Source organism: Serinus canaria, chromosome 4 (assembly GCF_022539315.1).
Source record: "Serinus canaria isolate serCan28SL12 chromosome 4, serCan2020, whole genome shotgun sequence".
Lineage (NCBI taxonomy): Eukaryota > Metazoa > Chordata > Aves > Passeriformes > Fringillidae > Serinus > Serinus canaria.
The window spans coordinates 47,473,181-47,545,269 of NC_066317.1; the positions used below are offsets into that span (position 1 = coordinate 47,473,181).

The window sequence follows — 72,089 nt, forward strand, 5'->3', positions numbered from 1 at the left end:
ATGCACTGCAAGAAGTATAAGCTGCAATTGGAAAGACTTATTGCCATCACAGACCTGAGAAAGGAGCGGAGAATAAATATGGAAAAATATTCCAGGTTTCAAACCATATTGCTCATGATGTCTTAAAAGATGAGATTTGGTGGCTGTAAAGAAAGGAGATGGTTTAATTGTTAAGTTAAGAACATGAGAAAAGACTGGAAAATTTAGGATCAATATGTTCCAAACTGGTAAAAGAACATGGGATGAGGAAAAAGGCAGCACAGCACCACCTGTCTTGGAGCACTGTGTGCACTGTTGAGGATATCTCAAGAGTACAACACCAAATAGCAAGGAGCCCCACTGGGAAACTCTGCATCCCACAGGAAATACATTAATGCATCCCTCCAAAACACTGAGGAAGAGGGCTACAGACTAAACTTTCTGATAGGTTTGTCTGCTAACCTTGCTTTGGTTATTCTGGTGTTTTCTGAGTGAGAGCCTAAGTGATGAAGAGAATAATAATGATAATAATATTCTACTTAGGTCTAAAAGTACGGTCCTGATGCTTGATAATGTTCTAGCAAATTTTACTCAGTGATTATGTTGGAAAGGAAAACTTACCAGCATCAGCTATTACCATCAAGCTGTACTGAGAGGCAGCATGATTTTCTTATAATGTTTAAAGCAATGATTGCAATATTGCAAATATAAGAGTAACAATGATAACTGTTTATTATCTTTGTGCTTATACTTAAAAAATAGGTTTTTACTGAGTCCTTTAATTTTGCAGGCTGAAGCATTGATCTGATGTTCACTCTGTCTGGTTGGATCCCCGAGGCAGCAGTATAAAGCATTCATTGCCTGTGCAGATCTATTGATGCACAAGGATTAAGTATATCAACCCACAGGTCTGGAGGATTTCTGCTGGATTACAACATTCCTGTCCCACTGTGTCCTAGTCCCCTGTGTGATATGGTGAGGAAAGTTATTGTGCAAATGAAGCTGGAGGGCAAGACAGGGTCTGGATGTTCTTCAAAGTCTCAGATATTGGCTCAAATCAGGGGCAGAGTTCCAAAATAGCAGTATAATGCCAGGACTGGGAGTTAGCTCAGAGAAGATTCACATTCAGGTGATGTTTTGTGTATTTGTCATCCTCACTCATTTATAATTTACCTGACTTGAAATCAGAGAGAATTTTTTCCATATCTGACAGACAAGAATGCATCCACTAGATTAAATATTTATAAAGTAAAATAGCCGCTTTTAACTGGTAAGTTGATGAGGGCTCACATTTATATGGTGATGATTGATGAATTTATATTGATCATCATTTGCCTGCTTTGAACAGATCACAATCAATGATGAAAATAGCAACTTGTAGTCAACTCTTCTGACTGGTCACAGAACTGTTGCTTGTTTTGTGTTGTCACAGCAGGCTTTTTCTCCAAATAGAAATGTCAGCTGCCCAAGGGCATTACCCTACAGCATATTTCTTTCAGGACACTAAAAGAAAATTATTTTTGTCAAAATGAACTTCTGATTATTGGGACGGAGAGGAGTCTATTCAAATAAACCTTTGTTTGCAATAAAATGTTTTTTCCATCAGTAGCAAAAACATGAGACCTCAAGGAGAAAAGAGCAGTATGTGTCTTCCTGCAGTGTGTTTTTTTCTTGAATAGAAAACTTACTGGTTTTCATAAACCTTTTAACTCATTTGAAACCAATTTTTCAAAGTAGAGCTGATAAGCTTGAAGAAGCTTAAACTGCAAGTGCTTTTTCACAGTCATTTCCTTCTAAAGCAATTACTTCCTGATTCACTATCCCTAAGCAAATTAATGCTAGAAGAAAGAAATTGGATTAAACAAAGATTTAGTTCTAATAATTTTACTTTTCAAATTATTGTTGGATTACAATGTCCTTTACTATCATCTCTGAATTATTTAAAGTAAGCTAAGAAATCTTAATTCTCCTTACTAAATTATTTAGGGCATAAATATTTCCTGTTGAATGCTTTTGTGGTCAAATAATGTCTCAAGCTAAGAGAATAAAATTCATTTTAATGCAATTATACAATGGCAATAGCTAGGAACAATACCTGGAGTGTCTTCCATTAGGTATTCACTCATGAAAAATTGTGGAACTCATGTCAGTAAGAGTCATTCCTTACTTTCATTAATAGAACTCCAACATTCTTAAGAAATTCTTGTTACTGTTGTCACAGGACACTAAAGTCAAAAGCAGAAAGTTTTCTTTCAATGCATGTTTACTCACTGGTGAATTATCCTATTTCAAGACCTATCAGATCCTTTTCATTCATTATGATGAGTTGACAGGTATAGGAGAAATAAACCACAGTGTGAGTGAACACCTTGGAGGGCTTCAAGACACCATATTCTTACTTTTAAAGAGGAATTTATACTGTACAGCATAAATGTATACAGTGAAGCATTAATTACATAATCGTATATTTCACAGCACCTCACTTGTAAAGGGAAGATAGGCTAGACCCAGCTGACCAGGAATTTAAATGAGTAGAATTTCTCATTGATTTGACAGGACCATGTCTGAGGTCAGAAAACTTCAGAATTAAGTGGGGAGGTCAGTAAGATCTATGCCTGATGTAGTTTTTAGCTTTAAATAAAAGGCTAAGCTTGTTTTAGTGGCTCTGACTGCAGGAACTCTCACCATTACAAATGTATATAAAATATTTTATTTCAGTAGCCTGTTCACACATAACTGTGAACAGACTGTCTGTTTCAGGTATCTTTAGAAAGAACATACCATGGAAACAAAGCTGGAACATAAAGCAACCCCCAGATGCACTGTCTCTTATTGAAAATGCCCAGAGTTTTTCCCCACAAAATTAATGTCCACTGATATGTTAAAAGAGCAAACTACTCCTCAACAGAAATAAAAACAAGCTTGTTTATTTAATAGCACAATATTAAATAAAATTTACAGTCCCTACTCCTTTAGTGCAAGTGAGAAGAGAATGACTCTGAAATAACCCATTACAGAGAAAGAACAAACAGGAGGAAGTTGAACACCCTGCTTTATGTGGTCCTCACTATTTAGAGCAAGAAAATCTTATCCTCTGCTCTGTCACAGCTGAGAGAGCCACAATACAGAGTCTCACCATACAAGGTCAGAAAGCTCCAACCCAGAGCAACACCACACCACAACAGAAGGATTTAAGTGTCTGCCTTTCTTCAGCCCAACCTTCTATACCCCTCATTGTTCCCACATTGCACCTGTGAGCCCTCTCTTCCCTTTGGAGGTTGGTCAGTAACCTCAGCACTCCACGGCTCATTGCTGTCAATGCTGCCCACCTGCTTTTCACAGCTGTACCCACTGGGGATGAGGCTCAGCCACAGCCACACTCCCAATGACCACAAACTGTGTTCCTGCACTGCTCCTGTGACAGCAAAATACTCTGGGCAGTTAAAAAACAGCCTTATGCTCAGATATGTAGCCCACTGGAAAGAGTGCTGCAGGCTGAAGACTCCAAACCATTCTCTTTCTAAAGCTCATAAAGACTTTTGCAAAGAAACAGCCCAAGGATTACCTTGCTGTCTGATACTGGCTCTCCTTTAGGCCAGTAGGCTGAGCTGTCAGGCAGAGAACATTCTCTTGGATCCTTACTTCAGCCTTGTCATGAGGGCCAGAAAGAAGAGAAGCAGAGCTTGATGGATTTAGAAACAGAACATTTCCTATAGAAAGATGCAGCTGGATGAGTCTTATTTGTTAGAGCAGAGGAGATGGCTGCTAGCTTCTTGGAAATAAAGATGCACTGCTGGTGTAAGTCAGAACAGACCTGCATAGCACATTTTATTTCAGACTGACTTAAAAGCTTTATTGCTAGCTGTCTGATGCGTCTCTTATACTAGAAACCATCATATCTCTCAACTGGCTCCTGGGCTTGCCTTTGTAATGCTGTCATTCTGCCACACTTAGTGATTCTAGGATGGCTGGGGAGAGCTGAGAAGCCAGACCCCAAACCCTAGCAGAGATGGTAAACAATACAGTAAAAATATCTCCTTTTTAAAAAAATTTTTGTTTTTCATGCAGCCTGTTACAAGAAAAATATAGCTGGAGAGAAAAAGCTAGCAATTCAGTTGATGAGAGAGGAGAGAAAAAAATCCTTTTCTAGTACACTGACAAATAGTCAGTGCCTGAAGAATACCATGTTTGTCAGCATTAGGTGTCCTGTGTCTCCCATAAAGATCCTTGTGGGGAAAAAAAGGTTCTGAAAAACTTGACCTTTTGCTTTCATAATTTTTTCTTCTAAAAAAAACCAAAATCTAAGGAGGTTTTGCCTTATCTTTGCTCATTGGCATTAGATGCCTCTGAAGGGTTAGAACCTTGGCTAGGACAGTCTGTCTAGATTTCTTTCACAGAACCTGGAGATGAATCAGGAAAGAAATGGGATTTGGTGCATTTGTTTCACTCTGAAGAGAAGTGATTTTCTGATTGCCTGAATGACAAGAAAACCAGCTTCAAACCCTTCTTCCAGGTCAATGAAGAAATTCTGTTTTCAGTGAAACTGAAAATGTTTAGCATACTTTGTCAAGTCATAGTAATTAGTTCATATGGTGGGTGAATGGTGATATGAACCATCTCATCAGGCAATATGTCCTCTCAGGGGTGAAGGCTGTGGGATTGCAGTATCACAAATGCTCTGGCATTTTCTTCACTAGTAATTTCCCTTAAGGATGAATTTGAGTATGCCATCTTGAGCGCAGTATTCACTACTGTGAATGTTCTCACTCTCTAGATCCATAGCAAGTTAAAAACTTAAAAAGTTTGTTTTCATGCATCAGAAATGATGACTTTCTAATCATCAGTATTCTGCTTTATGCTGCCTTTCATTCTGTATCATACCTGTCTGGACTGCAATATTAGCCAGAAATAGAAGGCGCACAACTGTTAAATAAAAGAAGGGTAATGTATTTTCTTTCTTCTCTTCCTACCCATGCTGTAAAAAAGTAAGCACATCTGCAATTCAGAATTTTATAGATGGGGTGCTGCTAAGAATTATGGATGACCTTTGTGTAAAATTTAATCTCTCTCATGTTATGCCAAAGATCCAGATGCTCCCTCTGAGCCTCAAGGTAGAATGTGGAGGTGCAGCAGGATCGTACAAGCACTTTCAAGCCTGCACATTCAACATGCAATAGAATATGTATAAGTCCCTTAGATTCAAATGTTGAAAGAGATAAGTAAGCTCAGCTTGTCCATCTCTTCAGCACCAGCTACAACCTCTAGACACAGCAAGTGGAAGGGAGGTGGAGGAAAGATGGTCTGATGATTCAGTGAGGAAAATATGACATCAGAAAAGCAAAGGTCTTCAGAGGGTTTGTTTTTGTTTTTTTGCAAGGCATGTTCTGTCCAGCTGTTGCTATCCTGGTTTATACCACAGCTGTGCTGTGCCCAAAACACTGAAAGCATTCCTGAGTTTTTCATCACTGAGAAATTAAGGAAGGTTATATGGGAAAGAGGGAAGGGAAATGGGGTACCCAACCAGAGTAAACAACATCTAGTAAAGCAAACTGCACCTACCTAAACCCCAGTCAGCACAACTTTACAAAGAATGAGGAAAGAAGCATGAATTACACGGCTCAGCACTTGCTAATGCACCTTGGGCAGGGTGAAATGACTACCAGGGAAGCCTTTTCTAGCCAGCACCAATCTCAGCAAGGGGCTTTCCACTACCTTTCTACAACTTGTGCCAGAACAGACTGGCAGCAGGAACATGAGGCAGATATGCAACATCAGAATGAGCAGTTGGTGATGGCTGCTAAAGTTACCCTGTTAAAAAGTATTCTGTGGAAGTGCATGAATGGAAATGCACTTCCAAACTGGAATGTATTCAGTGTGGAGAGCCCACAGCCCATGAGACCAATTGCTGACTAATTCTCTTGTGCTTGTGTTGGGGAAACCCACTAAAATTGGCAGAGGTATTTACAGTACAGGAGTTTCCTGGCCATAGACCTGGGCCTTCCTGGAGAACAGATGCCCTGAAACAATCATGCCAGGCTAGCCATCAAACCTCAACATTTACTAAGCTGAAAAACCTGAAGTCTCATCCTCAGTTATTTTATATGCAATTTATAAAGCTGTCAGGTGTTCTCACTGAATAATTTTAAGATCTACTGTGACATACAGGATCATAAAGCTCTGAGATACTACCATGATTATGAACATCTACCATATTAAATGTTTTCATAACTTTGTCTAGCAACAATAATTTTGCAACAAAGAGAAAGCAGAACTAAAAGAGAAAGCTGATTCATGGGACTTTCAAGAAATGTTTCTATTCTTCTGTTGTCACATAGAATACAGGACCGAATTCAGCCCCAGTGACTTTTCAGGGAAGTGCTGTGTGGAACAGTCTTGGGCAAGTCCACATTACAAAACCTTTATTTTCACTGAATTTGAAAACAGCACTGCTCAGTAATTTGAAGTTGGAACTTCATTCTGCTGTAATTTTGAGTGCATTACTCAAAAACACACATGATTGCTGATGACCCCATATAGGAAAAGAAAGAATTCATATATGTGATCAGTTTTCCAGACTACAAATCTATCTATAAGGAAACTAGAAAGATGTATTTTAGAGTTCATTATATGGCTGACAGTCAAAGATTAAAAAGCTCAAATGCTCAAACCAGAAGTATACAACAAATTGATTTTTATTGACTGTTTCGGATAAATGGATTAATTAAAAAAAATGCATATTACAAACTGGTGCAGTAGCATAAAGTTAGTTTGAACCCATGGAGGTGTGGTTTTTAGCCTGCACAGCTCCTGCAGCGCTGGAGCCCGTTCTCATTGCAAGCAGTGCACTTGAGGGCTTTGAAGGAGTCCGTAAAGCAGTTCCGGAACACGGACATCTTGCTCCCATGGCACGCTGAGCACGGCAGGAAACCAAAGCCCCCGCAAGAGAGGCACTCCTGAGGATGCTGGACTCTCTGCTCAAAGAATGAAACAAAGACAAACCTGTTACCTTATCAGCCACCATAAGGTCCAGGACAATGAGGACTCCAGGACAGCTGAAAATGCACATCCTGGTTCCCATTCTGGGCAAGGCCCACCACCCCATCCCATGGCAAACCACCAGGGAAGAGCAGCAGGTCTGCTTTTTCCTTTGGCCAGATCCACATGCAATGTCAGAGAGGCTCACTGCAGGTTCATTGGTCACTTAATACCTCCGTAGCCTGCATTTACCCCTGCCAAACAGCAAGCTAAAGGATAGCTTGCTGCATTACTTGGATGTTGTTTAGGTCTAGATTAAATCTAGGAGGTATTGAGATGATTGAATCCAAACTCCAGGCAGCTTATGCTGATGTTATGTTTTCTGTGCTGTACATTGAGATATATATTTTATTACTTTCAGCATTTGCATGCTCATGCTGAACATATCATACCTATTACAGTTAAAGCTGATGATATCAAAAAGCCATTCATAGCTTCTGACAAGTGGTACTCAAGGAAATAAGTGGTCTACTCAAATTTATGGGTGCAGAATGCTGAAGCTTTAAGAGTGAAGAAGAAAGATCAATGTCCTACAGTTATACCCTGAGAAAATTGCTTCAAGGAAGGTTTAAGGCCTCTCAATTGTCTCAGTTCCCAAGTAAAACAATACATTTACTCTTTTTTTTATTAGATTAAAGACAACGGTGCACAGAAGAAGAGATTTCAAAGACTCTTTTAAGTTCCACTTGCTGAAAATTTGGCTAGTTTATTCAACAATTTCCCTAAAGTTCAAATCAGAGAAAGGAAAGGTTTGCCACTTTGGGTACTTACCACCATCTGTTTCAGCACTGAACTGCTGAGTACGGACTTTGCAGGTTTGCTCACAAAGAAAGAACAAAAATCCATACAATTCCTGCTACTGTCAGTCTGAAGGATTATGTACCACTACAAATTAGTGACAAATTATTACCAGAGTACAGTAAAATGCCCACAGAAAATGTAGCACCTGGAGCACCACTGAGAAAAATGAAAATATTTCTGCAAATCCATTAATAATAGCATTCACCTATTGAAAACTCAGATGAACATGCAAACAAGGCATTTTTTCTCTTTTTTCTGTAGCTCAGAAACTTGCTGTACTTCTTCACAAGGCAAACAGCTCCTATTACTATCAGCTCTTCCAGGGACAACAATTGGAAATATTCACTGTAAAATTAACATTCTTTTTATCTCAGGCGTGCTCCCATCTTTTCTAATTTTTGGTGATTGTTTACTTTATTGAACATTATTGCCAATAATCTCAAAATTTTAAGATAATAATATTTTTATCTTTACATTCCGTATTGCTTGTTGGGCTTGTAAATATTCAGGTACATTTGGATGTAGTGAAGAGAACTAACAAAAGTTACAGAAACAAAGCAAAATTGCTTTAGCTCAGTTTCTGGAGCAATGGCCATTTCCTCCTTGAGCAGATGGCACTTTGTGGAACCACTTTTGGCATCTCCAGCAATGAAGAAAAAAGACTGCTCCTTGCAATTGCAGTAAACTGATTTTTGAGGAAAAAAAAATAAAAGAGAAAGAAAAAACCCCAAACCAACTGAACACACCCAAAAAACCACCAAAAGGCAGTGAGGCAGTGTTTGTATTCAGTGAGAAGTTATCAGTTGCCTGTAGTCTGACATTGTTTGTCCTAGATATGCACTTTTTTGACCCAAGATTAGGACACACATTTGGCTTGGTAATTACATTTTAGGGTCTCCACCCCAAAACAGGGTGTAAAAAAAAGTAAAACAAAAAAAGCATTTGGGTTCATGAGTTTATAGCAGAAGAAAAGGAAATGGCAAAAAAGAAAATCTACTCGATTACAAATAGTAAAGGTATATTCCCTATATTTATTTTCAGAAATACAATTACCTCAATTTTGGTTAAGAGATCCTGCAGTTCCCCAGATTCATTCATTAGTAAAATTTTCTCAGCACCCTATTAGGAAAAGATGAAAAATATGTCAGGTATTTTACCATGCAAAAACCAGAGATGATTAGAAGATTTGGACTGGAACCTTTAAATAGGCTGAGGACAAATTTGATTCACATTAATTATATTGCAATTAGGTCAACCTTAGTAAAGCTAGAAGGAGAGGAGAATCTAATCACAGGTCTGATAGCAGTGCCTAAAGTTCCTTGGCAATGTGACATCTCACATTGCCTTTTCTATAAAAGGTGACACGGCTTGGAAATTCTGACTCTCTTCCCCTTATTTTACAGGGTATGTTTCCTGACAGAATAAAAAATATTTCCAGTTATTATGTCAAAAAAGTACAATTTTGTAAATATACAACACATCAGAGAATGCAGCAAAATGAGAAGAGGAGATTGTATTTCAAATATTCTGGCAGCTGAGCATTGAATGAAGACATAATGTGCCTAATGTATAACAAAAGGAGAAAAAGACTAATGAAAATACTCTTAAACATTAAAGTCAGATACAACAGTATGTAATAACTTAGTCTGACTGCATTAGGCCTCTTAGGGTTCTGTGTCCTGAGCCAAAACTCTACTGAAGTGTTGTGGATTTTTTTCCTCCAGAAAGTAAATGCTAAAATTTCTGCAGACAAAATTCAAGTGTTAGGGAGGATATGGAACTCTTGTTCCCTTCTCTTCTAATTAGAGCACCACATTTGAACATCTATACTTCACTTAGGGAACAAATTTCATTGAATAGTAAATACTGTGAAATACTTGCAGACACTTTTAACCAGAAACCAACAAAATATGAGGAAACTGAGGCACAGACACACAAGCCTTACTTGCTGCCGGGGCAATTGGCCACATCCTCACCCATGGTGAATTCATGTCTTGTGCTGCCCCAGTTTGCTGGTCCCTGAATTTCCAAATTGTTAAATTTTGTCTTTGAGTTTGCTGCCAGCCTTAGCTAGAAGGTGTGGTGGGGCACTGGCCCAGGGCTGAGGGGCACTGGGATGCTGGCCCAGGGCTGAGGGGCACTGGGATGCTGGCACACATCTCAGATGTGCCATTAGCTTGAGCTGCCCGTGGTCAGCCCCAGCTCCTCATCAGCACCTCCCCGGGTTCCTGGGAGGTACAGGAAAAGCTGCTGGTGAGCACAGGGAATATATGTGTGACTCTGATGTACCTCTAAGTGCCCAGCCATTCACAGAACTTTGCTGGGGACTACTGAGCTACAAGTGTGTAGCCCAAAAGACAACTAAAGGCAACAAAACCTATCAAAGCTCTTTTTATGACACCCTACTAAGGCTATTTTCCCTATAGAAAGTCTTTTTGCTTAGGTGAATAAGCAGCAGCACATTTGACCCTGTGTTTGATGATTTTAGTTAAAAAGAAAATGTTAATATTTTAGTGGATGTGGAAAGCCACATTTTCAGTGGACACTGCTCTTATGTGTTATTCTTTCAAAGAGAGATATTTTTAAAAAAGTATCACACAAGGTAATTAGTTGTAGTTAATTAGTCACAGAAGATGACAGGGGACTGATGAGCCAGCGTTATTGTGCTGACTCTTGTACTGAAATCCATTACAGATAACGGGCACAGAGTGCACCAGCTCCTGCATGTGCATGGGGCTGTCTGTGTCCCCAGCAGAGCAGGTTTTAGCAGTCTGTTGGCCCCTTTCATGCTTGACCTCCCATCTTTGCTTTCACACAGAGGAGCAGGCAATGGGAGCAATTGGCACAACGTGGCCAAGGCAGCCCATGGAGTATTAGCTTGGGGTTTGAATACACTGCAGCAGCTTAGGACAAAGCTTGTGCTGCTCATCTGAAAGAGAGATATTAAGGATTTGCAGCTTTATTGATGATGGGATTGCAGCACTCCAAATTCCTTAAGCTGGACAAGCCTCAATTTGCCCCCTTTAGGAAAAACTCTCTTCTCTGTTGCCACAGGGAAAAGCATTCCTGTGACTTCTGCCCATGTTTCTGTGTATAATGCTAATTGGCTTTTACAACCCAGTAATTAAAAGTCTGACAGGTTACCCATTATAGCTTTATATTTTAAAGGATTTATATTTCTGATGACATTCAGTGAGTCAGCTGTGTTCCTTGCAGAGTAGAAAGCCATGGTTTTTAAATTAAAGCCCAAACATCAGAATGGCTATCAATGTTTTTAAATGCCACTCTGTCTTCTCTGACTAATGGCTACCCCAAGTGAAATATAAGTAAAAGCCTGTAGAGGTTAACCTTCCCTCTGGATCTTTGGGTCTTAACACACAGAATCCATAATTAATAGAGTAATTAACACAGATGTTAAGTCCAATAAGTGCTTTCTGACCAAAAGTGATGCCTTTCTTTTTCTTCCTAGGTTGTTCTCAGTCCACAATTGCTCAGAAAAGTATGTGAAGCCTTAAATCATTTGTCCCTCCAGAGAGTAACTCAGGGAGCATGAGGGACAATGGGCACAATCTTCAGCAATAGAAGTGAGTAGAAGTAGAAAAGTGAGTTCTCAGGTTTTTTACCCATCTTTTTCAATTTCAAGGCAGAACCCTGTGAATCATTTACCTACTAATATTGCTGAATCTCTCTTTGTTGAATTTTGCTGGAGGAGCCCAGAGGTCGTAGCCAGATATTCCATTGGCAAGGAAATGCCACAGACTTGGCCAAATCACTCAGCATCTTTTCCAGGTCCTTTCAATTCATAAAATTATTTTCCCAATTTTTCCTTGAGGACATCCAGAAATTAACATCATATTTCAAACATTAAATTTCCATTAACTGTACAGCTAGGACAAGGTCCACTAAATTTTCTACTGCCCCAACTCTGTGTGGTCAATAAACCTGTCTGTTGCTACCTGTCTTGGTTATAAACCATTACCACCTCCAAGATGTAACTCCTCATCAAGGAATAAACACAGATATATGGCTCTGCATTTGGCTTTACTAGAATACCTGCAGTTTTTGGGAAGCAGCCTCTCTTCCACATCATTCCTTATATACTGAGAAAAATTAGCCAGGCCCCGCACCATCCCTCTTGTGGACACATTTGCAGTGCAGATAAATTGCATGCCCAGTTTCCTATTTTGCTAAGCACATCAGCAAGGCCTCTTGTTAAGGCAGCAAGAATGCACTGACACACTTCACCATCACTGGCCCACATTGCTCACTGGGATGCTGCAAGGAGCTGGGCAGTGTGTGTCCTCTCTTTGCTGCAGCTCACGCTCCCTTCTGCCCACACCTCTCACTGCCAGGGACCCCCTGGATACAGGGACACAGAGGGTACAAATACCTGCCTGGAAATCTGCCCATAAACTGAGAAAATTGACACTGCAGTATAGCAGCAGCACCAGAAAGTGCAGATTTGCTATGCAAAGAACGGGAAAGGTTGATGTGTAAAAAGCAATTGAACCCTATTTTTCCTGACATGTTAAACTGCAAAATGGAGGAAACAAGTGGGAAAAGGCTAGGTGACTAAATGCAATAACTAAATAATAGTTTTACTGTCACAGAGCCATTCACATCCTCCCATCAAGTGAATACCAGAAGAATGTATTTAACAAAACACAGAGAACAATTAAATACATACAGCCACTGGAAACAGCTAAAAGGAAACTGTTGATTCCTATTTCACAAAAAAAAAATTATACACATATATTTGCTAAAAGTCAGTTACAAAAATCCTCATTATTCTTTGGAAATGATCATAACCAATGTGTCAAATAAAATAATTTTACTATAAATCTCATACTGCTTTGGATTCATTCTAGCTGGGAAAACAAAACAGGAGGTATTTTCTTCAGAAAAAAACAGTCTTAAATTCACATGTCTGAAAAAAATCAAGGAGGTATGTATGGCAAGTGAACACTGGAATTCAAACATACATTTCAAGTGTAAAAAAAAAATACTTGTATTTTTAATGTTAAAAAACTCACTATGCTGTGAGTTAACATATTTATAAAGAATTACTTATTTGCCTGTTTTATTTGCATCCCTTTTCCAGGAGTATGGGTCTTTGCATAACATAAACCTTTAACTATTCCAAATGCATTTATAAGAGTAAATAAATCCTATAAGAGCAAATAAATTCCTTTTTTTCTGTGTGGCTTTCTGTTTGCTGGAAGCAATTTTTTATTCTGCATTCTGTATCCCAGCAGATGGCATAATTCCATTTCAGATGGAGACAACTTCAGGTGAAAAGAAGGGATTAGATCAGCCAGTAAAGAGCATGCAGGAGACAGAAACAGCAATTTCCTGACAGAATGATATTTAGACAGTGTGTGTCAAGAAATACAATGGTTCAATCCTGAAAAAAAAAAGAAGATTAAAAGCCCTGCTGTACTGCAGCATGCAGTACTTTCCTTGACAGGGGCTAAATATGATTTTTTTTATTGCTTCTGCCCAAGTCATGGATTAGTTTCATTGTCCCTGTGCAGGCAATGATAAATTCCACAGCACTGTGAATATTTATCCCCACAGCCTGCAATGCTCAACCAACTTTGTGCATGCTTCTGAATAGCTTGGGTAAAATACACTCTATCAGATGGACATATGCTGGGTTTTGGTGCTTTTGTTACTTGTATCTCATTAAGAATATTCTTTCAGCTTTCAAAACGGTTCATATTTTATTTCAGGGTTGAGGTTTTTTCTTGTTATGACTCACTGAAAGCTGCATAGCTCAATATAGATTCTCCTTTGTAGTGCTCCATGCAATCTCCTTCAGGGAGGGATTTCTCAGGAAACAAATATTCAAAATTAAAAAAAAAAAAAAAGAAGAGAGAGAGAGAAAAAAAGGAAAATAATGCATGATTTATTTACTGACACATCAGCTTTGGGATTTCTGTTTTCATTTGCATATCAGAAGTTAATTGTTATAAAAAGCATTATAGAAATATCCACTTTACCAGAGACCAAATTCTGTAATTAGTTATCAATTGCATTTGAATGAAACACAAGCCTGGCACAGGTTCCAGCCAACATACAGCCTTGGGGTCATGATGCACTGTCTCTGAAGGTGAATGGACAGAGCTGGGCTGGGGTGGGGAATACATCATTGCCAGACCTTCTCAACACACACCCCTCCTTATTCCTCTAAAGGAATGAATTCCAGATTCTCTTGTGAAGACACATAAGACAGAGAAATAACTGCCATAAAATGGTGTGACTGGCCAGATTTACCAAACAGAACAGGGCACACAGGTCCCTTGAGCCTGCCCAGGTGACAGGGCTGTCCTGGGGCTCTCCTTCCCCAGCCCAGCAGCCGCAGGCGCTCCGCTCACAGCCACAGAGCCCTGCCCATGTTGCTGCCCTGCTCACACTGAATTGGCTTTCTCATCATGCTAAAGCACACCTCCTCCCAGCTAGAGCACCCCAGAGTGCTGCTGCAGCCAGCAGCACTGCCTCCCATGATGGCAATTAGCTGAGAGCATGGGGGGCACAGACCTTGTGCAGGAGGAGGGGTGAGGCAGACGCTGCCATGAGCTCTCTGTGAGCAGAGGAGCTGTCTCACGCATTGTTCCCTGCCTGCAAAGCTGCTTTCCCATAAATAATGTCACTCCTACATGGAATAACTCTAATTAACTCATTAAACTAAAGTTTTTTTCCAGCTAACTACAGTGTACATCAAGCTAAGGAAAAAATAAAAAGGAAAATAAGCAGGAAAACACACCCTATATCTGGGGGTTTTCCTGGTTTTTAGCATCCCAATGCTTTTAGTTTTCTTGTGCTAAACAATTTAAGTGTAGTTTCCTTGCTGCAATAAATGTGTCTAGATCAGACCACTAAATAACTACATTTTTCTTTACCTATAGAAGGTAGATTTGTCACTTCCAGAGTAAGCTATCTTCCTAATTCACTTGTCTTCTTTTCCATACCTCTCTAAGGAATCTCATACAGTACTTAGAGAGTTTTAATGGGATTTTTTTGGGTTTTACACTGTCACTCCTCTTTTAGAAAAGAAGTTTCTCACAGTCTTTGAAAACAAACAAACAAAAAATCCCCCACCTGGCAGTGACTTAAAGGGCCATCCATCATCCCAAAATGACCATATCCAGGCATTTCCTCCAGTTAAGCAAATAATTTATTTAACCAGTTTCAGTATCTTATCTCGAATTCTTTTGACAAATTGGTCATATGTGGACTGAGATTTTCTTGGAGACAATCATAACTGACTACTTACACTTTTAACAAAATAATTACATGAACAAATCTTCATCTGAATCCTCTTGAATTTTAAACTGCTCTTGAATGTAGCACTTTTACTCATGGCTGGCTGGAGAAATCTCCAAATGAGAGTTTTGATAAAAGCATATTGTACAGTGAATTTAAAATCAGTGTCTGCTAATGTTCTGCACACAGCTGGTTTTACAGCTGCTCTAGTGCTCTGGCAAGGCCTTTGACTGCAAATGCATTTGTTATAATGCTCAGGGAAGCCTAACTCATGCAGAACACATGGAAATCTTGGAAGGGATGGGGAGAAAGAGGAGAAAGTGTTCATACAGCCCCAATATTTATTATCCCTGATTGTTGGTTACACTGCATTTTGTTACTTAAATGCTTTGTGAAAATGAAAGCTGTAAGTGATGCAAACACAGTAACCTCACTGTGTTTAAATATAGTTTGCCTTCACAAATCACAGCCTCACAGTTGGTGCTAATTGCTAGCTTTTCACCACTCAAGACAAGTACCTTTCTGAGTTTTCAAGCTGTTTTCTTTGTGCCACTTTCCAGAATATTTTTATTTTGATTTTTTTTTCTGTTTATGAGAAATACATTTCAAATACACAGGTTCAATGAAAAGGTGATTTCAAATGTCAGTAGGCCTCTAGACCTAGGACAGTAGTGTAAAATTGGGATTTTCCATTTGGAGTTTATGTTTTACAGTAGGGCAGTGTTGGGCTCTTCTTCTCTCTCTTCTACAGCCAGGCTTTTTAAAAAGTAAGTATTTATCAATTTTGTATCTAAAATATGTTCAGTTGGTTACAGATCCTGATACAGACTGCATCATCTAAAATTCAATGTATATTTAAAGTCTGACACTCCAAAGTGTTAGTCTCTTATTCAACACAGATATTAATAAATGACAGGTTTATGCTATGTGTATCCATCTTCCTGGGTCAATCATACATACAGGTTCTCATAAGGGGAAAAAAATCAGTTTCTCTAGATTTTCATGGTTTCAACTGCAAAATAAGATATTTTTTTAAGAAGCAGATGATATCTTAGATGCATTCTTGCCTCTTACTCCCTGGTTATCTTTTGCACCTTCACATCAAACTTATCAGTGAGGATCTGTGCAGTGCATACTACAAAAGGATTTCTGCCTTAGCTTGTTACCATCACTGCAGCATCATAGTCAATTTTCCAAAAATCCTGCTTCTCATTCACCAACATTTTCATCTGCTCCTCCTGACTGTAAAATAAAATATAGGTTCATGCTTTACTTACCCCAAGATAATGGCCATCAATGAACACAACAGGGAGTGAGGGAACCTCACAGACACTTCTGCATCTTTCATCTAGTTCTTTTCCATAATCACTGTTCAGAGCAATGTTTTTTTCTTCAAACTTAACTCTGTGATTTTGAAATATCTTTCTAACCAGTTCACATCTTTCAAAAGTGGTTCTCACCACACGAAGACTGGTAGTATAAATTACTATGCGGCCAAACTCTGGGACTGTTGAGACCTGGAAAAAAAATAATTCCCATCACATTAAGCAAAGGTTTAATATCTTCCAAGTATTGATTAATTTCATTTAAAATATTATTAAGGAAAAAAAAAGCAGCATCTTAAAAACACAATTCAACTTTCAACTTTTATTCAAATATGAAGTCAGAACAGGAAGCAGGAAGTTCTTGAAAACAGCAATTTAAGGCAATTTAAGTTCTTAAAGTAAGGCGCAACTTGACTTTTTTGGAAAGTCTTAGAGATGATTAGTCAACATATATTTTCAAGAAACAGATATATTTTAGATCCTGATGGACTTCCAAATGGGAACAAATTGACCCTGTTCTGCTGATGTCTGATTCTGTTAATGCAGTCACTTGTGTTTGCACAGAGTTTGACAGGACCCAGACTAAGACTAAACTTACTAGCTTAGATGTCATTGCCAATCTGCTTCAAGACAAGAGCCTAAGCTAAGCCTCAGCACATCCATGACCAAAGATTAATTTAGAATACTTTATGTCTCCATGCTGAACTAGAGTATGACTGCAGAAGGTACAGATGTATCCCTATTTTTTAACGTAGTTCCTCAACAAATTACTCTAACATCCAAACTACCGTAAAAAAAATGTATTTTGTGTGTATTCAATGTCCAATCAAAAACCTGCTGCAGTTGGCTGGAAAAAAGGTTCACACTACAATTCAGACTTTACTTTTTACCCCACTTTTAAATATGTAAAAGTTTATGCTGTTTCTTTCCTTTCTAGGATGACAACAATTAGATAGTGTAAATACTATAGGGATTAATTTCCTCAAGAGAGTGTGATAGATTTTCAAGAAGCCTAAGAATCATTCTTCTAAATAAAGATAATATGTTCAAATATATAACTAAAATCCCATCTTTTTAAAAGGGTGGTAATGCATTTCCAAGCTTTCCAAATTATCCTTTGTGTTCAGCAAATTATATTTAATTATTTCATCAGTATTGCAGGAGTCAAAACACAAGTTAGAAAACAAAAAGCAAGGATACCTCTACTATACTGTAGCACTGTATGGAAAATGAACCTGGATGGGTGAATAGATAATTTTTTACCTAACTCATGAATAAACTATAAAAACATAGCTGTTAAATTGGGCAGATGTCATTGCAGATTTTGTAATATAGCCAGTCATTATTTAACTTACTGCTTGAATATAAAAAAAAAATCCATGAAAAAGTATATTCTGCTTAGAGAGCTGTTTACAAGGTTCTTCATATAGTAAAGAGTTCTCAGGAAAAATATTTGCATTTCACGGATCACTTACAGAACACTGGAGGTGTAATTGCCAACATATGTAGCCACGGCTTTCATCTCCCATTCAGGAAAGGAACCATGCTGTGATAGGTCAATATTTTTTCTCTTAGAATGGATGTCAGAAATTCAGTTTTAAGAATAAGTTTTATAAAAATGGGCTACTTTTCTGCAGCCTGTTTTTAGGTTGAAAATCTGTTGCACTGCTACTGCAGTATGACTCCCCTCCAGAATATCATTCACACATTCCAAGCGAGAGAATGAGCTCCTTCTCTCCGTAAAAGACAAGTACTCCACATAAATACTGCAAAATATTTTAGTAACAACACATGGGTTGCTTGAAGGAAGAGGAGTTTGTTGTTTTCATAAGTAACCAAAACAAGTTCTTAAAATATTACTTAAATAGAAAACTCCACGTATTCCTCATTTCTTCCTCTTTGGAGTGGCAATACATTTTGAAGTGCAAAGCTATTCAACAGGAGGGAAGCTCTTGTTCCTCCATAGCTCTAATCTCTAATGTTGCTTGTTCCCAGACACCAGAGGCTGGCAGCATGGGTACAGACAGTCATTATCTGCTGAAGCATCAGGACTGTGGTGTCCCTGCAGCATACAAATAAGCAGCTGAAGAGATGGAAAAATGGAAAGTTGTAAAGTGATCTGGAAAGATATCAAGTGGAAGGGGTGTACAAAGAGTCACTTTTATGTTTATTCCTTTCTTTTTTCCTAAAGTGGCAGTGAAGAAATACCATTTTTTGTCCTGCAAAGAAGTATCAAGAACACTGATTAAACAATTCTTCAGGGAAATTTTCATGGAACGCTTGTTTTCTATGCTACAAATGTAAACAACTTGTCCCTGCAAGGACTCTTGCCATGGAAAGGTATCCTTCTTGCCACCTGGCTGAAAGCAACATTGGTAATGAACAACAAGGGGGTTATAATCTATATTAATTCTTATTTTTCTAAGCAATATAGAGGCTGAAAACTGTCATATTTAATTACCAGAATACACTCTTGAAGTAAGCCAGTAAACACTGTGCTTTTCCTTCCTAGGTTGGAACTGCGGCAAAACCATAATAAATAACAAGCAATGTAAACAAATGAAAAGACACTTTCGAAAATGAACTTTTACAATATTGCTTTGCAAATTTGAAATTCAAATCACTTCATGTAACTCACAAATGCACATAAAACTCTGGGTGAAATTAAACAGAAGGCTATTCTCTGGATAATGGGCATGACAAAACTTTAATAAAGCTGTGGAAGTTGGATGGATTAATATATCAAAAGATTTGGAAGAACTTATATTAACCTCTTATTTGCACTTCTTGCAGGTGGAATTCTCATTGAAGCAAGAAGCTTATGATCCCTAAGCTTTCTATATATTTTTCATATATTTGTAGCTTTTTAAATAGCTAGTGCATGGCTGTAGCTCCAGTACTTTTCCTACCCTTCTCCCCTAGATATTAGAACAATAAGCTAACCTTGTAATACATTCCTGAAATAGTGCTTAGTCTTATTGTCAGAAAGATGGCCTACAAGGAGAACATATTTCTTTCCAACCAAAATCTGAGACATCATAACAAGAAATGGGGCAAAGAAGTCCTTGGACCCAAGCCAAGGGGTTGACCAGGGCTGGGTTACTGGGGCAACTGAATCTCCTATTGGGCATATCCATTAGATATCCTAATTAATCCATTAGATATCCTAATTAATCAACCTTGTAAAAATTGTAGAAATCCATCCAGGTGTGCCTATCATCCCTGGGACACCTGGAAGCTTCCAAATCAAGGTCTGCTTTTTACTTTACTATTCTAATGCTGTTGTAAGGCTTTTTTCTCTTTTGATTTTAAGCAACACTTATGGATACCATTTGACCTAAGGTGGCAACTACTGTGTCTTCTTCTGGAAAACCCTGTGCACACGGGCCAGGGTTGTGCTTCAGTGACAGTGTCTGTATGGAAAGATTGCCAAGGAAGAAATTTAAGTTTTCAGGAGGAAATAACGTTGCTTTAGTAGTAATCCTCTACATCATTTACAGCTCTTAGTTTAGCAGCCCAATGTTACCATCTCCCCAAGAGTCTAAGGGCAAATTCTGCTTTACTGCCTCAGCCTGAAGAGCTTGCATTTTCCTTGGGAGAATTAAGTAGCCAGCAACAGCAGCAGCATGACCTGCATCACTTCACAGCAGAGCTGCCACTTCCAGCCCAAGAAACAGCTGCCCTTTTCTTCTGTCTAGAGAGAAAAAGTAATTGCTTCAACAGTTCAATCCTGTTCATGATTGAACATGAAAAAACCACAATGTTACTTACTCTGTTCCTGACTCAGTCTTTTCCAGACTCTTTATCATGTCATTTAGGGCTTTTGTAAATCATAGAATCATAGCATCATTGAATGGTCTGGGTTGTAAGGGACCTTAAGGATCACTTACTTCCAACAGCTCTGCCAGCAGCAGGGACACCTCCCACTAGACCAGTTTGTTCAAAGCCCTGTCATGATGTACTGCTGGGGGAAATCTATCCCTCTGCCATCCACTGGCATCCATCTGACATGGCTAGCTAAATAGAATCCTTAACTGAGGGATGTCATCCATGAGGCTAAACTTTTGAGCTCATTTTCAAGTAGCACCACAACAGAAAGGAAGAAATTGCTGATTAAAAAGAGAAGGCTTAATACAGCAAGCAGATGAGGAACAAAATGAAGGGATTCTGGGACTGAAAAAGGGCTGAAAATACAGAACTAAAACCAAAACCTAAAATGTCAGGACTGAGAGAGCAAGAGTAGTAAAACTAAATGTAGAAATAAAAATAAGACTAAAAAAAAAAAACCAAAACCAGGCACTAAAACAAAACAAAGTAAATTATAAAACAGAGAGAAGTTCACTGAAATCCTGAACCTTTTAAAAAAGAAATCTCAGTAGTCAATGTAACTGTACAACAAATACATTACAGAATATGTGAATCTCCAAGTTGTTTAAAAATTTTGCTGTCTTTAAAAAAAATGGTTTGTATTACTAGAGCTTCAGAAATATGAAATATTTGAGAATCATACTCCTAAAACTTGTCTTTGAGAATTTTCCTTTTTCCTATAACAGTTGCCTCAACAATAATAACAGACTTCTCAGTAGCTCTGAAAAAACAGTACAATAGTCAGGTGTTTCCATGGTGCTTCTGAAAGCCAAATAAATACCATTATTCTCATTAATATTTTTGGGTTCAGACTTTCCCCACTATATCTCATCCCTGATTTTTGGGTCCAGCTGCAGCTGGAGCAGCAGCAGAATTATCCATGTTTTTCTGTTGGTCTCATAGTTACCTTGGCCCTGACCTGTCCCACCAGTCTGAGCAGATATTTCTATTTGGGAGGGGAATTTATAAAATTAACAATTGAATAACGATACCAAATTAATTCTTCAGCGTATTTGCCATGAACCACTCTCCAAACACTATAGATTTTATGTAATATATTTTACAACATTTTTGTCTGTTTGGTGACTTTGAGTGGCTTTTTATCTTTGGACCAAAACCCTTCAGATGAACATTTTTGCAGCACTACTAATAGCTCTTAGTGGTCCAAGCCAATGCTTTTTTGCTTGTAGTGTAAGAACCACTGTATCCCTTGGGGCATAAAGTGGTTGCTCCTAAAACTGTGGTGAAATTTGTTTCTTCAAAACCTTTGTATATGACCATTTCTGTAAACAACTAAACAGACAAACCCATCAGTAAGAGGAATACTGTACTCATGATGTTAGCCTCATTTTTATTTGGTTGCAAATGAAAACGATGAAAGCAACACTACCAAAGTATTCATTTCATTTTTTTTAATCCTCTATCTAGAAAGAAAATATAAACATGTGCTTTAACCCCATCGGTTGAAAAAAACAGCTACATACATAGATCATTAATTTCAATGGAAGCATCACCCACAAATTTACATTTGATTCTTTTAAAGAACAAAATAATAAATTTTAAAAAATTAACTGTTATAGTACCTTGTATTCAGTACAAGCTGAAATGCTTTATCACATATGACATTTTTAAAGGTTTTTACTATGTTCAGGTGTAACACTCAACATGTTATTTATGCAGTACTGAATTGCTTGTGTGACCTAAATCAAGGGCTGATATACCCTTCTCTGTCTCACAATATCATCTTTCAACATCTCAGAGAGTTCTGCTGAATTATGCACCCCTTGGCTCTGTAATTAGATACTATCAGACTGGCAGAAGTATCTGCTTCCCTAAGTGGGCTGAGGCAAGAATCTAGAGCACATTACAAACCTTGTGCCAGGGATGCTTCAGTGAGTAAATGAAACACTCCTCATCCAACAAAAATGTTGAGCAGAAGAAAACTAGTTATACATAAATATACATGCATGCCTATTTTGTGTGTATGCTTGCATATCTAAAAATGTTTGCATTAAGCTGCTTACTTCATAATTGGCATTACATCATTTATAGCTCGAATTTGTATCAATAACAGAGTGGCAAGAAGAATTGTGATTTAACAATAAACTGATCACAATCTGGTTTGAATTTTCTGGTTTTATTTTACACTCAGAAAAATGAAGGGAAGAAAATAACTGAGTTTCTTGTTGAAGAAGTTCTGCAGGAAAAATAACACCAAAATTTAAGCATTTAGCTTCTGCGATATTTAAAAGCTTTTACGAGCTTCTGCAGTTTTAAAGTCTTCTAAAATATATACTAAAAGTAGTTAGTGGTTAGTAGTTATTCTGAAAGATAAATTGAAAGTCTACAGCTGACTAAAATGTTTCAATTTTTTTCTACATGATAATCCTTGGGAACATACATGTTTTCAACAATGTACAGCATTTTATGAAAAACATACTTTTCATCAAGTAGCTGTTTATATTAAAATATGCAACATTTGAATGAGATGGCTGAAGATTTAAGGTCTATATTCAAGCAAAAACCACAATATTTGCCATCACAACCACAGAACAATGCTAATGGTGTTGTGAACCAGTCCATTCTGTTTGTTGGTTGCCTGATTCAAATTAAAATTTTAATGCCATTTTTCAGGAAAAATTGATTTGCTGGTCAGAAGGCCTCTTCCAACACACTCAGTTCATCTACCAAAATAAAAAGTTTTTCTTGGATAAGATCTGTTTACACATACTGAAGCTGATGCAAGCAGTCCCCAACCAAGGTGTGAATTCTTCATATGAAACCACATTCCCTTCCACTGCACTGCTTGCAGTCCAACCCTTCATGGGCTCTCACACAGCAAAGCAGAGTGCACATGTAAATTTGGATCAACACTGTCTCTTAAGCACTTCATGCATTAAGACTGCAGTCCTGTTTGCATTGCCTTCAAGGACCCAGCACTACATCAATATTTGGTAAAATTCAGAACTTTATTAAATTCAGCATATTACAAAAGCTCGATAGAATGAAGTCTGATTTCTGCAACACAGCACTCAAACACTCAAGTGAAAGCATGTGCTGGCCTTCTCTTAAAATAAACCTGTACTTTCCCTAATGCAGTTTTGGCAGCTAAAGGGACTATGAACTGTAGGACTTGCCACCTTTGACCCCTCAGGGCAGTGGAATGATATCACCAGTAGCCATCCCCATGACTGGCTGGGAAGGACCATGGAGAACAATTTAAAAGTGAGGCCATCAAGAGCTGCACTCCTAAACAAGGTAGCTAGAGAGTCTGGGACATTCCCAAACAGATACTAGCTTGCTTTCTCCAAAAAAAGGGGCCAGGTCACTGCTTTTCTCAGCTTTTAAAATAGCACAGATTCTTGTGTGGCCTTGTGGGCTGTGTGCTTTACTCACCTCACACACAAACAGCAGCCCCAGGAACACCTCAGTTTCCAAAAGCTGTGAGGAGCCCAGGCTCCTCCACCTGTTGTAACACAGGACATGAAACATCTCTTCTGTTCCTGTCTGCATTTCATAGGGCTAGATAACTCTGAGGAGCTGGGCAGAGTTACAGGGAAGGGCTGTGATCCAGCAACAATTGGAATTCTTTGGTCTTCTAACTCCTGGGCTATGCTTGTCCCCCTAATCTACAAACACAACATATTCTGCTGATTGTAAAACAGCACAGTTTTACCTCCTGAAGGCTGACAGCCTCACATTTGTTCAACTGTAGTGTAAAATAGATACAGAATGCAATTATACCTCAGATATTGGTATAGCATGTTTATATATGTTTGTAATTCATTTGTACTTTTCAGACTGTACATCAATGATGGGGATATCAGAGGAAGATATTTATACTAAAATAAGAAAAACCCAAAGGAAGTTTTTCCATCCTCTGACATCATGTGTATGTGTGTCATTACCCTTTCTGTTCCTCAAATAATACAATATAACATCATGTCTCCTTTCCTGCCACTGCAGGCTTTTCCACATATCTTCACCACAGCAGTGCTTTTCAAGGGCTATCAAAGTGTTTTCACTTCAAAGCAGAAAAAATGCTTATAATACCACAGCAAAGGAGTACAGGGCACAACCTGGCCTCTCCCTGCTCTTTGTAGTGCTCCAGCTATGGGCAGGCTCAGAAGGCACAAAGGCTACAGCTGAGCTGTCCCTCAGTGTCCTTACTGCTGCTCATGCAGCTCACACAGCAGGTTACAGCCTGCCCCCAGGTGACCCCAGCTCTGATAAGAGGGCAGGTTATCTCCCCAGGGCTCAGGGGCTCTGCCCTGCAGCCTCTGGAGTCACACCGTGCGATACACGTCTAGCTCTGACTCCAGTAAAAGCAGCTCCTGCTCAACAGGGCACAGCAATGCTGCCAAGGCAGACAGGGCAAAAGTTATTTCAAATTAATGAAAAATAAGTTCAAATTATATGAAAGATCACTATCTCTCCATGTCTGATCAGATTTTGTTTATCAAGTGCTGAAAGTTCTATCAGTATTTCCTTATTAATATATTTATGCCATTTAGCATATGATAGGACAAAATGAAATATTTGAAAATCAGAAACAAATCTTTGATGAACTCTAACATAGTCTACACTTCTCCTGGGAAGAAATACTGTAATATAATGCTTGTTTCTCTTTTGCTTGCTCAGTTCTTATTTCTCTCTCACCTCATATTTACCAATCTGACATCTCCAAAAAATTCTTCTCAAATGAAAAAAAAAGAGAGGGCCTCTGGGAAGACCTTTGGAAATGTTCCTCTGGCTGCTAAGAGAAGAGAAGCATTTCTTTGCTCTGCAAGGACACTCCTTACAAAGATTGAAGGGGAAGAGGTGGGAGCTACTGAAGATAGCTTTGTTCCCAGCAGTTTACATGAGACACTAGAAGCCAAAACAAGGAGGGTCCAACAACCTCCTTTCCCATTGTGCAGTTCTTTGAAGCATTCCTGCATTCAGCAGAGGGCAGACAAGATGCACCTAGACTGTCCTGTGACATTTGTATGAAGCCCCTTCAGGTAGAGATTCCTGGGTAGGGAACAGGATAAGAGAAGTAATAGCTGAGCTGTTACCATTATTTGAATACCCCTTAATTGTTGCAGAAAGCTGCTTGATTCAATTTACTAGTGTCCTCTTCCCCTCCCATTAGCCTTAAATAGGCACCAAGCAAAACACAGTTCTGCAGAGCCCAAAGCAAATATCAACACAATATTAGAGCCAGCCACGTGGTCCAGCAGGTAATCTTTCTGCCTGTAAAAAATGGACTGCCAATAACCTTGAAATTACCACTACCAAGGAAAATCACAGAATCATAAAATGGTTTGGGTTGGAAGTAGATCTCAAAGTCTTCCCCCATATTATGGGCAGGGACACCTTCCACTAAACCAGGTCACTCAAAGCCCCACCCAGCCTGGCCTTGAACATTTTCAGGGATGGGGCAGCCACAACATTTTTGGGCAACCTGTTCACCACTGCCAAAATAAGAATTTCTTCCTAATATCTAATCTAGACCTACTCTCCTTCTGTTAGAAGTTATTCCCTGTAATTCTATCACTACATATTTATGACTTCTTTCATATCAGAAGAATTCTACACAAAATTCAGCACAGTACAATTTCCTTAACAGCATTAACACAAGAAAATTATTTCAGAAAATTTTAATCAACCATCACAATCACCATACAAAAATAATATGCAATTATTTTCTGAGGACAGAGAGGTTCAGTTCCTTGCCATTTACAGCAGGAACCTCCTAGTGCAACATTAAGGCAGAAAATATCTGTCAAGTTTCAGCAAGGCATATGATAACATTCCCTTTCATTTTCAATGGTTGCTGTGGGATCTCACACCAAAACAGACAACTGAAACCTCATATACAACCTTACAGCCTCATTACAATCTCTCCCACAAAATATGTCTCTGTAGCCAAATATTTCCTGGAATAAGTAGCACTTCAAATCAGGAATTGGGTGTTGTCCCATTGCTTTGGTTCCTTTGAGTTTATCAGTCATTGTAAGCCATGGAAAGAATTACTCTAGGATGATTATTTTAGATCTATTTGTTTGGCTAACAATACACTTGCATTTCAAGGCTTTTAACCAGTTCTAACTGGTAACCAAGATTCAGCCTTGTAAAAGTAAATGTGACAGAGAGAATGCTCTGTCTTTCACAAGGCATTCACTAAATAAAGTGAGTGAAACAGCAGTATTCCCTAGAATACACTAGGCAAAGGGGATGTATTTGCCATTAAGAAGGTTGACAGGAGGCATACTTCATAAAATTGGTTTCTATCTCTTGGAGCACAGTTCTTTGAGTACACATTAGTGACTATTTACCTGGATAAAGTTCCATGGGAGGTAATGGATGCATTTTACCAAATACAGTGGTTTCCTGTCAGGTGAGCAAAATGGGCTCAGAACACCAAGGGAAGTACACTTGCTTTTTCTGACATTGATCTTCATTTTCACTGAGAGCTTGAGTGTTTCTCAGCCTTCAGTGAGAGGGCCATGGAACATTCTGGCCTTGTTTTTTCATCTCTTAGTTTAGTAACTGTATTTTGTCATCTCTGAAACAAACTCGTTGGGAAAGTAGAGAGTAAAGTTAGTTGCTGCTCTGATGCTGTTGATCAAACAGCCTGTTCTTATATTATCCTCTTCTTCCCTCATCAGCTCATTTAGAAGTAACAAGATTTGCTATACAAGAGACAAGGTGCTGGGATTACTTTATTATAAATACAATATTTTCAAAATGGGTCCTTTGAGACAGGAAACAACACTAGACCATAAAACCTTTTATTTCCCTCAGTTTTCCAGTGGGAAAATGCTGCTCTTTCTGAAAAGTGCTTTTTGTTTTTCATGGCTGTTTTACAGTATATTTAATATGAACATGCCTAATATCTACCTTGACCTATATAAAACATGGCATTGCCCAGAGAAGTTGTGAATATGGGACTCTGGGCAACCTCGTCCAGCAAGTGGCATCCCTGCCCATGGCAAGGGAGTTGGAACTAGATAATCTCCAAGGTCACTTCCAATGCAAACCATTCTATGATTCTGTGATTCCACACTGTGCAAACTCCAGTCAGCACCTGTCCTGAAAATGAACTTTCTCTGGCATTGGCTTATGCCATATTCCCCTCTGTGCCTACTCTGTATTGCAAGGCTGATTGTAGTGTGCTGTAACCTGGCATCCAACCAGGGAAACATTTGTTTTCCTCAGGTGCAGTACTAGGAGATTTATAAGCTAGTGTTCCTGATGTTTGATTATCTGCTGTGTTTGATAAATGGCTTTCAGCTGAACAATCTGAGTGGTAATATAAACATTTTTTCTTTGTTTGATGTAATCATTGGATCAGGAAATTGAAACCCATGCTTCTGCACAATTGTGTAACTGAGTTACAGGATATATTAGCCCTCTCATTTGCTTCTTGGGTCTTTGCATAAAATAAATGCTGATTGGAAGTGCTTCTTAAATTTTATTACCACCTCTTAAGAACTAGACCGTGGTGGGTCAGGTACAGATAAAGAGTGAAATTCAGGAAAATTAAATGGCAAAAACAGCACAAATTTTGCAAATCTTCAAATTACCTTATGGTCAGAACTGAGTTTCTGATGAAAATTACAATAAGGTTAGTTCTTTTGGCTAAAAAAAGTTACAAAGATACTTTACCATAAGATGCAGTTAAAATATAGGTATTTTAAAGCTGTCATCAAAAGAATGAACAAAAGGACTAAACTCAGTGTGGTTCACCAGCAAGCGTGGTTGAAGTACAGTGTTAAAATAACCTCCTACATACTCCCATCCATCTGTCTTTGCCAAAACTTCTGAATTCAAGTTGTAATTGAAAACCCATGTTTCCCTCATCCCTTTCTCTTTCTTTACTTCAAAGGTCTGAGCAGATTGCAGAGTAAGCTTCCCTTTCCCCCCAGAAAGCCTGATTGCTCCTCATCTCTCTTCCAGGTCAAAGTGATTAATTTTTAAATAAGTTTTTAAATGAACATCCAGTTTTGCCAGGCCTCCAGGAGTGATTTCATTTCCTCTGACACTGCCAAAATGTGGAACCCCTTTTTTCTACTGCCTGTCACTTTTGGCTTCATTCTCTTAAGACAGAGTACTTCACTGCCACACTTGAGGTTTCTGACAGCTATTAAGGAACTGATCTAAGTGAGGCCCTTACCTTTCCATGAGATTTACAGAAGGTCAAAATTATAAACCTGCGCTCAGCTGGGCTGTGGGGGTGGCTGGGAGCTGATTTCCATGGTGCCAGCTCAGAAGTATTTGGCACCTCCTTGTTATATTTCAGTAGAGCTGAGCATGTAATGAATCAACCAAAACGGGACAGAAGCCCACCAGAGGTCTCACACCACTAAGCAGAAAGATGTCCCCAGATGGAACCTGGGGCATTTGTGGTGAGCAGAGTTTTCTGGTTTATGCAGAACTACACTCACTGAAACTGTCACAAATATCTTGTCCTTCTGTATGAAGATCATCACCGTGCATTGCCATGGAGCATGTTCAGTGCCATCATTTCAGATGAACTCTGCCCTTCTGGCACGTTCTATTAGTTGCAGTTTATGTCTGAAATGTGTTGAATTCAAAGGATTGCTTCCTTCTCTGGTAGGTTTGTTGAGGAATTCTCTGCATCCAAGTGAAGGGAGGGGAGGACCTTTGCTTCCACCAGCAATAACCTATTGTGTTTTACCCATAAAACCCCAATATCCACTCATCATCATTTTCTAGCTCATCTCCTGTACTGCTTGATGTAAGTTAATTCCTTTAAAAACCATCAGATACAAAATTTACAAAAGTTGTGAAGTACTTGATTATGTGTAAATAATTTGCAATCAGATTCACACTTAGTCCAAAGAAACCTGCTATGAAGCATTGCATATCAGTGGTCAAACTGAAAGTTCCCTCTTCAGCAAGAAGAATATTATTTTTGGCAGATATGGCTGATGTTGTGAGAGGATTGCACAAAACATTATTATGTTGCTGAACGAAACCTGTGAGCATTTGGAGATACTTTAATTTAGGACTAAATTTTGGCTTGAATTGTCATGACATATTAGACTTCTTTTGGCTATAGCAACATATCTGATCTATGTGAAACTAAGGGGATCCAGCTTTTAAATTATCCCAGGGAGGGTTTATGACTTTGTTACATCAATGAGAAAAGACAAGGAAAGAGCTGAATTTCCACTTTGACTATTTTCAGCTGTTTATCTGGAGACAGTTTACTGAGGACTTTGCTCACAGAACAGCAGCACAGCAGTTTAAGCAATGTGCCTCAGACACGAGTAAGATACAGGCATTTTAAAATGCTGGAAATTGGGAAGTCAAACTAAATGTGAAAGTAAAAACCATTCACAGTTTATCATTCCTATATGTTTTCTGTGTCTACAAACAGACAACACAGAGAACAGGCAAACTGGAAGGTCATTGTTATTTCAATGTACCTTGCAAACAGAAACTAATTAATGTAAAAGAGGGGAAAAAAGTCTACAGCATGTCACCTAAGGAAATGCTGTTATCAGTAAATTAAAAATGTATGGCTTGAGCTGCATCACATCTGCCTACCTGAAGCAGTGCCTGTAAATAGTGTGGAGGACCAGACAACTGAAACAATGGATCCCAGATGGCTCATGAGAAGAATGTTAGTATTAATTACACAATTCTAGAAAAACTGCAGTCCCAGAAATCTGAGACTAAGTCTCTGCTCTTAGAAGATTTGTCCTAGATTACATCATTTAATTTCCTACTATTTAACAGTTATGAGTTACCACTTGGTGATCGCAGTTATATGTAGGAGTATGAAAATAATTATTATTCAGCAGCTGATCAGTGTTTATTTCACTTCTATCTTTTATCACTGGCAACAGGAATAAATACAGAGTGAAATGAAAATTGAACTTTGATAATATTGAACTTTTTCTCTAGCTTAAAAAACATCATTCAATTTTTGCCTTTTTTTTTTTTTCTCTGGGTGGGCCTTTCTGTTTTCTGGTTCTACTCAATATTAGAGGGGTTGGAAACAGGAGGGAGCATGTAGGTCCATTTGAAATTGTTCTGTTTAGCATTTAGTCTTTGGTCACTTGACCAAAAAAGACTTTTTAACACCTCTAGACTTGCTTATATTTGGATGTATGTATGAAATATTTGAATAAATGACTAGTTATTTTTGTGACATAGTTATTTTCCATACTGTCAGTTGACATTTTAAGTTACTTTGGGGATTTCTCTCTAATATGAGTAAAATTTTTCAAATATGTTTACTTCTCTTGGGAGGGAATGTTTAATCCTACTACATACTCAGACTTTGGTGGTAATTCTGCTGTTTACTTATGTACCATTTCCCATGATGACACCCTGAATTGTCAAAAAAATAAACACAATACATTTGCCTAAAACAGCAGCTGTGGAGCTCAAATCCTATTTTCTCCTGCCACGAGCAGCTTTTCATTTTCTTGTTATTTATCGCACTGTTCTAGGTGTTTGAACCTATGTTGTGTATTTGGGGACAATCATCGACCAGCTCCTGTCCTCTTTGAGAATATTCTGTTAGTAAGGATGGCTTTAGTCAGAAGTGAGCTAGAACAGGACTTGCTGAGGAGAGACAGATAAAAATGAAAGTGTTTGATCTCTCAGATCATGTGGAAAAGTTAGCAAACAGCATGGCTCTGAGTGAGTCCTGGCTTGTGAGCCCTGACCCCATCTGTCTGTAAGCACTGCTGCTTCACTCAATAGAACATTTCATACTGCAGAGAAACAGACTTGTGTGATCAGCAGCAAATGGCTGCCATGAGAAATACAATGTCTGCTCTGACCCATTTATTTTTAACTTGGCAGTAGCATTGGAATACCCTATATAGTGTTTTCTGGCAGGCAGATGAAGTTTAAAAACAAGAAGATTTCCATCCCTTCCCTCTTTCTCTTTGCTCCTCTCTTTCACTAATGCCTTACTCATTCTTTATAAAATAGACTTGGACTGCTGTAGAAACTGATAAATGCTAATACTAACATAACAGTAGCACATACACACAGGGATCTCTGAGTCATTTTACATTTAAACATTGCCAGGTGCAGGTAATGCATGCGGTGATCTCCTTTATAATTCCCTAATTTCAGTTAGTTTGGTTAATTAATAGGCATTAGAGGTCTATGAAAATGTGTTCTAGTCTGTTGAGCTTCTTACCAATGCCATTCATCATGTTTTTGAGTGGAGACTAAAACAGTTAGCTGGTAAGATCCTGCTCAGAATATTACATGGCTCTGCCTTTTTTGGTCAGCTATGCTTTGTGTGGTAAGTGGGCCTGTTTTCCCAATACTTACTTTCAGTATATCAGACTATCCTAGGAAACAACACAATAGTCCATTACTTTTTTTATATTTGCAGCAGAGTTGCAACTAGTGATTTTCCTAGTGCTAGAGAGAATCAGCAAGTAAAAACTGGTATTCAGGAAAGCCCTAATCAGTCACACTTAGCTCAGTCAAAAATATATTGCATTTTAATTGAAAAATGTTTCAGATTTTCAAGAATTAGTTACAGCCTGGAGTCAATCTGTCATATATAACAGAACTGTTCACTCATAAACTGAAGAAGGTAATAGAAGGTAATATAAATGAAATAAAGTGTTACTCGCAACTCCAATCATCAGCAGAGAAAATACAAAAATTGCTATAATTCATCACAACTTACCTTCCTAAGGAATAAAACAAATGGAAAGGGTTAAATGAATCCTGATTTTGATTTGGGATACACCTTGGAGTTTTCATGTTCAGCAGACAACAAGCTTTCTGTCAAAAGTTATTATACCATTTACTGCATTCCTACAAACAGAAGCTGAAATGAGATGCACTAAAATCCTGAAACTCCCAGAGAATGGTGAGAAAATCAGGGAAAACACCACTGTCCCTCAGTTTGCAGCTCCAAACACCTGACACGTTATGTACTTTTTCTTTCCTGACACTTTATATAACTTGAAGTCTAGCTGAAAATGTTCCCCATGTGGGTGGAGATAAAAACAGACCATTGTGTAAAGGTTGGAGTTGTCATTTGCACTACACTGAAGTTGAGGAAAAGGACAAGAATTTCTCAGGTGGACACGGAGCCTTGTCTCACCTGGGGTCACGAAGCCCTCTGCAACCCGCAATGAATTCTGCACAGGTCTTTGAACAAGGCAGAGACCAAAGTTACAGTGTGACTAGTGCAGCCAAGTGCTGAGTCAATCCTTAGCTCTCAGAGAGCCCTGTCACCCAACACATGGAAGCGTTGCAAAGGGCTATATTGTAGTTATAGCACTCCTTTGTCCTGCCCTAGCACTGAGTGATGAACGACCTTGTTTCCCCACTATATTACTTACCCTAATTGGAACTATGCTCTCAGCTATCTCATTACTTAATAATACCTAGAAATTTGGTACCTTCATCTTCAAACCCTGAGTAGTTAATTGTTACTTATATACTCAATATCCATTTTTAAAATTAAAGATCTGTCTACATTGCACACTTTAAGTGCTTCATTTCCTTTTTTAAGCAACAGATTTTCAAAAAAGGCAGAGAGCTCAAGATTTTTATGCAGATACAATTCCTAGACAGCACACATAAACCAGCCCTTCCCTAGAATAGCCTACACGGTGACTGCTGGCCTGATGCATGAAAGGGGACAGATGACTCATCCACCACTCATCTTTAGAAGCAAAATACAAGACAACTTCCTGAAGTAGAATTTTGTACTTCATTGCTGGAAAGACTCTAAGGCATAAGCTTTTGGGTTTTTTTTTGTTTTTAACCATATAGGTCTAATGTCTGAAAATCAGAATGTAGAAGGTTGTATGCTTTATTCCAGCTCCAAAACCTGTTGGTCAAAAGAACTACCAAGTTAGTTATTATGTATATATCACATCTGCCGCTGGACTAATGTTTTACCAAGGCCGGTGTAAGCTGCTTTACATTCTAGTCTGATTCAGGTTTTTCAGAAATGTTTCAGAAATGTTTTCAGAGATGTTTATTTTCTAAATAAAATATTCATATAATCATACTTTTCATACAATAATGTTCTTATAGTGGGGCTAGAATCTATATCGTGTCATAGAGTTAAATGTGTTCTGTTCCAGGAATAAGACTACAAATGAAGAAGCTGAGATTATTAAATCACCTGTCTGGTTTCCTTTTGGAATAACATTTCAGTGGCTTCTTTGCATGGATTATCATTTAATACTGTGCAGCAAGAAAAATCAATAACATTTATTCTAATTTCATATTATGTCTTCAAAAATGCTGAAACTCCACACTTGATTGCATTTCTGCCAGCTGAATAACCTTCTTCCAAAATGACAATTGAGACAGCCCAAAAAACAGGTCAGAAATTTCACTAGACCACTCTCCTGATTTGAAACCTCTCACCCTTATTTATTGTGTCTTCCCCTGAGCCACTGAAGTAGCTGATGATGAAAACCCCCTGACTGAAGGAACTTCATGATTCAAGTCTGCTCCCAGTCAAGAGCAGCCAAAGAAAAAAAAAACAAAAAACCAACCTATAGTATTAATTATCTGCATTCAGGTGTAAATATTGGCCAATGAAAGTGTCCTTCCACCCCACAACCTTCCACACGAGATGTAAAATAATATCATCCACCAAGCAGACAGCTTTGCAAAAGGCTTGACCACCCAGTAGATACAAGAGCTGTCATGGCAATATCTTCCAGTTAGATTAAAATAATCTATTTCCTGAAAAAGTCCTTTAGAAATTGAGCTTTTTAAATCTTTATGACAGCTTGAACTTGCAGGGTCTGAGTAGGTGCTTCTATTTTTGAGTTACTGTGGGATTTGAAAGAACAACCAGATTTACCCACTGCATGTGAGTGAATCTGATTGAAGGCATCATAGAATCATAGACTACATTGGCAGGATACTTTCAACAAGACCGGGTTACTCAGAGACTCATCCAACCTGGCCTTGAACACTTCCATGGGACAGGCATCCACAACTTCCCCGGGCAAGCTGCTCTAATGCCTCACTACCCCTAAAGTAAAGAATCTTTTCCTAGTATCTTATCTAAACCTACTATCTTTGAATTTGAAGAATTCCATTCCCCCTTGTCTGTCACTAAATACTCTCGTAAAGAGTCTGCCCCATCTTTTCACTAAGCTTCCCTTCAGCTACAGGAAGTCCACAATTAGATTACTCCAAAGCCATCTCTTTTCTGGGCTGAACAAACCAAATTCTCTCAACCTTTCCTCATAAGAGAGTCTGATCCACTTGGTTGCCCTCCTCTGGACTTGCTCCAACAGGTCAATTTCCCTCCTGAGTTGAGAATCCCCAAGCTGGATGCAGCACTGCAGGTGCAGGTCTCACCAGAGACCTCATCAGCCAACACCTGGAAGGAAAAGTTCTCAAGGTATAATGTGACAGGTAGAAAGAAGCAATAATGCTTAAAGCTCTCATTTTTCACTGTGTCTATCAATCTGCCTCTTAGGACATTCTCCACTTGAATAACAAGGAAATATTTCATAGTTGCCTGCAGGGCTAGGAGGGAGAGTGCTTTGCATTTGGATGTAGTAAACAAATAGCAAGACATGAGTGGCTGGGCAGGAAAATATAGCATTTTCTTTAAAAAGCTGTAAGTTCTTTAGAGACAAAGTTCCTTCTGTGTTACAGAATTTTCAAGGAGAAATTTTCTTAAATAACAGTGTATGTCTCCTAACAAATCCTAATAGTTTTAAAGCTTGTTAGAGAATTAGCAACCAGTAGTTCCAAAGAAACTGTTCTTTGCCTTTGTACCAGCATTGGCTGATGTGTCAGTGCAGTTCATAACACTGCATGGTGTTATAAATGTGTGCAAATATTGGCCAGAAAGACCTTTTTATATTTCTTTTTGAGAAATGAAGGAAGAGTGAGTCCTTGTGGTTTTATTGCAGTACAGAAGACATGCTCGTCTGACATTGATGGATGATGTCCCTAGATAAAGTTCCAAAGCAAAATGGTACAAAGGTTGTTAAAATGCTTTCCACAATTCCTACTAGCAATGAATGATGGTTTTTCTGTCTTCTTTCTTGCCATGCGTGAAATGAGTCTCTACCTCAGTGACTCCAGCTGCTCATCTGTGACCATTTCTGTTGCTTTCTCTGATGGAGGCTATAAAGAGTTGTGCTGTGGCAGCTTCTCCACACTATAACTACTGCATCAAGCAAAACCACGAGATTGCCTCTTTGGATGGGGAGCTGCAACTTTACAGCTTCTTTCAAAATCAGCAGGCTGGGGATGCTGTCCTATCTATTACTCTTCTTACAGGCTTTGGAAGAATTCATTGAGGTTTAATTTACATGTTTTGTACTACCTTGCAATGGATGTTGCAGCAATTAGAAAGATTTTCATGCATGGAAGCCATACTCTTTTCCCTCTGGTTGCAAATTCCATTCTAAAGAATGCTTTATTATATTTCAGCTACAAAATTATGATGGCACAAAGCATTACAGTTACAGGCTAAAGTTCCAGCCAAGAAAAAAATTGTCTTTTTGACCATTTCTTTCTGTCAAGTTGTTAGTCATGTACCTTGTTTTGGTGCAGTATGTAATAAACTGTAGATAAATATCCAACCTGAGTAGATAAATATCACAGCAAGCTGTAGACAGACTGAAGCAGTCTAGCAACAAAAAACCTGTGGCACATATACATTTTTTATATTTTCTAGCTTAGTGTATTTGCAAATCCTATTTCAGAACTGAAACAGTTTTGAGATCTTTAAACTAAATAATTGGATTTTAATGCACTTAAATTGTTAGAATTTTTTTTAAGTTTTAATAAAGGGATTTTATCTTCATTATTTGTTTTTATCTTCATTATTACCATATTTTTGCAACTGCACAGCTGTGCACTTTGGTGATGAATTGGCCCAATGAAGCCAAATATTTCCTTCCATGTTTGCAAAGTTATTACTAAAAGATACTTAACCTAAGACACTAAAGTGTGAGAACTCCAAAATATTTGGTTGCAGATGAATTTATTTGTACACAAAATTAAGGGTCAATGACCAAGTATGAGGCTAGGAATTAAGCACATAGGTAATTTATTTCATCTTTATGTGTTCTACAAAATGTATTTGCTGTGTTGAAGACATGCAAAGGTTCAGGGTCAATGAACTAGCAGGCAGCCTGTTGTACCATGTCAAAGAAAAGTGAATAGCCCCAAATTTTCTTAACAGTCTTAGTTATAAGAATACTTGAAAACACATTTTCTCCTTATTTTCTTGCTGAGTGACAAAGTTCAGCTTCACAAATAGCAAAAGACAAGAGTTATTGCTACTAATTAATGATTAAGGCTAATCAGTTAGTCTTTCTCATCTCTGTTGTAAGAGGCCAATTCAGGAAAAAAAGTCTACTCTTAGAATAAGTAGAAAAAAATTCTGCATCCTAAGATATTTTTGATAGGCTGCTTGTGTAACATGACCCTTTTTCAAGTTAGTTTGAAGAAAGATGAAGCATTTTCCATGTTAATTCAAAGGCTGAGCACCTTATTGAGCAGTCCCACAAAGGGACATTTTTATGTAAGAGTCCCAGAGCAGAACACAGGATCAGACCCAGTGCTCATCTGGTATTCCAGGTCAACTACCCGACTTATAATTAAAAGTAAGAGTCTGGAAAGCATATATGGCATTTCCTACTAATACTGTTTCATTTTATGACCATTTTCAGCTCAGAAAATTTCCTGAGGCAAATATGACTTAGGAATCCCACTTAGTACAACCAGGAAGCTTTTCTTCCATTTGGCAGTTGCATTCATTCTTTCAAAAAGAAAGCAAACCTAATTTTAGATTTAAAGAGAGAGGATGAAACAAGGCAGCAGAACACGATTATTTGCAATCCCTCATGTCTTGAATACCAATTCAGTCTCGTCTCTTATGTCTTTTCTCTAACAAGTCACAGGCTACAAGTTTTTCTAGAGTACCTCCATTCTGTAACACTGTGACCACTACTGTGCTTAAGGGAGGGAGGGAGGAGGGAGGGAGGGAGGGGGAGGGAGGGAGAAGGAAGGAAGGAAGAAGGAAGGAAGGAAGGAAGGAAGGAAGGAAGGAAGGAGGAGGACAGGAAGGAAGGAAGGAAGGAAGGAAGGAAGGCAGGAAGGAAGGAATGCAGGAATGAATGAGGAAGGACATGACCGAAGGAGCGAAGGACTGAAGGCAAGGAAGGAAGGCAAGGACGGAAGAGGAAGGAAGGAAGGACAGGAGGCAAGTACAGGAAGAGGAAGGAAGGAAGGAACTGCCAACGGAAGGAACGCTGAAGGCACGGAAGCCGCACGGCCGGAAGGAATGCGGACGGCAGGACGGCCGGCCTGCCGTCCTGCCTGTGCCGGCAGGGCAGGAGGCAGGCGGCGTAGGCCGTGCCGGACGGACGGCCGTAAGGCAGGACGGCCGGACGGACTGCAGGCAGCCGGGACGGAAGCCGGACGGCCGAAGGAAGGAAGGAAGGAAGGAAGGAAGGAAGGAAGGAAGGAAATGAAAGTCAAGCATGATGCTGAAGAATGCAGTACTATTAGGTATGGCAAGTTGAGAATCAGCAATCCTGTGTTCTACTTCACAACTCCAACAACTTATTCTTGCTATCTTGTGACTGTCTTTTTCAAAGTACATCTCCCACCACTGCTCCTGCAGATGCAATTTGTAACAAAGCAGCATATCCTTATGTGCAGTTTGTACAGCAGCTGATCTACCAGGAATGCTCATGAAGCCATGCAGCTGGGACAGGCAATGGAACCCTTATTTTATGGATCCCTTAGGACACAAGTAGGAAGTAACGTTCAGGTGCTGTCAATCCTGACATGCTGAGACACGTGGCCAAGGCAGAGCATTAGTGAAATTGTCATTAAGGAACAGCTTTTGGTGCCTTTGAGGCTAGGTGGCACCAAGAGAGATTTGGAGAATCTTGGTATTTGAGCTTGATGTCCAAGTCCTTCCTCAGAGGCCTGTGAGTTTTTTGAATCTATACCTAAAGTCTTGATTCACTCTAGTACTACATATTCTATATACACATATTTCCTGCAGCAACACCACTCCCTTTTTGCTATGCTCTTTCCCATGCAAGGGACAAGTGTCTCAAGAACACTGAGCTCATTTATGGATCCTTTACAAGCATCAAGACTCATCAGGGCAAGAATAATTTTGAGGCCATGCAGTGCACTGGAGCATTAGACAGATGTCCAGTACATGCTGGTCAGACTACCAGCAGTAAAGCCTATCAATTTTTTTTATTTAATAATTGATTCAGTCTTTAAAAAGTGATATATTTGACCATAGCTTTGTTGGTAAGCCACCCAATGTTGAGTGTATTGAGAAGTTAAGATATCCCATATCTCTACTTTCCAAAAATGAGACAACCTAGTTTTTTTTAACTCAAAACTTGTATATCACTTTCAGAGGTTTAGATAGTTAAAAATCTATTTACTGCTCCTATCAAGTATATGTCAAATATGTATTTCAATTCCAACAGAAACAAGTCCTTAAATGCCCTGAATAGCCTAGTAATAGACTTGTCTGACCTCAGTGCTTTACAATTGATTTCCCCAACAATAAAAACTGATATCTTAAGAACTGACCAAATCCAGGTTCCGGATGAAAGCTCACAGACCTGGCCATCTCCCTTTTTAATTCAGTGTGTCTGTTTAGACATGCACTCTGGAAACCACTTCTAAAAACTAGAACATGATTAACAGCATCGGCAGAATCACTGTCCAATGCAGTGTGGTCACAGATCAAAGCCCTTCTGAAGCTACAAAGTGAGTGGTGAAACAACTCTATGCCCATTGCAGTAGTGATCTAGTTTTCCTTCGAACTCTGAATTTTCTGTAACAAGCAAAAACCTGCTTTTCATAATCACTTGATCCTCCATGTTATACAATTTTCCTGTTCTCCACTGGATTTCAGTGCAGCACTGTTCAATAATTAGTTTTCCAGAATAAATAACACTAGGAAAATACACTGGAAGCTTGTAACTTGGATACTGCATCTCACTGGTATTTATCCATATGAGGGATGTTACTACATCAAACACTCTTTACAAGCAATCCATTGCTTTCTTTTGTAAGCTATGTCCATTTGGAGTCAGAGTACTGTGGATGGAGGAGAACATGAGATCAGGAGAGTTTTTACAATCTTTGCCCAGTCCTAGAAGAGGATTTTGAAATTGAAATAGTCCAGTGATTTCTGGAGTGTCAGCACTGATCATCAGCTGATCTCTTGTTAAAGAGAAGCCTCTTCAAGTCTTATCAAGACTTCTCCAATGAAAGTGCAGATGTCTCTTTCTTGTCTCCCCAGACTTTTGGGGATTGTAGTGATATATGCTCCAGAGGCTGCAGTGGTATACAACATGCCACCCACGCTAAGAACCTTTGCTTGTACTACTACCCAAGAACCTTTCCTAACATCACTTTGCAGCCTCTGACTGCTTTGGAAGATGGTTGGTTTTTCTGCTGTATTTCACTTTATTTTGTTTGTGGTACTAGCTAGCCCTATCAGTTTGTAAGCTCTGCATGTCCTGCTGTATACTCACTTTTCCAAGTCACCTACAAGTAAAGAAAGATGAAAGTGCTCTTAACCACCCCAAAAGATCTCCTCTTAATGAACTTCCACGTGATTCTTTATCCTTTCCCACATTTCTCTCTATACATTAAGAAGCTCATTCTTTATCAGGCTGAATAGGGACTTACACTTGACAGCCTGACATGTGAGCTCTACCTGAGGAACTGTGCTTGGAAACTTTGTAAAGACTGTGTGTGTTATGTCTGACTCCTCGCCCAGATCCTCTCTGATGCAATGCTTGCCAAGGCACTCATCAGGTTTGTTAACCAGACCTGCCCTTTTGCAACAGATGTCAGGAAGCCCTGCCTGAGAATGAGCTCTGTGGCTAATTCAGCAGAACCTGACCTTTCAGAGGAGGCTGGAAGGCCAGTGGAGTGTGTAAGTATGGCAATGGAGGAAAGATACCCATGCTGAAACATGGAAAATGAGGAGAGACCTGTGTAAAACCTTTGGCTGAGCTCTATTACTTTGCACATTGGGATGGAAACCCAGTTTGGCATAAAATGATCATTGCACTACATAGTAATATATGAGACAACCCAAAGATTTTTGCTCTATGTGACTCGGCCATAGCCATAGGCATGGCTTAGTCATAAAAATTGATTGTGAAGAGAAATATATTTATTTCAAGGAAAAAATAACTATTTCTCTACTGCTTTTTACAGAAAGTTATGGGAAATGTTCATATCCATTTGCATTTAAACAATATTGTAATATTAGAATAAGGAATTTTTGGTAGTATACTGAAATAAAACCACAATTACTTCAGATATGCAGAGAAGGGGCTTATGCTTCTGACACAATTGGCAAGTCATGTCCCCAGCTTCACAGCTGCCAATGCTCTCAGCTTTAGAGGCTCAGCAGGAGAAAATTTATACCAAGGAGGTGCATGAACAGGGAGAGTGGGAGCTCCAGAATCCTCCTGCTTTTCAGGATTTTCAGTAGTGTGTGTTTCTCACAAATAAACCGTTCCCAGCTGTCTGCCGCCTGCATTTCCAGCACTGTGGGAAGCTATCCCCAGGCTCAGATTGGGTGCTAGTGGAGGCTGGGTGACACATGTGACTGTCCCAGGCTGCCACAGATGATCACCAGTCACCTCCCTCCCACCTTCCCAACCCAGAGTGGTTGTTATGTCAACACCCATCCCCACCCCACCCATCACTCCCTCACCCTGCCAGGATGTGGTTGCCATGTCAACAGTCTGTTTGTGGCATCCACCCCAAGGAGGAAAAGGCTGGAGGTGTTGCCATGGAAACCATGCTGTCCTGAAGCATCAATAGAGCTGGTCTCTCCCCCACCTTTCTTCCCCCAGAATGTTCTGCCTTGAAGCTGAGGAAAGCCCTGGACATGTCCTGCTCTGTCCCACATTCCTTCCCCATGGCTGTGTCAGCCCCAGCTCCCACAGCTGCTCCCTCTCACCTGGCAGCAGCTTCACCAGGGGATGACCTGGTGTGCAAGGGTGACCTAGACCTGTCACAGCCCTGGAACAGCTCTCATCTGGGGACTCAGTCAGTCCTCAGACAGAGTAATGGGAAGGACTCAGCTTCCCAGGGAACAGTGGAAATGAGAGATCAGGGACTAAAAGGGCAAGGGAAGTGCTGAGTGTGTGATTGTGGGAAGATGTAGCAGGGGACACACATCTAGATATACATTCTCAGATCAGGCTTGTATCATATAGCAACAACGACCAAAAGACCTTTTCATCTAAAAATACTTCCTGCTTTACATCACGGTCTTAAAATTTAAAAAAGCTCCAGAAGTTGTGATTTTTTTTCAGATAAGTTTGTTGTGGGAAGAAAGTGTCTGAATCAATTCTGTAGAAGGGCTGTAGTAAGAAAGTGTGAAAAAAATATTAACAAATCCAAATATTTCCATAGGACATTAAAATGCACAAGTGCTTTTAGCACAAGTATTTGAACAGAGAAAATCAAAGGTCTTGACTGCACAACATAATGAAGCCCAGTTAATGAATTCCTGTTTATCCCTAGAATATCTGAATGAAGTGATTTGCTTTAAAGGATCTCTCCTCTGTCACAGGGAACCTCTAGGGATTTGGGGAAATTGTATATTAAAGGAGTTTGCAGATAATCTGAAGAATCAGAATGCTGATATTGCAGAAAAAAGCCACGCCCTAGTTTCAGGATCACAGGACACTCACACACAGTATTTGGTTTCTCACATGCACATTTTAGTTAGGCAGTGATATAGTAAATACTAAATAAGAAGCATTTGCATACAAGAATATATCAGTGCTTAGAATACAGGATTGTCAGGAGTTCATGTGAACACTCTGAGATTAAAAATACCGACTTGACACCATTGCTGAGAAATGTACAATGCATTCATGTCATAAGAGTTCTTCCTGTTGAATGATCCAAGGAGCAGAGATGGACTCTTCTCAAGGAGGAGCACTCTCCTCTTAACAGCTATACATTTGCTGCTACTTATCCAAGAGAAACATGTAACTGGAGATGATCTCACATAACCAAGAGGGTAACTTTAAAAATGCCCAGATCGAGAAATTTTGTGTTGTACCTGCTAACAAAGAGATGTTTCTATCATACTTGGCCTTCAAAAAAAATCTTGTTGTTCTCTAACTGGTATTACAGCTCTATTAATTGTCTGGAACATGCTTACAGAAAACTAGAAATCATCCTCTAATCTCATTCTAAAGGCCATTATTCCATTTGCAATTGAATGGATTTCACACATACTTCTCATTAGGATCAAGCAGTTTCAAATCCATCTCAAAGTTAACTTTTGTGTTTTGCCCTCCTCTGTGCTCAGCATGTGGCATACAAAATTGGCTCAGAGTATGACATGAAAGATATGCAAACCATCATTCTTTTTCACTAGACTTAGGGCTTTATCTCTGGGGAAATCTGAACTTGTGTAGAAACCTCAAATCATTCAATTCTCAGTACTGTTCAATATATGTCTTAATGTAAGTATAGACAGTTTTTTTCTGGACATCACTCATCTAGATCTGCCTAGGAAGAAGCTTCTCAGTTCCACAATGTATTTTCCTCATCCACTTTGAAAACCTGCCTTTTCTTTTGGACTTTGCAATGCCTATAGCAGAGCTCTTCATTGAAATGACACGCCATATGAAAAACTGTTTTCATCTGATTATTTAATTTTTCCCCTTCCTTCCACAGTAACATATTATCAATTAAAAAAAATCCTTACCACCTTTTAAGCCAGTCATTATTTTACAGGTTTTAATTAAGGAATTCTGTGGCAGACTTGGATATGTGTACTTTTCTGAAGTTATATACGAGATGGATATGCCTCCTTTCAAGAAAATACTTTCTTCTAGTGAAACACCTCATGGAAATAGCTCAGGTCCTACTATTAACTCTGCTAGGAATACAAGAAACTTTGCAATCAAAGTACATTCATCTCAGTCCATGTGTCTTTCCTGAAGAGCTTCCAACCTAAAACTGGGGATAGAAAAAGCAGGGATAAGGCAGGGACACTAATTAAAGTGCATATGTCTTCAAATGGGTCTGTTTATTTAGCTGATTCAAATTTCTTTGATTAGTGTTACTGATGTGGTAGAAGACAGCTTTTAGAAGGGCATGAGGCTAGTGGGGTGAAACTGGGTACTCTGTGAAATGAAATAGCACAGGACAATGGAATTGAAGTTGGAGAAGAACCCAAACATGCCTCTGTTAATAATTACTAATTCAAATCTACTTTTAAAAAGTCATTTTGTTACAAATTCTATCAGAATAAGGAATTAAAGACAAACTCTTCCATGAGTAGCTTGAAAGAAAGCAAACTACTTGAGTGCTATGTGATGTAAAGAATGAAAATGAACAGGAAATTATTCTCTGAAACGTCAACTTCTGCAGGAACATTCAAATTGACAAAAAGACTGTTAATTTAGCTTTGACATAGAAGATAAATTCCTATCTAGAAGCAAGAGAATGTTAATCTATTGCCATTTATTAATGTAATATAAAATTACCTCATTTCAAAGTAATTTCAAAATGCAAAAAGAGTCATTATTAAAATAAAATTCCCCATGACTTAAAACTGCATAAAAAGTTTTAAAATAATGCCCTGAAACCATCACAGGATAATTTAATTGAAAAGCATAATTGTGGATTTTAAGAACATCAGAAAGAGTCTGGTTGTACATTTGTTGCTGTCTGTGTGAATATTAATGATTAAAAGGCTTGAATAGCATATACAGATAAATTATATATATGAGATAAATATTTTAGAACTTTTATCTTGATTTTTCTGAAGGCCTGTGTTTCTCTGACTAAGGCATTAGTGTGGTATATACTGTTTCAAATACAGATATTCTGCTCCTTCTACAAAATAGATAGAAAACAGACATTAATAAAAGAGACCTCTGACTAAGATTTCATTCCCCTGAAATTTTCATGTGGGAAAACCGTCATTGCTGCCACCCTGCACCTACTTTGATCTACTTTGCAGATTAAACAGAATGAAATTTGCAAGTATACATATTTACATGTAGGGGACAGTAGATAACATCGTAACCTCATTAGAATTAATATAATAGGAGTGGAAACATGACACGTTCCTGCACAGGAGACCTGTATAGATCTCCAGCAAAGCCCCAGTTAAATCCTCTGGCACATTTCTTTCCTCATCCAGACATGGAAAGCACAACATACATATTTCTACTCAGCAAATATTAGGTCAATTTTGAAGAGCAAAGTTCACAGCCACTATGGAGTGCGGAGCTGTTTGATACTAGAAGGACCAATGAGCCCCTCTTGTGCAAGTGGATAGCAATGGGAATGAGACGGAATATTGAGAAATCCTAAACGAGAGCAGTTTGAACCAAGGGAAGAATAACGTGTGGAGTTAAAAGGGACAGAGAGACAGCTTACAGGCAGCCAGCAGATCTGCACCACCTACCTGAAATACTTTTGCCAAATTGTCAAAAAGGGCTTGACCAGCGCTGACTTTATGCTTGACTCCCCTGACTGTGCCATTTTTGCTGAGGATGTTGACTCGCTTTGTACCAAACCCCTTCTCTTTAGTGGCTCTGACTAAAATGAGCAAGTCATCCTGCTCATTGTCATTCTCATCGCACTCCGAGCCCGCGTGCCCATTCTGCTGCCCGTCCACCTCGCTCAGCCGGCTGGTCTGCTCGGTCTCTGAGCTGCTGGCATACTCGGAGTCCAGCGAGTCGGCGGCCTCGCCGTCGGCGTACACCTCCTTCAGCACCCGCCCGCTGTGCGAGGACGCCACGCGGAACCGAACCTTCCTCAGCAGCCGCTCGCTGTCCGCCTTGCCCTCGCCTTTGAACATCGCCTCCTCCATGGAGATCAGCAGCTTGCATTGTTCCAGCGTGGTGCCCATTGCATCTGCCAGTTCGTCACACTTAACAACAATATCAGCGCTGTTTTCTGCTGACAGGGGTTCTCATATTAAACTAAAGAGGGTTCCCAAGAAGCCACTGCCGTTCTGCAGTTAATAATGGATGCATTTGTGCTATGGTTACCTTTAAACTAAAACCTGTAAAGTGATCTCGGTAATTAAATATTAAAAAGACATTGTGTACTTTTTAGCACTAAGGAAGAAAGCAAGAAAGGGAGAAATTATATTCATTGATTAAAATGAAGGGAAGGGAAGGTTTGGGAAGGGAAGATTTGGGAAGGTTTGGGAAGGGAAGGTTTGGGAAGGTTTGGGAAGGTTTGGGAAGGGAAGGTTTGGGAAGGGAAGGGAAGGTTTGGGAAGGGAAGGGAAGGGAAGGGAAGGTTTGGGAAGGTTTGGGAAGGTTTGGGAAGGGAAGGGAAGGTTTGGGAAGGGAAGGAAGGGAAGGTTTGGGAAGGAAGGGAAGGTTTGGGAAGGTTTGGGAAGGTTTGGGAAGGTTTGGGAAGGTTTGGGAAGGTTTGGGAAGGTTTGGGAAGGTTTGGGAAGGGAAGGGAAGGGAAGGGAAGGGAAGGGAAGGGAAGGGAAGGGAAGGGAAGGGAAGGGAAGGGAAGGGAAGGGAAGGGAAGGGAAGGGAAGGGAAGGGAAGGGAAGGGAAGGGAAGGGAAGGGAAGGGAAGGGAAGGGAAGGGAAGGGAAGGGAAGGGAAGGGAAGGGAGGGAAGGGAAGGGAAGGGAAGGGAAGGGAAGGGAAGGGAAGGGAAGGGAAGGGAAGGGAAGGGAAGGGAAGGGAAGGGAAGGGAAGGGAAGGGAAGGGAAGGGAAGGGAAGGGAAGGGAAGGGAAGGGAAGGGAAGGGAAGGGAAGGGAAGGGAAGGGAAGGGAAGGGAAGGGAAGGGAAGGGAAGGGGAGCATTTGGACAATGCTCTCAGGCCCAAGGTGTGACCTTTGGGGTGTTCTGCACAGGGGCAGGAGTTGGACTTCGATGATCTTAATAGGTCCCTTTGAACTCATAATATTCTCTGATTCTGTGATTCTGTAATAAACCAAATAATATCAATTACACAAGTTTATATGAAAGCAGTTTGATTTGCTAAAATAGGCAAAGAGGAAGAGTTTTTTACAAGATCTACAAAGTCAAAACTATTTATGTTCATTGCACCTGGGGGGAAAATGAAAAACTTAAGCACCTGAATCAATGATGAGTACATTTCTTTCACAAAACATTTAACTTCCCTACCAGTCAAACCTCATTCACCAAAGTCTGCTTTTTACACAACCTCACGGAGATTCAGCAAGGAGCTGCTACTTGATGGCTTTCAGTGCTGACCTTTTCACAGACTGGCAGAGCAGTGGAGAAGCAATTAGTCAGAATTTGTTGCACATTTATCTAATAACACAATGTTATTAAATAAAACTGAGTTGTAGCTAGCACCACACAGCAACCACAGCATATGTTCTGCTTTGTCAGGGACTGGGCAAGGGAATCTGAACAAGGAGCAGGAAATTAACTGAGGCAAGAAGGATCAACAATAAGAAGCAGGGTAACATGGATTCATCCACAGGGAATCACATTGCCCTATCCTAGCACATCACAAGTAGTGGTTGCCTCAGTGTTCAGCACCCAGCTCTAGATGTAAAAATAACCAACCCACACTTGGTTTCTAGCTATGTCTACTCAATATCATGTAGTAGCACCTTAAACCCCCAAGCTGCTTCTGAGTTTGCATGATGATTCCTACTTACAGTGCTATTTCTGTGTTTTCTCCATTTAAAGAAAAATGCAGCATTGAGACCTCAATCCCCTTCTCACTTTCCTGACAAACATTCCCTAGACACTCTCTACAGCTTCATTTTCTCTCTACACTGATGAATACTGAATTGCTTCCTGAAGGCTGTGACCCCCTGACAGGTGTAGGCATGAAATGATGCTCAGCCAACCCAGAATGGTAATGCCTGCACTCACAAGCAGCTGCAGGGCTTCAAGCATCTGAGACTTTCTGCTCAAGGGTTTAAAAATGCAGGTTCAAATCTTTCAACAATTATGTGGGGGTTATTTTGACTTTATGTAGAACAAGAGGCATGAAAATATTGCTCTTCAGCCTGAATAAAATCATGATTTTTCAAGGCTGAAATCTAAAATTACTTATTTCCCATCCACAGAATGGAAACACAATGATTAGTGGCATTTCATAGCACTTGTGTTGGCCACACTTCTTTCTACATAAGATGATTCACTGTATTATTAAGTACTATATTTAATGCATTAAAAATAGGTAAAAAATAATAAGTTACAAGAGTTAAAATACATTGTTACTTATCTTTCAAATAGAAACATCTAGTATCAAAGTCTGTACTAATATTGAATATAGTTATAGGAATATTTGTGAAATTCATTTGAGGAGGAGGATGCTGAATCCCACTGGTTGTGTCATAGCCACTTGCCCACAGGAGTTTTGACAAGAAATATATTTCATTAGTACTAAAATGTGACTCAGAACAAAGAACATTCTGTAGAAGAATGAATAGTTCAAAGTATCTTTTATGGAGTTATCCAAACAGGGCTGTAAGATACCTGGAGAAATTACTTAGCCTGCTACCTGTGCTGAAGTTAACTGTATCATAGCATTTCCATGGTTATCTGAGTGGCTTGGAAACCTGCAGTGATTTACTTTGGTCATATTCATTTTTAAAAAACACAAAGCAACTGTATTTAAATGAATTGCCACACATTTAAAAAATCAGATCCTCTGTAACACACATCTTTTGCACAAAAAATTTCTAATATTTTTATCTTCTCCAATTTGCACTATATATCCTTATACAGAAACCATTTTACTGCTGTTGCAGGCAATGAGTAAGCTTGTATTGTCTGGAGCACAAATAACTTGATGCTACCTGAGTGACTTAAAAAGCTAATGTAGCATTGAATAAATGCAGAATTAATCAGTACCACATTTTAAAAACACTCCAAATACTGTTCACATCTTTCACTCTGTTGGCAGGAAATTAGCTTGTTGTTTAGTTTCATGGCAATTCCATTATTCACTGGGAAATATTTTTGTGTCTGGTTATGACAGATAAGAAACTGTATGCACAGTTTTCTCTGAAAAAAAAATTAAGCAAAGTGGAGTGTGCCTCTTGACAGAAGCATTTACATGCATAAGATTTCATCCTGGTGTTCCAGCTGTGGACCTTCTGTGAGCAAATTTGTGACTTTGGGGCTAAGTGCACATATCCAGTGGTAAACAGATTAAGACTCTAAACAGGTTGTATATGTGACATAAGACATTTCAGAGTTCAAAAACCTGAGATGCACATATTTGTACCATCTGCCTGGGTGCATGTTCTCAGCAACAACAGAAAGGATAAAACTTGACTAAGCATCTCTGTTCCTCCTGTAGACTAAAACTGTATTAAATGCCTAAACTAACTCCATTTGTGCAGTTTGATGCTGCACCCTGCCAACTGTTTTATTTCTGTTTATCATTTTTAGCTTTCCTACACACACTTCTGTTCATTCAAAGGCTTATCTCATTTAATGAGCAGTATCTGTTAAAAACTCAGGAGTTTTGCAGTAGTGAGATATTCCTTGTCATAATTGTTACTCTTCCTGAATCATTTGGCTATTGTTAGATTTTGTTTCTGCTTAGCTTAGTTCTAATGTTCTGCCACTGATTAATTCAAGGACAGGGGTTCCAGCTACCATAAAGTCAAAGCAAACAGGAAATAAAGTGTCTCTAGAGAGCTCTTGCCTGAATAGAGAAGCACTCTGTAAAAAAAAGAGCAAACACTCGTAAAGAAGCTATTTCATCCATTCCTTTTTATGTGACTGTTTCATTTCACAAGGAACTGGACCAACACATTACCCTGATGCTGTGATAAATAATATGGCTGCCAATAAAAACCACAGATTTATCATGTTTAATATATCACTAAGTTGAAAGAAACAAAGAAGATGATGCTTCTGCTAGTTGTTGACTTGTGCTGCTTCTGCTTGAAATAGAACTAAGATACCAGTACTAGATGAAGACCAGGGGACAGATGCTGTATGTGGAAAACTGAAAGACAAATGGCTACTCGGAGACTGACATCTGAGAATTCAGGCTCCGTGAAAGAAGGTACCTGCAGAGGCAGCTCATTACAACTTTCATCCATGACAAAGCAGGGAAGTCTAGATAATAAACTTAGTCTCAATATTTAACTTTTAAATCACTCATATTAGGTCAAGTGAGGCAAAGCCTTTAATAATTTTATAATGAAAAACTAAGCTTAAGTAGCAATCACATTATGCCAAGTGAGACCATTATAGCTGTACCAGGAAGGAAAAAAAACAGAAGAGAATAGAAGGAAACTGTAATCTCATTTATATTTCTGATGTATTTTCTTTAATATATAGGTAAATCTTGCTGTCAGAGTTCATCATACATATACATACTTCAATTTCTACAGCTTACACAAGCAGAGAATCTCCCCTAGGTGTTCCATTTCACTAAGTTTGGAGCACTACCAGCTTCAACTCTGGAAAGAACCACAAATCAATAACATTAAACTGCAGCAAAATGTTTGAAAGAGTATCTAGACATGTATTATGAAGCAAAGATTATTTGCACTTTGCTGAAGAAGTTTAGAGTGTGCTGTTTGAAATTACTATAAAAAATGTACCTTGTGACATTCCCATGCATCAGAGAATAAAAGGTATAAAAAAATAATAGAATTTCTGGCATTCAAATAGCAGCAAAATGGAACCTGAATCATGAAATGAGATTTCAGGAGAAAATATGTTAAAAAAAAAAGAATAAAATGGGCTGAAATCAGCAACTGCCTTCTTCATTTCTGAACATGTGACCATTTTAATAGACCAGTTTACCCTGTGACAAAGCATTATATGATCCACTTTGATGCACGGTGTTTGCAGGGCCATTTTGTGTGATGCATTTGCAGGTTACTAAGTATATATAACCATTCTGTAGGCTGACTTGATACCAACCACACTGGTGTCATTCATCATTAGACAGATGGTATGAATTCACAGTGACATGTCTTGTGATACTATTTTTTTTTTCACTCCACAAAGGACTGTTTGCAACTGTCTCAAACTCTTATTACACTGGCAGTAATCAGAAGCACATTCTGTAATCTCTAATTCTTAATACAAAATTAGCTGAGTAATCATCAGGACAAAGATATTCAAAGGACCTGGATTTCCCTCCTGTTGTTGGGGAGCAGGTGTTTTGGTTTGTAAAAGCATGTGTGGTAAGCTGAGTTTGTTCATTTTGCTACAAGTAAAGTTTGTGAACAACTCGCTCTATTTTTTAGAGATTACAAAAGCAGATAATTTGAACAGTGAATGCTAACCAAATTGTTTCTATCTGAGACAGATTTAGTGCACTTCCCACTTGTTCAGAGAAGGAATACCCCCATTTGCTAAGTCATCAAAACATCTGTCTACTTTTCTGCAGGTCCAGAATCACTTTTTGACTGCAGTAAAGTTCATGAGGGCACTCAGAGCACGTTCAGGTCCCCATCAGGGAACTCATGCATCTGGCAATTGTTTGTCAGGTTTAGCCATTGCTAAATGGAAATAATACAGACAAGAACAAACCAAGCATACTGTTGCTATTGTAATGCCTAATTATTCATATGGTAAGTGCTTTACACTGTCATTTCATTTTATTTGTAGATTTCATTTAACTTCTGTTAAACAATTGTTAGACAGAATGTCAAGGGGTTTGTGCTTTTATTTCTGTTTACATTAGTGAATTGGGTGCAATTTTTGTTCAATTTATATAATGAAGGAATTAAATGAATGAGCAAATCAAGACCTGTGTCTAGGCCGTGCACACAAGTGCACAAGGACCTACAGAGACATAGGGAAACTTTCTGCTATCCTTTTTGCTAGGGTGAGCAGCAAGCATCCATTTCCAAAATCTTTAGAGAGGAATTCTCTACATTGCATTTGGAAATGCAATCAATTAGTATCCTGAACTTGAAATTCACAGCCATTTGAACAGTTTATTCATTTTTATTTTTCCCATAGTAGATTTTCATAGAAGTCAAGCTGCTGACCTAAATGCAGAAGCAGTAGTACATGAAAAGCTTCTGTCATTACATGGTACTTCCAGACTTAATTTGTTTATTTACTCTGGCCAAAGTAAAAGGTCAGCAATTAAATATGTTATATTTTATTTGAGTCATGCAAAGCAAAGACCAGTTTTCCTTCAGAAAGGCCTGGAAAACACTTATAGCCTACTGACTGTAGTAGTAAGAACAGTGGATGTAAATTTTGATTCATGCCAGATAGCTGGTAACAAGCACTATTTTTTGTTACTTCTCTTACCCAGCTAGTACAAAAACTTATTGTTTGTAGCTCTTTCTTTTTCTAATCATATAAGTGGCCACCATAACACATATGTAAATGTTAGCTGTTTCTCCAGAAGCTCTAGCTTGTAGCTAGATGCCAAAGTTTTTGGTGGACACAAATTTTACAGTCTAGATTAGAACTGAATTCCTATGCTGAGCTCCACTAAGAGCTCTGTTATATCTTCTGTGTTCTATTTGAACAGGAAAAAATAATGACAGAAAAATATTTACAGTAGAGGAGCAATTTGTAGAGGAAAGAAAAACTTTGGTGTGAAAAAAAAAATTTGTACAAATAAGAAGCATCAGAGAGAAAAATCTTCAATTCAGCAGAGAACAAAAAACATGTTATAAGATGGACTCAGCTAGACTGCTCCTTCACGTGATGCAGGAGCTAGATATTAAAATAGACATTTAGTTCCACCCTCCTAAACAACATCACCAGTTTCTGGGGCCACATAAGTAGTCAAGACATCCTACTTGGGGGTAGGATTAAGTACAGAGAATGTACCTCTCCACCAACCCACCTCCTTACTGACAGGCAAGTCCCAGGGAAGGAGATCTGGAGGCCAGAATCCAGCACAGAAAACATCTGAGGGTCACTGAAGGTTTGCTAGGCTGTGGAGCAACCACTAAAAAACAAAAAAAAAAAGGGGAAAAATGTTGTTTTCTGTCTGATGATTCCAAGAGCTCTGCCCAAGCTCCACTGAGCTTCAATTCACTGTCATTTACACTGGAAACTATAGGTAGGGCTGTGTTGAGAAAGAAAAAAATTGAGATTAGAAGATAATAGCAGAGCAAAAATATTTGTACACAGTCCTTGTAACTTCTGCTTAAATTTCCTAAATGTGAAAAAGTGTTCCCATATTTTTTTGTTTGAAATCTGATCTAAAATCTGTTACCACTTCTCCATCACATGTCCCAGTCCAAATACCAAAGCTTTGGAAGAGGAACCTACTACAGGAAGCCCTGATTCACTAGAAAGAATATCCCCTCCAGTATCCATTATAATGCTTTTATCATTGTTTCAATGACTAAGGAACAGCCAGGAATTTTAAAAAGAGATACACTCTTTGCTTGTAAAGAAAAATGACTAATGACAGTTTTCAAGGTTCGTTTTCAAGTATTGCAATTGGTCCTTCTTCATTGCAAACAAAGATGAAAAAGTCAGCATGAAAGCTTCAGAGAGACATTTCCACTCTCAGAGCTCCAAATGAAACAGTTTCAGCAGCAGCAGAGATTCCTGAACCCTGTCTTGAAATTCCTCATACATCTATTTCTCCTAGCTCCCACTAGAAATAGAGGTCATCCTTCCATGTTTGGGTGGTTGAAAAATAGAAATAAAACAAGTATATGAAATAAAAGGACCTGGCATTCTGTTACATTGAAAAGAACTAATACTCGAGGGAAATTCAGTTTAGTGCTGCTCTTTCTCATGTGATTCATAACCATTTATTAAGTACCACAAGTACACTTTCCAGGTTATCCATGTTTCTGGATAGCTTGTCTGGGTAGTATCAGCTAAATAAAATTTCAAATTATGTCAAACTTCTGTCATCTTTTGACTCATAATTATGTGCACATTTCAGACACAAAATCTTTATAGCTCTTTTTATAAGGTAGGTATGTTAAGTCTACATGTTGCTTTCAACATTTTGGACAAACTCCAAGTAGATAATTGAATGCTGCTAAATTTAAACTGTTGAATTTAATTTAAACTGTTAATTTTTGATGGTGGTGATCCTACCCACACACATTGTTTTGTTCTGTTAAACAGCTTCTGAGTCCTATTGCTGAGCTCTAAACTTCATTATTGAATAGCCTTATTTAAATATATGTCTCAAATATTCCTTGGATGCAAGAAAAGTTTAATTATAAAGTTTTATTTACTTAATCAGAGATTCTTATACAGAAATTAAAAGGACTTATAAGTACTGTGAGTAGGCTTATGTTTTCTTAAATTTTATTCTTAGGTTAAAGAAATGTTTTGGGTTGGTTTATATCCAACCAGATCTTTTGGACGGGCAAAAGTTATTTTGGGACTATCACGCTGAGGGAATCAATACAAACAACATGCAAATAGCCCTTTTTTGGGTCAGATTTATTATTTTGTGGTAATTACTGCTTGCAGACTTGGAGAGACTGGACTGTTAATGTTTAATGACTCAAACAATCGACCCTTTAACAGCTCAGAAGCAGAGGGAGTGCACACCTTGGCTGGAGGCTACAGCTGACTTTGAACAAGGTAAGGGAAAAGTCTGACAAGAGGCAAATCCTATGAGGTAAGATAGTGCTTTTCATCATGCCAGTGTCCTCCTTTACATAATGGCTGAAAATTCCCATAGATAGATACATAGATACATACATACATACATACATACATACACACACACATACTGTGTGAAAACTCCCCTTGAGGAGAGTGCCCAAAGGTATTCATCCCTGCTGATGGGCTGAAATGGGCCATGACTGACTTAATTTCACTGACAGGAGAGGAGAGGCAGCTGTAATGTTTTAGAGGGTGCCCTAAACCATCAAAGACTCCCGAAGTGTCCTGTGATCCAAAGTAACATCCAGTGTGAAACTCCCCACCTCAGGGGAGGTACCTGGGCATTCCCACCCGAACCTGAGTGAATATAAACCCAGTGGACTCTGTGTTTCTTCAGCTTCCCCCATCCCATCAAGACAGAGACCAGCATTTTGACAATACTGGGACGCTCACCACTAAGACCAGAAGAAGGGGACAACAGGATCCACAGGATTCACAGCATCTTTCTTTTCCTATTTCTTTCTCCTCCTTCCTCTCCATCTCACATCTACTGTTAAATTAAAATCCATGCTATTGACTTTGTTACATTGTCTCATTCGCACCTTAATTTGGGCAGAGACATCTCTCTAATAATTTTAATAACTGGTTCTTAACAAGGTGGAAAATTCTGCTGCTGAGCACACAAATATCTACCATAATTCTCGATCTGACTTGAAACATGTATCTTGCATGCCTCCCTCAAGCATTCCACTATCTACTACTTCTGACATTTATTTTTGAGCCAGAAACATGACTACTACTCAGTTATGGCTTTCATGGGAGAAAAAAAAATATTCAGTGCTTTCTTCTTATCATTTTTTTCTCCCCAGAAGACCACTTCATTATTGGGATAGTAGACAGCAGATACTCTAGCAATAATAATATATATTAATGTAGTTTAGGTCTCATTTCATACCCAGAAATAAAAGTGATGAAAATAAGATCAAGGACTTTAATTTAGTTCTATTGTTACTAGCTGATGTCACCTCTAGTATTCTTTCTGCAGGTTTCTTTCATTCAAAACTTGATAAATCTCTATATGTTTGTTCTCCAGGTCTTCAGTTTTTTCAGCTAAGACAAGAAAAAATTTTGTGAAGTTGGGTTTTTTCCAAATGCTGTTGAACATGACATCACACTGACTCCTATATAAAGAAGATAATTTGCATACAGCATGATTCCCCATAGAGCCATCAGATGATAAGAAATGTCATCCAATCCCTGAATTGCTATGCTGTTTTTAATTGAAGGTGGATATCAATTTTTGTGACAGAAATATTTCCCTATATACAAATATATTCAATGCTAGATGGTGTTTCATACAGCCTTCAGGATATCAGAAACATATCAGCCTTCTCTTATGTGCCTCTGGGGAGAGGTTAATAGCCATGACTTCCCAAAGGCAAATCATTATGACATCTGGAGGCAGGAGAACCATTCATGGACACAGAAGAGGTGAGACTGGTTTGAATTCTCCACCTGAAACTAAACCATAGCTGAGTCTAGAGGCAAACATAGGAAGACCAGATAGAGGGTATTGCTCTGTTTAATGGCTGAGGTAATTGCAAGAGGGATGAATCATTAAGTCACTTAGGCTATGTTTTCTCAGCAAACAAATGGGGAATCACCTCACTCAGTCTGAATCAGAGAAACCCTTACTGTGAGCAGGGAAACAATGTCAGCAAATGCTTGTCCAGACTGACTGATAAAACCACTCTGAAGCTGGGTGAAATCACTGCCTTATACCAGCAGAAATTCAGAGTGTAGTCAATGCAAATGAGCAGCCTGGGCAGTGATTCACCCACTGGCGCAGGGATGTCAGGCTCTGTCAGAGCCAGGCTCTGGGTGACGCTGGCACACAGCAGCCCCAGGCAGGTGCAGGAGGGCTGCAGAGGCACCGGCAACAGAGGGGGGAGGCTTCCTTTTCTATCTGCCAGCAGAGAAACAGGTATTTTTTGATCTAGAGGAAGGAAAAGCTAAGAAGGACAGATTACTTTTTTTTTCTTCTGGCACTGATTGTTTTGAAACCATTGGGAACAAATGATGCAATGAGAGGCAGCTTTTTCCCCACACTTGAGTGCACTGCTGCTATTATAAATCTAGTTATTTATGATTCCAATTTGCAGTCACTTCCCTGGGCCATTCATTTGCTATTTAAAAAAAGAGATGACAAACATTGTCCAAAAGGATATGCACATACCATAGCACCAGGGAAAAATTAAAATATGAAGCCTTCTCCCTTAGCTACTCCTAATCTCTTTAGAGACTGCTCTTTAGAAGTGGGAAACACTGATGCACTGACTGGGTACCCAGCACTCTGATATTTGAACACTGTTTAATGGGTTACTTTGTACAATATAATGAGGCATATCTCCTCAGTCATATATTCTTTTGTTGTTATTATTATTGTTGTTGTTACTGCTACCATTATTATTTCAGTCTTACTTCCTAGTATAGCCACCATACTCCACTCTTATCTTGTTTTCTTTTCATTGCAGCTTGGATTTTGGACACTTCAGCTGAGATAATTCAATTTACAGGATCATTAACCAGACTGCAAATGAAAGGGGAAGACAGTGTATCTCCACAGGAATCCTCAATGTCAGAATGATCTCTGGGTCTTAAAATCTCAGGAGCTTCTTGTGCAGCATCAGTCTGACTTAATATACTTGCAAACCAAAATAGGATCCAACAGATGAAAAAAGTGGCAAAGAAACTGAAATAAAATTGTAATTCTTTTTCCTCCACTAAATACAAAGCTGCATGTCATTTTCTCTTTAGGCTTCCTGGTCAAATCTTTACAAATAATGACTGACTTGCTAAAAGGCTTGTAAGCTGAATCTCTTTTTTTTTTTTTTTTTTTCGTATTTATCTTAAAGCTGTTTCAAAACAAAAGAAATAATTTTTCTCTCTGAATCTTTGTATTTCCAGCTCTATCTTGATTTGTCACTGCTGGGAGACAGTGACAGCATTCAGCACTGTTTCCTGAAGGCCTGTCTGAGGGCTGTATCCTGAGCCTGTACAAGCTTTTTCAATGTAGCCACCCACACAACATTATTCTGATCACATTGCTATTCCACCATTTAGTGATGAGAGTTTTTCTGTGAGTGTGAGATTCCTTCATTTATTAGGGGCTTTCTGGTTAGAATACCTTTTGGAGAGGCTTTTTGTTTTGTACTGAATTGTTTTGGTTTTATTCGTTTTACTCTAACTGTCAGCTTGCTATTTCTAATTTCTTTGCTCCATGGAGCTGAATTATATCAGTTCCCAAAGCATGCAGCCTTCAGCAGAACACACATATAAAAATGACTATTTCTTTTGTCATGTGTATTCATCAGAGACAAAGTCAAATGCACACTCTCATTTTACTGGGTTTTTACATTTGAAGTTATTCTCAAAAGCACACAATTTCAAATTAAACTTTTGGTGAGGTGTTGTGGCAGTCCTAATTCTAAGTAAGCTTAGCAGGAACTCAAACTGCCTCCTAGCCCCCCACCACCCCACCCCCCCATCAATGATGTTGAGCTCAAGATATTGACTGAGCTGCAGCACATTTAATTTTAAAGTTTACCCTTAGTCTCCAGTTAGTCACACACGCCTCAAACAAACCCTGCTCACAGGCAGTGGCCTTTATGCCTAGCAGTTAAATGCATGGTGACTAAATGTCACCTCTTTAAATGCAAAAGCTATTTCATTGTCCAGAACTGTCCCTGGAACACTGAGCAGCATAATGATTCCTGATAAAATAGGCACCTGAGATGTCTGATACTGCAGTGAATTTTCATGGACATGCTCTGTCACTAGAATGCCTTTACTGTGGTCTCCAAAGGCATTTATTGGATCCAAAAATCTCCTTTCACTGGGACTTCAATTCCAGGCCAAGTAGTTTGTGAGATTTACCCTCACAAATCTTTCTGTATCTTATACTTTGAGGGAGAGTTTCTCATTTTCCTGCAGCAGGCTTTGTTTATTTTCAACAAAAACAACCCAGATGAAAACTAAATTCACTGGGCAGGTGAAGACTCCTTTTCAAAAAGTGAAACATTTTGGTGGTTTAACTCTAGTGCAGAGATCAGATTTAAGGGTGACCCAGGGAATGACACAAATTATCAATGTCACTTCCTAAACGTTCAAAACTACTGAGTCAAATCCCCTAAAACCTGAAGACTGGCTAAATATGCAGTTTTAAATATGCAGTCTTGAACTCATTTGTTATTTTCAGACCTTTCCTTGCAAACACATGGAGAACCATCACATTTTTTCAGAGAAACTAAGCTCTCCATGCAGTCCTTTTACTTCAACAGTTACACAGCTGCCCATGACCATGTCCAGTTAGGTTTTGAGTAATCATATTTTTCAATCTTGTGCTGAAGATCAGCGGTCACTTTGATACAACAAAATTGCAAGAATTGCCAAAGTTGGTATCTTAAGGTGAGTTGCAAAAGGGTGCAGCACCTTGCATCTCTCTTGGACCTCTTTCATAGAGTCTATTGTATGAGGATAGGCCAGCAAAAGTTATTCCCTTCAGTGAGATCTCAACTCTTGGCATCTGATAATCATCAGCCACCTGTTTACATGGATTTCTACAGTCAATTCTTGCCAGGTCCACATTACCACAGTGGATAAGCACCTAACCTTATTTTAGAATATCTTCACAATGTGCAAAAACATTCATCAGCTATCCACATTGTTCAGTCAGGGAATAGCTGGATAGCAAGTTGCCATCCCTGGTTGTGGGACGACTCCAGATGTGGAGGGACCTCAGGGGTGAAGTTCTTTAGAGAAGGTGGATACAGAACTATCTATAGTTCACATGTCCTTTATTGTCCTACCTGGAATTTTAGTGATAGCATTTTAAAATTTAATTACAGTTCAGGTCAACATAGACCTTTCTCAGAGGGATGCTCTGATTGCCTACTGCAGGGGTAAGGGAGACTTGTGGAGGTTGTGTGAACACAGTAGGCATGCCAGCAGCTAATGGAAGAAGCACTCTGATCTTTGAAGTAAACATAGATTCTGTGCCATCTACCAGGCCCTCAGTGATACTCAGGCACTTCAGTCTTCCTGGACAGACCCAAATCTCATAACAGGAGATGGAGTTTCTGAGCTTTCTGAGCAGCTCAAGGACTTCACAGTAACTGCGGTACTGTATGGCATTTACCTGAACCAGCCCACTATTAGTGCTCAGATGGCTGGACCAGTGTTTCTTGATGAAAATGTTGAACTCTAGACCATCTGTCAAATTTTATTTTTGTTGTTTCAGTCCCTCATTGCATTAAAAATGTCACAGGCACCCAGTAAGGCACAGGGTTAAAGCCTCACTGAGTCAAGAGAGGGTCAAGTGCTTTAAGTGGGGGCTTTATGTGCCCTCTCCCTTCAGCAGCTTGACAGTGCAGGGCAACACAGAGCACAGCAGGGAACCAAGTTATAATTTGCATGAGCTAATGGGACAAAGTTCCCATCAGAAACACTGACAGGAACTAAGGGAAGGGTTCTTCAGTTTTGGAATCTCAGCTACAGTTTTAACAATGTATTTGCCTATAGGATTTTTTAAAATACTGCTTTTTAAAAAATACTATTTGTCAAATGTGGAGGAAAAAAAAATCTCACAGAATGCCTTTCCATGCTTTTATGAGTGCTGTACCACCATTATTAGTTCATGTAATATGGATTTCTTTCTGATAGACAAGGATGTCAATTTTTATACACATTATGCCCCCAATTATACAAGGAATGCTTTAATCTAACACTGTATTTGAACACCTTAGAAATTTGTACACTTTTGGCTACATCTATTTCTGTTTTTTAGGGCTTATTACCCTACCATTTGATATCATTCATAGGCCTGAAAAAATGTTCATTCTGGGATAAAAGTCAGCATATAGTGTGATGATATAACTTACAAGAATACCATTATTGTATTACTGAAAATACATATGTGCTGTAAAATGCTTCTTTATACTGATAAATAATTGATTTGAATAAACATGAAGTTTAAATCCCAGTTTTGGTTTTATGTGACTGTGGCTGGAGTAGATGTACACACACACACACACTCACTGGAATGAAATGCATGAATGTGTCTTGTTATTTTCCTTTTTGAAAGAAAACTAAGATTGTTTCCTCTCTGTTGATGCATTGTTGCAGCCCTTACTTCATAAGACTACACTAGCCAGCATATATGACAGATTTCAAGAGCTAATAGGTTTCCTTGGTGCATAGTAATTGAATTTGGTGCCATCAGCTACAGCCAAGAGTCTCACTTCACCTTACAGTAAATTAATAATGCTGATGTTCTTTCATTTTTAACAAACCCATATTGATGGATTTCACATGTGTATCACAACCTCTTTGCCATGTATTGTTCAATATGATAAAATATTTGCAGGTGTGTTTCAGTGTCAGATTTGAAGTCCTTCTACCTCCCTTCCTCTGTCCAAACTTCTCTCAGCTTGAAACTTTTTCCTCTGACTTTCAAGCACTGTTGACAAGAAAATAAAGCAGTGTGAGAAGGATATTAATTGGTATAATAATTTCCATTAGTTTCATATACAATGGTTTCATTTGAAGCAAATATTTTATTATGGAAAATTCTCTGAAAGCCTATTAATCAATTCAAAAATTCTGTCAAATTGAGTGGTTAAAGCAAAAACATTTGCATATTAAGCAAAGTTTTTGCAGTCCTTTTTTTTTCTCCACTGCTCTGATCCCCTCCTCATCTGCCTCCCCACCCCCCAAGCCTTGCCACTTTGCCTGCTTCTTTCTGATTTCTTTTGTTGATCCTTCCTTGGAATCTCTACACTACTTTTTACAGTAAAATAAAATCATTATTTAGAATGTCTAGCTTGTAAGCTTTCAGCAATATACATATTCATTTTCAGAAAGTCCTGATTTATCAGCTATATAAAAGAAATGTATAGTTCCTCTGACTGGAACAAGATAGATCACAGCCAAGTCATTTCCCACCAAATTTTCAAACTATGTAATTTGCTTTTTCATGATCAATAGATGGTGTAATGCAAGAAGTGATTTCATACCTCTCTGGGTCCTGTAATAAAATAGTTTTATTACACCAGAATTATATGTATTATCCTCAAACTAACTGTAGAGCTTCATGTGCTATCTTGGGAAACATACATATTCCTATTGAATTGGCTGATACTTTAACAGTACTTTTTTTTACAGTTTGACCCGAGAAAGTTATCTGTCTTCAGTGTTCCTAAAAACCTAATATTTTAAGGGGAAAAGTGTAGTATTTCATTTGATGTGGGCATTTCAATTATTGTTTCCTTTGCTGAAATTAAAAACAAAACAAAAGTTATGCAGGAATAATAAATTAAATTACACTTACAAATGTAGCTTGAACTGAGGCAATGATTGCAATGCCCATTGATTAAACTAATTTCTTGTTTAAATATTCAATCTGATAAGGCAGAGAGTAATTTTTTACTTGAAGTGCAACACTGCAAAATAAGAGCTGATATTTACATCTTTGCTGGTTTACATTTGTATTACTTTGGACAATGTTGCTTTATGGGTCTAACTCACACTCTCTAAATTGCAGGATTGAAAAATATAATATTGAAATAATAATAAAGCATTTACTATTTAGCAATACACTGCTAAGTAAGTAATTTCCTATTAATATAATTAAATAATCACAATTACTGATTTAGCTGCATAATTTTGAATAATTATTGCATACAATTTTAAAGCTATCATCACTCAAGTATGGCTGCAAGTCCATCTATCTTTACCATACCCCACAAGTCTTTCAGACATAGATGTGACAGACAGCTCTGTGGGTTTTCTAGGAGAGCTCCCTCCAGCACCTCAGAAGATGGGCCAAGATCACAGTCTACAAGTCAGCTTCACTGTTTGTAGACATCTTTGCTCCTGGCATCAGAAGGTTGACCCCCTCCTGTGTTCCTTACCTGATATCACTCCTTATTCCAATTTATTCTATTTCCAGAACCACTTTTTTGCCACTCTTGCATCTCCTTTCCTTTGACCAAACTCTTCCTTAAGAGCCAGAGGTGGACCAGATTTTCGTTTGAAGGCATATCTGGCTCCTCTTCACCTTTGAGTGCAGTGGACCTCTCTGGTACCTGTCATCCCCTAGATAGTGTAGGATCCTTCCTCTTGGTGCCAGAAGTCAGCAGCTTCCATGCTTTTACTTCTCCAGAGGTTGCACTTAGGACTAGGTGTGGACACTGTGCACCCTTTTATCTCCTCTTACCTCATCCTCACCTGACAGCAGCAGGCACCCTTAAGTTTCTCAGAGGTTTCACAGACATTATCACTGATCCTGGATCTTGCTCCCAGAAGGCCCAGAAGCTCCCTAAGCAGAACTGCCACATCTGCAGCTGCCTCTGTTAGCTGTGCTCATGAGAATCCCCATAACAGGAATCACTGAAACCCTGCAGAGTAGCTAAAAGAACACAGAGTCCCAACAGCTTGTACCAGCTCAGAGAAAACCAAACCCCATGAAGCTTTGTAGAAGTGAAATATCAGTTAGATAACTGGAAGTATCTAGAAATGCCTAAGCAATCTCTGTATAGGTAAGCTCTGAAATGCTGTTACATTTTTCTATGGCTGTTTTCCTAGACCAACCACACTGCAAATCTGAATTTAAACTGAATTTAAACTCTACTCCAAAGTAGTAGTATCTACTAAATATACTAAATTAAAAGGCTGTCTCTTGTGCCCATGTGTTTGCAATCCTATGATACTAGTATCAGAAGTAGGGCACAAAAGCCTTAGCCCAGAGCCTGAGCTATTTATTGTATTGACCTGATGCTTCAGGTTATACACACTAACACTACGGACAGCCAGAAATTTTGGACTATGGCATGTGTCTCTCTGACACACTATCCCAAAGACTTTTCTTTGTGGCCTTATATTTTGTCACATCCCTTGATGGCAAAGTTATAGTTTGACACTTACTACATGTGCAGGCTTGGAGCTCAACTAGTTATCTGCCTCTCAGGTTGTATAATGGAAGGTTTTGCAGATACCCAATTAAACTGTGATCACTGAAAGATAAAAGAAAGCCATCATGAGATCAGGCACAGACATACAAAACATCTTGTCAGTAAGACAGAGGGGCCTCAAACACCAATGCCCTTAAGCTTTGTAATGTTTTTGACTCCCAATGACTGCATGTACACTGCTATGTGGAGCACCCTAGATGCTTGCAGTTCCAATGATGCTCATCTGCATTGCTGCAGTGCAGGATGTCCAGAGTTTTTAGGCTAAATGGAAACCCTGGGTATAAACTGTGCTTAAAGTGTCTCTTAGAGCTTACTTGCCCTGTGAACAGGATAAAGTATCTTTCTACCTGACCCTATTGCTGGGATAGATGTGACAGACAATACTGAAACTGCAGGTATAGCGCAGATGGAACATTTTGAGTCAAGATGTCCAGAGAGAGAAGAGTTTTCTTACTTTTTTTTTTTTTTTTTTTTTTTTGCTATTCATTCATTAGGATATTTGCACAGATGGGAGAAATTTAAACAATATAGTCTGAAGAATGTAAATATGCTCAAGGCAAACACAAACCTGTGGAGACCTATAAAGGGAAATCACTACATTCTCAGCCTCCATTTTATTCATGTTTTGTTTACTATACAAACATGGAGAGGCAGAGGTGATGAGGCATTTGCTCAGGAATTATTCAGCACCATCTGGCATCTTGAGGTAATTAGTCTGCACTCTATCTCCTCTGGAAACCATAGCAACTCTACAATAACTTAATTGTGTTCTTTGATGATAGCATAATAAATAATAAGTGTCACTGCTATAATATACTAATCAATGCATTTTCAACTGCCCAGCTGCTGTATACAAATGTCCTGACCATTATGGCTTTCTTGTTAAAAAGTGTTTGCAAAACAAAAAGAAAAGGATTCAAAAAGAGCATAATTTTGCATGACCTCACTCCTAGATAAATTCAAGGAGAAAATGGTACATGATTTAATTGATTAAGAACTGCAGGAATCGGTCAGTCAGTCAGTCAACAAAGTATATGGGAAATACATCAGCTTTGTCAAACAAATCTAATTGCATTTCTTAGGAGCCTAAGCTTTGATGATTAAAAATAACTTAGCAAATATAATCCCCACATCTTTATAAGGCATTTGATGTGCTGCAACATGAGCAATTATGACTAGAAATTAGTATTACACAGTATCAATAAGGTGCTTATTAAAAAGATCAAGAAAGGGCTAACAAATGGGCAAGGGGGCATGACAGGGTTTGTGTGGAAGCCAAACCTCAAAATCACAGTTCAGCTTTGCATACTGTAGAAACAATGAATACAACCTATTCAGCCAAAACATATGAATCAGAAAAATAGTGAATCTGAAAAATATCTCAGAGTAACACTAAATTCAGAAATTCATCTAGATTTTTGAAAAGATAATACAGGCTAGTGGATCCAGCAACAATAAACCTGGTGTTAGAATATGGTTAACAAAGTTCTGGTGCATGCTTGTATGCATTGCATGCTTGTTTCCAATGTAGGCAAGTGAAAGAAACTATTCATGAGTGGAGAAAATACCCAAGCAGAAGTGTGCCACGCTGCAGCCCTGGCCATGGCATTAGCCAGTGTTTGTTTGTCAGGCTAGCAGTGGGAAGTCATACAACTGCAGCAGCACAGTGCAAACATGCCCAGCTGAAAGACAAGGGTTATTTGCTCCATGTGTCATCTTTTCCTTGATTGCTTCCAGAACCTGTGCTCATACTTCAGCATAAGGCTGCCCGAGAGAGTGAGCACGGGCCAGCTTGCCCAAACCTAGCCCAGGGATCTCTAACCAGGCCCAGTGTCATGTTACTTAGACACAACAATTTTGTGCCCAGATCCATTCCACCATGAAATACGGGAAACTGAAGCCAAATACATATTAATGTCCTAAAATCAGGTTGAATACTTTTCAGGAACACCCAAATTACTGGGCTTAGTCCAGAAAATGGTAGTAATTTAATGGTCTAGGATATAAAGAGGATGTGACAAGAAATGATCACATGGCCCCATCCAATGAGCACTGACCTATGATTTAAAAAAAAAATATACAGTCACCTCATGGTTTACCACCATTACATTGTCACACTGTGAAAAAGCAGGGTGATCCTCTAGTCCTGGAACAGCACAAAATTTGCAAATATTGCATTTTCACTAAGACTCAATTTAACTAATCAGACACATTTTAAAATCAGATATTTGCCAGTAAAAACCAAATTCCCTAATAAAGGAAATTTCTAGGGCAAAAAAGTGGAATTTATCCAACTGAATGTTACTGAGAGTTAACTTAGTGCCATTGTCATGCATTCAGAACGTCAACACAGATGTCTCCTAAGTGACAACAGTATTCATTTCATTTCACAGTGATAGCACAAGGAGTAATAGGTGCAATTTGAAACAAGGGAATTTTAGGTTAGATATAAAATGGAAATTCTTTACTGTGAAGATGATGAAACACTAGAACGGGTTGCCCAGGGAGGCTGCCGACATTCTAACCCATGCTCAAGGACACGTTTATAAACCCTTGAGCTACCTGGTCTAGTGGGAGATGTCCCTGTCCATGGTGGCAAATGGGGCTGGGACTGGATGTTTTTTAAGGTTCTGTCCAACCCCTTAAAATTCTATGAATTCTTTGACTACATAAAACACCGGTACAAAACAGCGTGTTTGTTCTCTTATCCTCCCAGGCCTGTTGGCCATGTTGGCTTTGACCCACCTTTCTTTTCTAACACAGATATGACTGTGTTGACTTTCCAGCTCCTTAAGAAGGAATGTACTCAGTGAAATCCAGGGCAAGTAAATACACTTGTGTTCAAAGTGGTAACTGAAATATTTTATAAACTTATTATTACAATACTCAGCCCCATTCTAGCTTAGGCCAAAACTGTACCTTGATCCCTCACAATAGACCTAGTTTGTTTTATGGCAGTATAAATGGTGAGTTATGAGTAGTTGTAGAGCAAAGGTACTGAAGATAATATCTCATACAGTAAAAACAAAACAAAAAAAAAAAGTGGTTCAAAAGTATAATTATAGGTTAAAATATATTGATAGACTAGGGGAAAAAGTTGCCAAGCATATACATGGGACTTTCAGAAAGAGCAAATAATCATCAGATAATTGTGAATTATGCTTCTATTCCTCATGACTCATATTTGACTCATGGTAAGTGAAATCAATTTCTGTCACAGGCATAAGCAAAAATTCTTTTTCTGTGTGAAGCTAAAAGTTGTTTTGACTGGTTATTACCTCTGCCTCAGACAACCATTCCCAAATACCTAGGGAGAGCAAAATCCCACAAGATCAAATTCTGCTGAACTCAGCCCCATTCCAGCGCACAGAAAGAAACACGGGAGTGATTGTGCAGTTTCTTCCCTTTCTCTGGCAGCCAACCCTTTCCTTAGATCAGATCATACCATCTGCTCAGGCTGAATCTGGTCCCAGCAGAGGCAGGATGCTGAGGCTGCCCAGGCTGCCCTCCCCGGCGCCGTGCAGTGTCCTCAGCCCGCCACACGAGGGTTCTGATCCCAGGGAGCGCACACGGCCGGGGCCGCTCCAGCTTCCCACCTGCCCCAGGGCTGGGTCAGCAGGGCACACTGCGGCACCACCGCGGGCAAAATCCGCTTCTTCTCACTTACAACCTGGCAGGCTTGGACAAAATTCTGTAGCTTTGCGTGTACTCCTGTGAAAAGCAGATGACTGTGCAATATTTCATGCAATCAAGTCAACAGAAATTTGTTCATTTATTTCTATATTTTCAAATACTGAAAAAGCTAAAGGATTGCAATTACCTTCAGCTGAACCAGTCTCAACCCAAAGCTAAAACGGACATGCTATAGACCTGTATAACTGAAGCAGAATTCAATACTGAATGTATTTTTTTTTCCTGATTCTATTATATGAGCATATTTCATTGTTCATTTTCAGATATACTGGGAGTTAAGCATAAAAATAACAGTAACTATGTCTATGTAATGTGTGGAGTAGGAGGAAAAGGGGAACTTTGAAACAATTTCAGAATTAATAATGGTGTGCTATTCTTGGCACTGCTATTTTATACTAACTTCACAGAAAACTTTGAAATTGTTTAAATGTTTTCTGTTAGATGAACAGCGTTAACTGCACAAAGTATTGTATGTTCTTGTCAGAACAAGGGAAGGGGATTAATCAATTTCGCCTCCTTTCCCCTTCTTTCCCAAGTCTCTCCTTTTCTTCCTCCATCCCCACATTTCTGTGACATGCATTTTCATGTGACAGTAACTCTTACCCTCACATCCCCAGTAGCACTAAGCTTAGAGGCAGCAATCTAGCAATCACCACCACAGCCAGCTGGTGTGATTGTCTTGTCCTTACAAGGCATTTATGGATATGTGCCAGAGACTTAACATTAGTTCCAGATGAAACCCAGCCTGAACAGTCAATGGATCTCACCCCTAATAATAAGTCTAAGTGAGATACTTCAGCAGCTTGACTTGACAGCCATCATCAATCTCAATGCAGAAAGCAGTTCAGATCATTTACTGCTTAGACAGGTTGAGATCTTTCTCCATGATTCTAGTTAATCCACAGAATCACTCAGGTAAACTTAGCTTCATTTCTAAAACAGATGGATAGATGCTGGTTTTCCTGCCTCAGATGTTGTAATATCAAAAAGGGAAAATTTTCTGGGCTGAATAAGGTAGTGGTGCTCTAACAAAATCAAGCATCTCATCTGGATGGGCAAGGAAAGTGTGCAGCACCAGGAACTTTCATGGCTTTCACTGTGAGGACTCTCACACTCCGTGAGACAGCCTTGGCTCTCCAGCTCCCTCAAAGAGCCTGCTACCCTTGCTGTCACCCTCCTGCCTCCCACAAGTTAACATCTGCTAGTATGAATTAATGCCATTTAGCAATGCCTGACATACTCTACCTTCCTGAAAAGAAAGTTTCAGCCTGACACTCCAGGCAGTCTTCAGAGGTCTGCCTGAGGACAGAGCTGTCACTTACCTGCTCCCATTCTCCCAGGTCTCAGTCCTGATTCTGCTTCCTGAGGTCCTGCCACAGCCTCCCTAGGAACAGAGCATTTGTCACAGCCTCCTTGGCAGCGGCATGTCCTCACCCCACGCTCCTCTGGAGGGCTTGCACGGGGCTGTGCAATCTGCTGCACTGCCTTAATGCAGAGCAACGGGAAAATTCTTCCAGACCACATTTCAGGGTTTCTTTCTAATTTTTGTTTTTCCTAGACTAAAATCACAAGCAATTTCCACAGCCCCATCAGGCAAGGTATTTTAGAAAACACTAACAACCTACATGATATGATTATTGTAATAATGAGGTCTTTCATGGGGGAAGTCTATGAATAATTACTTCTAATTAAGTAGCTCATAGATGCAGTAAACCATTCATCAGTGCTTCAGTCCTGCATTACAGACTGCAATAATTTTTCTGTTAGTGTAAATGCTGAGCAAGAAAGTGTAATCAATGAAAACATTATTAAAGATTTGTGTCTCTGCTAGGAAACAAATTGAATATTTTTTTCTTGGTTTTGTTTTCCTTATTTGTTCTTGCAGTATTGGGCAGTAGTTTTCCTTGGCCAATGACTCATTCTGACTGCAGGACTATTTGAAAAACAGGAGTGAAGCAATAAGTACAATAGGAAGAATAAGGAAAAGAACAAGAAAGATGGGCTACATACAGAAAGTCATTGACTTTCTCTATCAAGAACACTTAACAAGAAATCTTTTCTAGAAAGTTCTGAGCCAAAGATAATAGACACAGAAAGCTTATTTTAGAGAGTTTTACAATCTGTGGACTGCCATTATACCTACCACATATAATTGAACCTTTCAGTTTTATAAAGTTGGTATCTTATGCCTTATTCTGGGACCAGATACTCCTGAACTGTTTAGGGGGTGTCTGGTGGCAAAATCATTTTAACAAATATGGTTGTGATTACTTGTAGAACAATAATACAAGAAACGATAAACATTAGTATAGAATTCACAGTAACTCAAAGACTGAATATTCATATATAAATAGACAAAGTTCTTCTTGGACCCAAGTGCACACACACTACACAAGAAAGAGAACCAGAGCACACAAAGGATTCTGGCAACATTACAGGCAAGAAAATGCATGGAGAAGCATGGCCGTAATATAAAATTTGAAAACACAGTGGCTGTGTTTTCAAATTTTACTTTTTTTTTCTAGAAACAGAATTTTGATCTTATTAATAATAGCCGAATGTTATACATGGAATAACCCCAGGAAGGAAATCTTTGTTGAGATTCTCCAGATCTATGCTGAGATTCCATATAAAGCCATGATAGACAGAAACTTCTGTGGTAGCTTAGATATTTAAAATTCAATTAAGAATCCATGCCCTAATATGCTTGGGATATGAGATAATAAGAGCAGGCTTTCACTGCTACATCCACAGTGAGTAAAATGGAAAAAATGTAAGCATACTTACACACTCCTTAGAGAAAAATCATAATTAGAAAAGGCAATAGCAGCAGATGTAAGAAGCAGTTTTTAAAATGCATCAACAATATTAAGGATCATTCAAAAGAATTTAAGTTCACAACTTTGTGAAGAAGAAAATATAAAAAATCAACTGTTTGCCCAGAAACAAAAACAATCAACCAAACAAAAAAGTGATAATGTAACCACAGCTGCATTTCCTGAAAAAAGTTCCTATTTTTTATGAGGTTTTCAAATTTTATGATAACAACAATTATAAATACAGCATTTTGAGTAGATGCCTACCAAGAAACCAAACCTTAAAAAAGGGAAGAGAGGCAAAAAAAAAAAAAAAAAACAGAAACAAAAACAAAAAACCCCAAACAAAACCAAAAAAAGATAGGGCAAACTGGTAAACAAAAGTCTCAGAATTTATGATAATATTCTTCCAACAGTTTTCCCGCCTATTTTGTAGTTTCACAGCATTCCAGTAGCCACTGCCACAGGAGATACTGAATACCCCACATTATTTTTTTCCCTCCTATGAATTGACAGAACCATAGCTGTTAATCTGAAGCAGAAACTAAACACCTCAACAGCATGCAAGTGCCTTCTTGCTCAGACGTGGAGAACAAGCATAATGTTGGTCATTGTGGGGAGTCCCTCCAACTCTGAGAAAGCAAATCAGAATTGGGTCTGTAGAATAAAGACTGCAAGTTGCCATTGATGTAGAAGAAAAAAATACTTACATGGCAGGTGAAAGAAATGATAAATCGTACCGCACAGCTCTCAGGTGTGAGATTGAAAGAAATATTGCACCTTTCTTTCCTTCCTTTTCCTTGAGTATCTTTGCCATCTGTAGTTATACACAAACACCAACCTGGAGACAGGTTTTTTAGTTTCAAATATATTCACACATCTCTGAAGCTATCAGTAATCTGCAATGCCTGGCCATAGCTCAAGGTGGAACACAGGACATGAGACTGAGATCTTTCTCATAGGATATGAGGCTGAGACCTACAGGAGACTACAGCTCTCATTGCTGAAAGGGACACAGAGGAAGGTCTAGCAGACAAATGAATAAAAACTTCTCTGTATCTGCAGTTACAAAAATAAGGGGCTTAACAGATGAACTAATGAAGACACAATGCTGAGCAGCAGTCACCCATGGCACAGTCCTTGTTTTAACAATAAGATGGACCCCCACTTCTGGCAAGCAAACTCCATTACCATAAGGTTTAAGAATCATTTTTAATGCAAAGGTCTCTGGCAATTTTAATGTAATAGTCAATATTCCATTGACAGAGCTGGCATAATGGAAACTGGTGTACAGAGGCCACCTCTGGTTTTATAAGCAAGACCTTTATAGGCTGCAAAGGTTGTAATGCTTATCAAAATTTTTTACTATGTGTCCTTCAGTATTTATTCAGCTTCATGAGTCCACAAGTGACTGAGTATCTTTTCTGGGTTTAATTCATATTCTATGTATTGAAACAGCCAATCTAAAGTTAAAAATCTGTCTCTAAGTGACAAGTTCTAAATCCTATCCTCAGGCAAACAATGATTTCTAATTCCTGTTTATCACTTTCACATTTTAAGCCAGTCACATTTAATTAAAACTGCAGAAGCAGGCTATTTGTTGTAAATCCCAGTATGGCAAATACATCAACACCACTGTAAAAAATAAATAACTCAATTCTGCTTTTACTTAACCAAGTTTTCAAGCACATCATGCATGATTTCTTTACCTAATCTTTGAAGTCCTCCAGAGATTAAAATAATATTTTAGGATTCTTGCAATCAGGTAAAAGAAATACAGTGGTGACACACATGAGAAAATATTTCATTCCTTCTTCAGTCAAATTTGCAGCATAATAATACAGTAGATTTTGAACATGCAAGTTTGAAAATGAATGCATTTCAGGTGCACTGAGAATAGGGGCTCCATTATCTCTATTGTATAATACCAGCTAGATTATCTTTATTGAGAAGAGCAGAAGACACTCTATAAAATTTCTTTATTGTATAAGAGCAAAAGACATCCTATAAAATGAGTCCAGGTATTTACAACATAAATTTATAACTCACTCTTCTTTATACTAGAGCATTATTATACCTCCCAAGTGTTTCTATACTAAAAGAGTGGCTACTTCCCAGCAAAGTGAAATTGATTTCGTATTTCATAAAAGAGAAAAAAAATCAATTTTTTTAAACTGCATTTTCAAAACCTTATAAAGATATGTATCAAGTCAAGGGACCAAAAATCCTTCTCACCTGATATTCAGGCTCAAGCAGTGACCAATAATGGAAGCTTAGGGATGTCCCTCTTTACTTTTTAAATTCTCACAAAATATTTAAAAAAAATATTTAGGATTTAAGAATTTATTTCATTGCATTCCTAACTGCTACAACTAAATGCATCTAGTTTTAGACTACAGTTATGATTTTTTTTCTGCAAATCATCCATTTATAGTAAATATCCCCCATTAATTATGTTATCCAAAACCACAAATTGTTTTGACTACAATGAATGAAAAGCTAGCTATGCTAGTGTCTCACTACATTACCTTTTTCATATTTCTGAAAAAAACTTTTCAAAGACCACATTATATGGGGTGTATATGGAATAATTCTGCCCTTCAACCCAAAGTGCTCTGTGTCATTTACTCACCCTTAAAAGAATCCACAGAAATTGCAGATTTCTATTCATGAGAATTTTAACACAATGCAGATTTCTGCTTCTCACATTTGTCATAGATTTCTGTATATGTCCAACTTA

General features: G+C 38.7%; 1 protein-coding gene across 1 annotated transcript; it reads right to left on the reverse strand.

The window, feature by feature from the left end:
* Positions 1–6,770: 6,770 nt before the first annotated feature.
* Positions 6,771–45,123, reverse strand: GRXCR1 (glutaredoxin and cysteine rich domain containing 1). Its single transcript, XM_009100273.1, has 4 exons — positions 44,707–45,123; positions 16,359–16,580; positions 8,869–8,934; positions 6,771–6,950 (listed from the first exon to the last, which is right to left on the reverse strand). Exons 1-4 carry the CDS (start codon positions 45,121–45,123, stop codon positions 6,771–6,773), a joined length of 885 nt encoding a protein of 294 aa, XP_009098521.1.
* Positions 45,124–72,089: the final 26,966 nt, after the last annotated feature.

Excerpts from the sequence above, each read along its gene's own strand:
- GRXCR1 (XM_009100273.1), bottom strand. The coding sequence starts at position 45,123 with ATGTTCAAAGGCGAGGGCAAGGCGGACAGCGAGCGGCTGCTGAGGAAG. Across the intron at positions 16,581-44,706 it reads TAGGTGGTGCAGATCTGCTG|TTTGGCCGCATAGTAATTTA; the intron begins GCTGCCTGTAAG and ends ACAGTCCCAGAG. Across the intron at positions 8,935-16,358 it reads TTGATGGCCATTATCTTGGG|GGTGCTGAGAAAATTTTACT; the intron begins GTAAGTAAAGCA and ends TTTTCCTAATAG.